The 72,089-nt window shown below is 35.8% G+C and overlaps 4 protein-coding genes and 1 long non-coding RNA gene across 5 annotated transcripts; 2 read left to right on the forward strand and 3 right to left on the reverse strand.

The window, feature by feature from the left end:
- The first annotated feature begins 7,131 nt into the window (after positions 1-7,131).
- On the forward strand, positions 7,132-12,483 carry LOC147522220 (uncharacterized). The gene is made up of 4 exons (XR_015195177.1): positions 7,132-7,223; positions 7,343-7,489; positions 8,922-9,064; positions 12,419-12,483. It is a non-coding gene; the product is annotated as an uncharacterized LOC147522220 (long non-coding RNA).
- An 8,990-nt stretch (positions 12,484-21,473) lies between these two features.
- On the forward strand, positions 21,474-25,639 carry LOC147522221 (uvrB/uvrC motif-containing protein). Its single transcript, XM_086591962.1, has 9 exons — positions 21,474-21,621; positions 21,816-22,145; positions 22,230-22,289; positions 22,996-23,090; positions 23,256-23,428; positions 24,213-24,325; positions 24,769-24,814; positions 25,026-25,066; positions 25,152-25,639. The coding sequence occupies exons 2-9, from the start codon at positions 21,819-21,821 to the stop codon at positions 25,305-25,307; spliced, it is 1,011 nt and encodes a 336-aa protein (XP_086448088.1). The 5' UTR covers positions 21,474-21,621; positions 21,816-21,818; the 3' UTR covers positions 25,308-25,639.
- A 9,227-nt stretch (positions 25,640-34,866) lies between these two features.
- Positions 34,867-37,535, reverse strand: LOC147522222 (pentatricopeptide repeat-containing protein At4g21300-like). The gene has a single exon (XM_086591991.1). It carries the CDS (start codon positions 37,442-37,444, stop codon positions 35,033-35,035), a length of 2,412 nt encoding a protein of 803 aa, XP_086448117.1. The 5' UTR covers positions 37,445-37,535; the 3' UTR covers positions 34,867-35,032.
- Positions 37,536-38,025: 490 nt separating this feature from the next.
- On the reverse strand, positions 38,026-40,296 carry LOC147522223 (pentatricopeptide repeat-containing protein At2g03380, mitochondrial-like). The gene has a single exon (XM_086592007.1). It carries the CDS (start codon positions 40,257-40,259, stop codon positions 38,130-38,132), a length of 2,130 nt encoding a protein of 709 aa, XP_086448133.1. The 5' UTR covers positions 40,260-40,296; the 3' UTR covers positions 38,026-38,129.
- Positions 40,297-42,004: 1,708 nt separating this feature from the next.
- Positions 42,005-47,979, reverse strand: LOC147522224 (T-box transcription factor, putative (DUF863)). Its single transcript, XM_086591975.1, has 4 exons — positions 47,560-47,979; positions 45,824-46,056; positions 44,810-45,557; positions 42,005-44,473 (listed from the first exon to the last, which is right to left on the reverse strand). Exons 2-4 carry the CDS (start codon positions 46,052-46,054, stop codon positions 42,276-42,278), a joined length of 3,177 nt encoding a protein of 1,058 aa, XP_086448101.1. The 5' UTR covers positions 46,055-46,056; positions 47,560-47,979; the 3' UTR covers positions 42,005-42,275.
- Positions 47,980-72,089: the final 24,110 nt, after the last annotated feature.

Raw genomic sequence — 72,089 nt, forward strand, 5'->3', positions numbered from 1 at the left:
AGAAATTTGAACACAAGGAACACTTGAGGATTGTCTTCCAAACATTAGTTGATCATCGCCTTTATGCCAAGTTCAACCAAGTGTGAGTTACGGTTGAATGAAATGAGGTTCTTAGGGCATGTTGTATCGGGAGAATGGAATCAAAGTTGATCGTTCAAAGATAGAGGCGTGAATAATAATTGGCGAGACCGGCGTCGGCGGCGGAATCGAGTTTCTTGGGATTGGCGGTGGTATTACCGTCGTTTTGTAGAAGGATTCTCTAGCATAGCGTCGTCCTTAACTAGATTGACACGAAGGATGTGAAGTTTGAATGGACGGAGGCATCGCGAAAAAGCTTTCAAGAGCTAAAGACGCGATTGGTAACAGTACCAGATTTTGACTATTCCGGATCCGGAGAAGAGCTATGTGATTTATCTTCGATGCCTCTAACACCGGGTTAGGATGTGTCTTAATGCAAGAAGGCCAAGTGATAGCGTATGCGTCTAGACAATTGAATGCCCATGAGAAGAATTATCCTACTCATGACTTGGAGTTAGCGGCGATCATTCATGCTCTAAAGATATGGAGGCATTATGTGTATGGTGAGAAGTTTGAGATATTCTCGGATCACAAGAGTCTCAAGTACTTGTTCTCGCAGAAAGATTTGAATATGAGGCAGAGGAGATGGGTTGAGTACATGGAGGACTATACCTTCACATTGCAATACCATCCGGGTAAAGCAAATGTAGTTGCCGATGCATTGAGTAGGAAGCGAGAACATGTCTGTGCTCAGATGATGATGAAGGAGTGGCAATTGCTGGAGTCTGCTGCTTCTTATGGTTTTGAAATCGCGGGAAATGGAAGTGGAGATCCTCAGAAATGCTGTTATTTAGCACAGATGACAGTGACGGCAGAAAACACCTTGGTTCAAGAGATTGTGAATGCTCAGAATACCTCGAGGGATGGACCTAGGTACCAAGGATATGTGAATTAGGGGTGGGAATTTGGCCCTAACGACCCTAACCCGGCCCTGACCGACCCGACCCTAAGCCCTATAAAGCCCTCACAACTAAAGCCCTCACAGAGTTTAGGGCCGGGCCGGGCCGGGCCTAATGCTTTCTAGGGCAGGGCTAGGGTTAAGATTCTAAAACATAGGCCCGACCCTAACCAAGCCCTAACCGGCCCTATTTCATACTTTCACTATAAATACACATACCATAATTGTCCAACTCTTTGTTAAATATTTTCAATTAAAATAACATTGTCCTTTGTAATTTATCACTTACACCCAAGGGTACTTCCAATAACTTGTTTTATATAACAAAAACTTGTCAACTTAGCGACCATGAAGAAACAATGAGCACTAGCCTAATAAAAATAAGACTTTATTCCTTTGATCATCAAGTCAAAGTCCATAACTTATTATTCTCAATTTCTTTTCTCACTTATTTCTTATAAATTATATTTTTATTCACATCCAAGCCAAGTCTAAAACTAAAGGTTTCCTTCCACACCATTAAAGCAAAATACGAGAGCGACATTTGTAACATAGAAACCAAAACACCCTTTTGTCGAAAAATGACATTTATAATCTCAAACCTTTCTCCATCACTTGTTCAAAAGCCAATATTTTCATTTCCATATACAAAGCTTGAATCACTTTTAAATTAGAAGAAAAGTAATATTATATTTGTTTGAATATATTATAGAAATAATTTATGATATTACAAATAGTTTAACAACTTCCATGACCCTTAACTAAAACTATTATGTTTCTTCTTTATATCTATTACTTCTTCCTTTAAAATGATAATATAATTATTTGTCTATGTATTTCAATGTTAAATGTAATTTTAGTGAGGTTTGAGTACAAGGAAGAACAAATTCCGAACTCTCGATGTACTTGATTCATTAGATTGTGGATGTGCATTTTAAATTTTTGGACTTATACATGATTATTACTAGATTGGTTGGACTTTGAGTTTGTAGATTATTGTACATTTTTGTAATATAAATGAGTTTTAAAACTGATGTAGTAAAAAAAAAGAAATATATAGGCCCGCCCTAAAGCCCGACCCTAAAGCCCTTAAAGAGGCTAGTATCGGGTCGTGGCTCGAGATTTAGACTTGTGACCCGGCCCTATACTGACTTTAGGGCCGGGCCGACCCGACCCTAATATCTGAAGGGCTTTAAATGTTTAGGGCCGGGCTAGCCCGACCCGGCCCATTGCCCACCCCTAATGTGAATAATGCTGAGGATGTTGATTGGGAAAAATCCGGAGACGGAAGCATCAGATTCAGAGGAAGAATTTGGGTACCTTTTGATCACTCTTTGCGGAATAGTATCTTGAAGGAGGCACATAGATCGAAGTATACCATTCATCCTGGTGGTACCAAAATGTACAGAGATCTACGTCGTCAGTTTTGGTGGCCGGGCATGAAGCGACACATTGCAGAATATGTTAAGAAGTGTGCCACATGCCAACAGGTGAAAGCTGAACACCATAGACCACCTGGTCTTCTTAAACCTCCGGAGATTCGAATGGAAGTGGGAGAATATAACCATGGATTTTGTATCCGGTTCTACCGAGGACCGATGAGGGAATGGATTCTATATGGGTCATTGTTGATAGACCCACCAAGTCGCCCATTTCATACCAAGTAAAGACTACTTACTCTGCTGAAAAGCTAAGTAGAATCTACATGTCAGATGTACTGAGGTTGCATGGGGCACCATTATCTATAATTTCAGATAGAGGTACTCAATTTACCGGTTCATTTTGGAGAAGTCTTCAAAGGGAATTGGGGACCAAACTGAAATTGATCTGACATTTCATCCATGAACCGATGGGCAATCGGAAGAGTCATCCAAATCATAGAGGATATGCTTCGGGCTTGCGTGCTTGATTTTGGGGGTAGTTGGAAGACTCATTTGGCATTGGCTGAGTTTGCCTACAATAACAGTTACCAATCTAGTATTGGTATGGCTCCGTTTGAAGCGTTGTATGGCAGACCTTGCAGAACACCTCTCTGTTGGACTGAAACCCGAGATAGTATTATGTTGGGGCGAGAGATGGTTAGTGACACCACCGGTGAAGATCGAGTGATACTGAATCGGTTGCTCACAGCCAGTCGTCGAAAAAAGCTATGCGGATAAAGCGTAGACGTCCCTTGGAATTTTATGAAGGTGACAGTATATTCTTGAAAGTATCTCCGAAGAAGGGCATTCAGAGGTTCGGGATGAAAGGGGAAACTTGCACCTAGATATGTGGGACCATTCCCCGATTATTCGAAGATCTCGAGAGCTAGCTTATAAGCTCTAGCTACCGAGAAAGGCTATCACGTGTCCATAACGTGTTCCATATCTCGATGCTACGCAAGTATGAGCGGATCCACTACATGTTGTCGATTTGGAATCGTTGGAGTTGGAAGAAGACATTACCTATCCGGAAAGGGCGGTTCAGATCCTAGATGCGAGAGAAGAGATTGAGGTCCAAGGTCATTCCATTGGTAAAGGTCTTATGGAGAAATAACAACGTGGAGGAAGCAACATGGGAGAAAGAAACCGAGATGAGGCAACAATATCCAGAATTGTTCGAGAACTAAGGTATGATTTAATTTCGATGTGAAATTTTCTTTTAAGGAGGGTAGGATGTAAAGTCCCCGAATTATTATTAAGGGTACTTGTGTAAATTTCATATCAAATCTAGGGTCATTTATGTAAATTGGTGGTCGGGGTTTATGTTTCAAACGTCGTATCGGATGAAACTTAACTCCGACTCATAAGTCACGTTAGGTAAGCGACCATAAAGAAAAATTTGACCAAAAGCGGTTAGCGGTTTTCTCGCGTCGTGAAAAGCGGCACGAAGTTAACAGCTTACACGCATGATTGGGTCATCATTATAGCATGCGGTGAGATAGAATATGGAAGATCAAATTTAGCGGGATGAGCCGGAAAAATAATTACGACGAGACGTCAAATTCGTTAGTGGTTAGGAGTCTAAGTAGGGCGTTAAGTCTAATTAGGATATATTGGGCTTGGGCCTAAATATATCGGCCCAAATAGAACCCACGAAATCGCAAAACTGAAAAATCAAAAAAATCGGCCAAACTGAAAATCGTGAAACCCACTTCTTCTTCCCCAATTCGCACCTCTCAAAACCTAAGAGAGAGAAACACGAATTCGCCTAAAATTCCATCGATTCAACCTAAATTCCTCACGCCCAAAACCTTAACAACACTCAACCAAGCGTGGGAATTCAAAAAAATTATTGGATTTCGTCGTCGTGCATACGCCACGCCCCCCGTGAGTTAATTTGCTTCAATCGATAGTTTAAACTCATTGCAATGGAATTGATGTGTTCTTGAAAATATTGAGCGGTGGTGTGGTGTTTGGCAAATGCTTGGTGGAGAAGCTAGTGAATTTTGAGCGTGCAATGAAAATCGAAGTGAAAGGTGAGTGATTTTTAAGCCTCCATCAAATAATTTAAACTCAATGACGATAACCTGTGATATATTGATGAAAACTAAGTGAATTGGGGGTGTATTGATGGTAACTGATTGTATTGGGGGTAGTGAAGGTCGGCAGTAGCAGTTTGGAGGAGCCAGAGTGGAGCGATTTTGGTGGAGCAACAAGCTAGGAGCGATTTTGTTTGCTGACTTGGTAAGAATTTGGTTATCCATTACAATTTCAAGAGATTTATGTCGATGTATAACTGTATGAGAGTTGATTGAGTAATGATCGAGGGATAAGGAACACCACCGATTTTATTAATAGAATTAAGGTTAATTGAGAGGTGTAGAATGGGTTGTAGTTAAAAATTTGGAATTTGAATTGAGACGTGATAGGATTGACGTTGATATGAGGGCCTGCCATGGCCGAAATAACCCGTAGAGACCGTCGAGAGTAACAAAGTGTCCGAAAGGGGCTGTAGAGCTCATGACGATAGTTATAGGAAAAAATACCCAACCCCAATTCTTAACGTTGAGATTTCTTCTCGGCTTATACTAAGTTAAGAATTCCTCGTTGTTCGATCAATTCTAACAACCGGCGATATATATCTTTGTATAGGATTGAATTCGAAGTTGATTCGGTTAAGCGAGCTTGATTAGGTTAAGTGGGATTGAGGAGAACGGAGCTTGCTAAGGTAGGAACCTACATCCCAATATATAGTCCGCTTATTTTCATGCATGATTTGAATTGCTTAAATTGGAAATAGATAGTTTGTGTATCAACCATGCATGTATATATGATATTCATGTTTTGCATTGTATTTCCTCGCTATAAACTATATATATAGATATCTTTAAATGTGAAATGGGTTTTCTGTAAAATCGGGTAGCGAGGGATTGTTTCTTTGTTAAAAGTGAAAAAACTGGTTTTGGGAAAGGTTCGTCTCTTGTCTCCGATAAGGAGACGAGAGATGGATTTTGAAATGCGGGTAAAATTACCCTATTGTCTCGTAATTAGGAGCCGCGAGGTTCGGATTTTTCCTAATGGGTGTTGTTATTTACGATGATTAGCCGTTTGGGAATCATCGGTTGTTATTTACTATGATTGGCCCGTTTGGGAGTCATAGGTTGTTCTACTCGAGGATGGGAAATCCAGGAACTCACACCTATATAATCAACAGTTTTAAAAGAAAAACTAGATATGTAACTAGAGGTATTGGAAAACAATCGGTAATACGAGTATATATATATATAGATATTACTATGTTTATCACGAGGGATTTAGAAAAGGAACCGTGAATTCCTATAAAGAAGGAACTGTTGTCGCATTTCCGAGAGATCGGCAGTTATTTCTCTGATTCCAACTGTGGTGTACACCTTTCGAGGTGGTGGGCCACCTTTAAAGGGATGCATCAATCGGATGTAGTCCGGGAATCCTTTTCTACTTTTCTAGATAACCATGCTTATGACGTGTCCGCTGTATGGTGATTAGCTTGTGTGGGGTTACATGCTACCTCGATGAGGTTTAGACGCCGGAGAGTTTAGTTTAGTCCACTCTGGATGTGTGTCGATCCCGGCGTCTCTGCGGTCGTCGAACGGTTGACCACCGTAAGTTAGGTGACAGCCGCATGGGGGTCGTGGTCACAGGCCCACCCGAGCCCTAAAAAGCTTTGGGGATTTTGTGTGTAATGAACACAACAACGGCATTTCAGCTCCCTGCCGGGTAAAATCGAAAAACAACGGTGCATGGTTCACACCGGGAAGCTTGAACCGAGATTGCCTCTGTGGATCGGGGCTGAAAATTACCGGTCGTACCCTCACCATTCTAATAGGATCAAATGCCACAATAGTTGTATGATGACCGTGAAAACTCTATTTTGAATATTAAAGAAGCATGTCGATATGATTTATGCTAGCTAGTGATTTATTGTATAGTCCGCGATATTTGAATACTATTATAGAAACCCTGCATGTTTTAAATGTTTTGTATAAGTAGTCTAGTATTGGTTATGTATGTTTCTACTGGGCATAGTTGTTTGCTCATCCTACTTAACATTTCCTCGAGCGAGCGGTTCTGAGGAGGAGGCTTTTCCTAACCCTAGCGATGAGGGTTATGGGGATTTGGGAGGATTCCCTTATGCTTGATGGGGACAGAGTCAAGTTCTTACTTTTGGGTTGTATATATATAGAGCTCCGCTCCTTTTGATGTATTTATTTGATGTATTGGAGTGTAGTTAATCTTAAACCTTTTGGATATGTATATGGGCATCACAGTGGTGTATAGAGTGGAGATTTTGTATATATATGGTTGTTGGAAGGGTATTATGAAGTGTCCAGGGTTATGACAGGTTTATGACAGGTTATGACAGGTTTTTTAGGGTTTACGAATGTCGATCAAACAAAGGAAACTCTGCCTAAATTTCGGTAGAATCGGGATAGATGTCTGCCTCGAGATTCATTCCACGTCCTCGGGATGTGTGTTGGGTCTCGGGGCGTGACACAATCCAACTTAATTGCTCCTATGTTTTTACCTTTGATTATTTATGCATGCCAATGATAAAGGATCAAACCAACTTCAGTCCCGTACAAAATCTGTGCCAATTAACACTCAAGGTTCACACCATTCAGGTAATTAATTAATTGGGTTATTCTATATTTGATTAATTAATATTACCATTATCATTCATGAAATTGTCTAATTAGCATTTACTATAGTTAATGCTGAAGAATCGAGCCAACTTCAGTCCCAAGAAGAATCTATCCAAGTTGACGCTCAAGGATCACAACATTCAGGTATTTATCACTTAGGTTCTGCTATATATATTTGATTGATTATTATTACTGTTATCATTCCTGTAAATGTCTAATTACACTTTAGTTTGTTTATATACGCATTAAAATTTTCGCTTCAGGGGTCACTGTTGTTGGGTATGACGTAGATGTAAAGCATTTACTCTCTCTACTGAAGCAACATATTGAATCAGAGTTTAGTAGATTCACTGGTAATCATTTGCCGATCACACTGGATGTCAATGGTCACACATTTCGAGTTAATATTGGTATGTATTATTTTACAATTATGATTCAATTTAATTAATTATTTAATTATTATTAGATTATTCTAATTCTTATTTTATCACTATTTATTCGTTTGTTTGTTATTGTTGTTATTATTATTTTTTATTTATTTATTTTATTTTTATTTTTAGTTGGCAGCAATGTGGGAAATCCAAACATTGACTTAGATGATATTTATGATGAGAGTGACCTATTCCATTCCGGGCATGCATTTAGGACTGAAATTCATGCTACAAGGATACCTACATCCACAGGTTCATTTCTATTGGAAATTTCTCTAATTAAGATACCAGCTTCTTACTTAAATTTATCTAATCTTTTGTAAAAATAACTAGTAGCTGTACAAGACAATATTAAATTTCCATCCGGTGGTACTAGACCAAGCAAAACATCGTTACGTTCATACCACAATTGTGCAAGAGGCTTTGAAGACACCCCTTATATTGAACCCTTTTGACTCAGGATTTTAAAAACATGTCATCACTGTGGAGCAAAATTATTTCCTTCTGAGACAAGTAGTCTCTGTTGTCTTAACGGGAATGTCAAACTCCCTTTGCTATCACCTCCACCCGAATTAGTATATCTATACACATCACAATCAGCTGAGGGTATTCATTTTAGAGAGAATATTCGTTCATATAACCATGTTTTCTCTTTTACTTCTATGGGAGTTCATATTGATGACAATTTGGCAAATGGTAGAGATGGTGTGTACACATATCATGCCCGAGGTGCCATATATCATCGGATTGGTGGTCTCCTACCACAACCTGGTAACCGGCCACGTTATTTGCAGATGTATATTTATGACACCGACCATGAATTGGAGTACCGTCTAGCTGAGAGGAACATTCTTGATAGGCAAGTTTTGGCTATCCTGAAAAGGGTGTTAGACTCCAACAACAGATTTGTACATATTTTTCGTGAGGTCTCTCATCATGACATTCTTAACAATATTCGTCTGCACATCAAAGAGCAACCGCCTAATCGGCATCAATATTCACTACCAGAATCCTCGGAGGTTGCAGCTATCTTAGTCGGAGGTGAAGAACCAAGTGACATGAGTTAAAGGGACATTATTGTTGAATCAAAATCTGGAGATATATTCAACATCCCAGACATTGCAGGTTATTATGACCCATTACAGTATCCGTTATTACATCCATATGGTAACTTTGGCTGGGATTTGCATATATTTTCTGATAATGCACGTAGAATCAGTTGTCGAGCTTTTTATTCTTACATGCTGCAGGTACATGTCGACTTTGGTGTTAAATTGATAATAAGTGTGCCTAATTATGATATATACTTATATTATATTCAAGATGCACACAATGCTTACATGTATTAAGTTCACATTTGATTTGTACAGATTCGAGATAACCATTTATCATTGTTACTTCGTGGTGGAAGACTTTTGCAGCAGTACGCAGTTGACAATTATGTTAAGATAGCCACTCAACAGCTCCGTTTCATACGCAACAACCAAGATAAGATTAGGGCTGAGCTATACCAAGGTTTACATGATTCTCTTGCTGCTGGGGTCACTAATACAGGTTTGCAACAAACCCGATCAGTATATAAATAAATATATTTATTATTATTATTATTATTATTATTATTATTATTATTATTATTATTATTATTTATTGTTTTATTACTAATATTTTTTTCTATAAAATCTATCTTTGCCAATTCCTTTAGGTAATGTCGGTCGTAAAATAGTATTACCATCAAGTTATATAGGAAGTCCTCGCGATATGCACCAGCGATACTATGATGCAATGGCGTTGGTTCAAAAATTTGGGAAGCCTGATCTCTTCATTACAATGACTTGCAACCCTAACTGGGACGAGATGAAAGAAAATTTATATGAAGTACGTGCGTTTCATTCAAGATTTGAAGAGCTCAAGAATGATCTCTTCACCAAAAACATCTTGGGTAAAGTAGTAGCACATGTTCACGTCATTGAGTTCCAAAAAAGAGGTCTCCCACATGCACATATACTCTTAATCCTTGACAATGATGATAAATTCAACACTCCTGATGACTACGACAATATCGTTCGAGCAAAAATTCCAGATCCATAATCAGAGCCTGTCTTATGCAATTTAGTCAAGCGACATATGATTCATGGGCCTTGTGGCTGCCTTAAGACAGATGCTGTTTGCATGAAAGACGGAATCTGTAAGAAAAAATATCCAAAGGATTTTGCTGAAGTCACAGTTCAAGGAAACGAATCTTACCCTACGTATAGAAGAAGACGTAATGGTCGAGTCCTGACTCTTTCCAAGGGATTGTCTATTGACAATCGTTGGGTTATACCCTATAATCCTTGGCTCCTAAGGAAATATGACTGTCACATCAATGTCGAAATATGCTTAACAATCAAGTGCGTGAAATATCTGTACAAGTATGTCTACAAAGGCTCCGACCGGGTATCTATGGAAGTGAATTCCACGTCACATGATGATCAAGATGAGATAAAGCAATTTGTAGATGCATGCTGGATAACACCTCATGAAGCCCTCTGGCGGATATTCAAGTTTCCACTCAATAAAATTTATCCATCAGTTTATGCCCTTCAAGTTCATCTTGAAAATATGCACCAAGTCCTTGACTCCGAGGGTCGAGATCTACGAGATCTGCTATCACATGAAAAGACCTCACGCACGATGTTAACTAAGTTTTTCAGGAAAAATGCAATGGACGTCGAAGCAAGACAGTATTTGTATCGTGAGTTTCCTGAGCATTATACATGGAATAATTCGCAAAGATGCTGGGAGAAACGACGAGGACTTAACAAGGTTATTGGCAGACTACACGCTGTATCACCTTCCGAAGGAGAAAGATTTTACTTAAAGTTGCTCCTTGACCATGTTAGAGGCCCAACCTCTTACAGTGACCTGAAAACCATCCACTCTTATGAGTGCTCAACATTTAAGGAAGCTGCGGAGAGATTAGGTCTACTTGAAAGTGATAATGCAATAAGGGAGTCGTTATTGGAAGCAGCTACGATTCATATGCCTTCAAAGATTGAGACGGTGCTTTGTTACTATTTTAGTACATTGCCAACCAGTTGGTGTCCGTGCTTTATGGAATGAGTTATCATGACTATATGACGATGATTTCTCTTCTACAACTTGCTCTACTCACAAGACAAATCGTTTGCTCACAGAATTGAATTCATTGTTATCCCAATATAATAAATCTATTTCCAATTTCGATTTACCGTGCATATCAGAAACATGCAGTCAATGCTCTTTAGACTTCAGCATAATTATGGAAGAACGATGAGTACCTATACCACCTGAAGACTTGGCATCCATTCATAATTTGAATGCTGATCAGCAGTTTGCTTTTAACACTATTATGCAATCAGTTGACCATAATGAAAGTTTTGTTTATTTTATTGATGGACCAGGAGGCACAAGAAAAACATTTCTATACCGCTCAATCTTAGCTTATTTGAGGAATAAAGGTCGCATAGCAATTGCTACATCCAGCTCTGGTGTTGCTGCCACAATGTTTCCTGGAGGTCGTACAGCACACTCGAGGTTTAAATACCTATAAATCTAGGATCAGCACCAACATGTAATATAGGTAAGCATTATCCTTTGGCTGAATTGTTGAAAAAGTCCTCTATTATCATCTGGGATGAAGCTACGATGATCCATCGTCACGCATTTGAGGCCTTGGAAAGAACCTTGCGAGATATTATGGATGTTGAGCTGCCTTTTGGTGGCAAAGTTTTGGTAATGGGTGGTGACTTTCGCCAGACGCTACCTATTGTAAATAAGGGTACAATAGCACACACTATAGATGCATGCATAACAAGATCAGTTTTATGGAACTGTGTAAAAGTCATCCGTCTTAGAGTGAATATGCGTGCATTGGAAGATGCTTCGTTTTTTGATTTTTTACTACGTATAGGAGACGGGACTGAGGCATGTGTCAATGGCGACATGGTAAAGATACCTGATGATATGATCATACCATGGGTGGACGATCACTCTTTGACTCAGCTAATAGACAGTGTGTTCCCAGCCTTACAAGAAAATGCAGAGAATATAGATTATGTGGTCCAAATGGGCTCTCCTTACTCCAACCAATGATGTTGCCGATCGAATAAACGAACATGTCATTCAAAATTTTCAAGGAGATGAAGTCACGCATACTACTCATTTGATCATGTTGAGAATGATGAACGCCATCCGTACCAACAGAGTACCTTAATTCTATTAATCCCAGTGGCCTGCCTCTTCACAAATTGACTTTGAAGATAGGATCACCAATAATGCTTCTCAGAAACATTGATCCAAAAAATGGACTATGCAATGGAACAAGGTTGATATGCCTGTCTTTTCTACCAAACTTAATTCATGCAGAGATTGCTACAGGTGGTTTTAAAGTGCACCTGCTTTCTTGCACCGTATACCCCTAAAGCCTAGCGAGGATCTGAAGCTTCCGTTCAATATGATAAGAAAGCAGTTTGCCATTAAGCTTGAGTTTAAACTTTGACCATACATAAAGCTCAAGGGCAAACATTGCCTCACGTTGGTGTTTACTTACCTGGTCATGTATTTAGTCATGGCCAACTCTATGTGGCACTCTCAAGAGGCGTATCAAGACACATGACCAAGGTATTAGTCAAAAAGGGGAATCAACCAGGTTACTTGGGAACTTTCACGAGAAACGTGGTCTATACTGACGTGTTATCCTCCTTTAACTCCAGACCACACTGATATCTCTCAGAGGTTACTATCTTCTTTCTGTTGTAAGTAGCTTCAAATCTTCTCTGTATTTATTAACGTCTACCTATAGGTTTTATATAATCATAACCTTTCATCTTCTTGCTCATACTTCTTTCGTGCTCATTTAACAGTTGGCCTCAATCTTTGCCTTTGCAGATTGCATTGAGCGAGATGGCTGAGTCTGGCTACAAATGTTTTTCCACATGGAGACTGTTAGAATGTAAATAGATTCTACAATTCTATTTTCGTCTAATGCTAAATATACGTGAAATTTGCTCTAGATAGTTTGGTATTAAGTCAAAATGAATCTAAGTCGGTTTCTCATTTGATATACACAGGCATACCTAGGTAGCATATTCGAGCATCCAAGAATAAAGAAGGCAAATCTAGAGCTGCACTTCTAGGTCTTCCAAATCCTCTGCCGCCTCCTCGGTACATACTAACACTCATACTATACCTTGATTGATCCACATCTTTCATGCCTAATGAACTCCACATCTTAGGCTTATATTATCTTGATTTTGGTAATAAGTCATGGTGATTTTTGAATTGCTCTGAAATGTTTACATATAAGTAGCAATTTAGCAAAGAAAAGGAATACCTCAATCACTTTTTCAGATTGTTGCCTAACGGGGCTATTCTCAGTCATGAGCATGTCCATTTGTGACGCAGAAAGTCCATATAGGTATTGGGGTGCATTTTTTTGTAGTTCTCCATCAGTACATGTGAGAAAATAAGACAAATATTCATAAGAGATAAGGCATTCTTACTTACAATATGGACTAAAAATTGGCAAAATATGATAGGAAAACACAGTAACACTGATTGCATGACAAATGGAACCAATGCACATATTCTGCTACCCATTAATGAACATTCCAGTGCAAGGAACTATACATAGAACCAATTCCTAAGTGATAATTCAACTCATATGCACATATAAACCAGTTCAACAATACACACATATTTATTACAAGAGTAGAAGATGGAACCTATGCCACCCAACCACTCCTTTCTATTATAATGTAAGACAGTTGCCATGTTATTGTACCAGGACTACATACTGAAGGATGGACGTAGTATCCTTTTAATTGTATATATCATGCCTTATCGTTATTCGTATAGCTTCTATAACTAATATCATGTACTAATATTGTGTTGTCAAAGAGTAATGACCTATAGATTTTTCAATATCTTACTAGGCTGGTTCCTTTCTTGCTATGTTACTATCAAACGGTAATGGCCTATATATCGTCTTTGATATCTTAATAGCATGCCCATGTATCATTGACCATTTCCTTTAGACCTTTCAGATCCAATTAGTGTGGGTGCGGAACTCACACGCAGAGAAGTAAGGTTACCTCTTGATTTTGGCCTGCTTTATACGGCAGTATCACTTCATGCTGCAGTATCACTGCTTAATACTCACATCTCCTTTTCTCTTTACGTTATTATTGTCTTTTTAAAATTTTCTTTTAAATTTAAAGCTTTCCTTTGATTTTGCTGACCTTTTGTCTTCTCTTTCTTCCATCGAACTTCATGTTGTTTAATTTCAATAGTCAAATTTTTTTCAATGCATATTGTTTTAGCTCACTTTTGTTTTACTCTTGACATAATTTCCATTTAGTGCTATAGGAGATATATAAGGTCATATCTTCAGCATGATTTGTATAAAAATTATTCTGAGAGTGTTTTTGACAGAAAAACATGCAACGGAACAGCTACAGCTATATTAAGGGTTGTGATCCTGCAGATAAATAGAGAGTGACATACTACTTTTATAGCTGATTGTGTAAGAAGCTATGAGTAGAGATTGCTGCAGTAAAGATGGTGATGGATCGAACAAGTGAAGTTGATGAAGAAGTCAAAGCCAACCACGACAATTGGAAAGATTTCCTGACAAGTGAAGGGTTTGAGTCGACGTATATCTTGACAATTTCTTTATCAAGTTGCAATAATGTATAGCCCAAAAAGAAGGTGTACATAACCTACCTTCTCCTGCTTTTGCCTATAATATTTTGCAACTTCTAATTATATAACAATTAGGAATTCTGTACACGATGTTTTAATTTGTAGTTCTCTTTTATTTCAATAAGAAACTTACTCAGTGAGCAATGATAATTTTGGTTTTCATACATCTTACTGACTATATATATGGATAATTATTTAGTCGTGTGATATGACTATATATGTTGGGGATTGTTCGGGGTAAAAGGACCCATGGAAGGTATCTCTTACTGAGGCAGAGGATTCAGTTTTGTAACTATACATCAGCTTAAGCATAAATATTCTTATATTCACTATGGAGAAGGCCTTTGAGGATCATATTTTCTAAAGTTTCCGGGGATAAAATTGGCTCTGTTGGGGACCTAGCCATGCATCCCATTATTCCAGTTGAGGTTAAAAAAGAGCAAAATCAACCACCAAAATCAACAATGAAAGAAAACCTGCAAAACACTAAGGCATCCCCTGTTCCAGTACTACATGGGAAAAATGAATCCATCAAATCTTATAATAGATATTATATAATTACAGCTAAATCAGTTTTCTTACAAATCAAAAAAACTAAACATCATTACAACTGGGTCCATCAAGTAACACATCTCTATGAAAAGCATACATGTTCGCAAGTTGCACAACTAAACGCCTCATGTTTCTTGATTTGGATGACCTGTCCTTTTTCCACCGACTACACATTTACAACCCAATCTAATCTTTCACTAGATAAAGACACAAAAAAAATTCCATTAACAAATCAACTACTTCTCAAGTGAAACTATATCACCGCCTACTTTTTTGGAAGATACCATACAAGTTATTACTGTGAACAAGCGTACACTTCTGTAAGTTCTTTTAGTTGCTTTCCACGTATATTCAAAGTTGGTTTTTTTCTTCATTAAACTATTGTCCTTTCTATGAATTCAATTTAACTACAACAAACATGTATCTTAATCTTAACAATAACTAAACTTTCGTTTACTTATATGCTCTCCATGTGGTAGAAGCCAATTTTTACTTGAGTTTCTTCAAAATTTAGCTTATTTCCATTGAACTGTTATATCATCCATCTTCTAGGCAATATTCCTACTTAAATTTTCCAGCAATATAAACTACAACATGGTAATACAACCACAATAATAAATCTCTCATTACGCGTAGGAGTTCCTACGAATGGCACATGTTCAACATCATTGCATTGCGGATATTGACTCAACTGACAGAGACTAGAAAATAATGGCTAGAGTGAGTAGAATTTGGGAAGCAATTGACTACACAACAGACGAAGTAAAAAGTTTAGACATGCTACTCATCGACAAGCACGTAAGTATAATTGTACAACTTTTCCATTTTTTTTCTTTAACTTTTCCATATATATAAACTTCATTTGGATTTTTTATCAGGGACATCAAATACATGCAAAAGTTGATAAATCATTGATGAACAAGTTCCAACACCAAATAGTTGAACAAGAGATTTACTCTCTAGATCGATTTTCTCTGTCAAAAAGCAAGAATAAATATAATGTCACACCTGGAGAATATCTCATTAGTTTCAATTGGCACACCAGCATAAAGCCACTCAAAATTAAAGATATAAACTTTCCAGAGCATGCATTTTCATTTGTCAACTTCGATCAAATACCATCGAAGACTGACAACAACCATCTTATAGGTAAGTACCTATAAAACTATTTTATTAACTATAACCAATGTCGTTCTAATCTTTTGTCCTATTGTCTTTCTTTACAGATGTAATTGGACGTGTACGCGAGTGGAACAAACTTAGGAGTGTAACAAAAAGGAATGGAAACAAGACTGTTATAAGGAATATCCAACTCCAAGATCAACAGTAATTTATATCATTCCAATCAAACAAACAACTTTCTATATATCCCTATTACCACACACGTACTATCTATTTCTTACTACATTATGTAGGGGATATGTGTTGAAGATCACACTGTGGAGCAACTCAACAATGCAACACAATGATGAAATTCTAATGCAGCAGTTTTGATTGTGACTTCTACAAGCATTAAATACGATGGTATGTTTGTTCACATCAAACTCAATATTGGTATTGATCAAATTGTATAATAATTTATTATCATTTAAATTATTTAAAACTTAACATGTTGCAGATGAACATGCTGAATATGTTCTGTCAACTACAGCTGCAACAAAATTATATATGAATTTGCAAATTCCAAAAGTTGTGGATATCATTAACAGGTACTCCTCTCTTTCAACTAGGATCACACCTCTTTCAAACCACATACACGTTTTAGAAATGCGGGCTTTTGCACTGGTAACTTAACATTCGTAATCTCTGAAATTGGCGCTCTTTAATTGTGTTCACTACACTCTTTGAACTATAATTGCGACTCTTTTTCTCTGTTTTGCTATGCTACCTATTATTCCTAAACTCTGCTCTCCATATGTGACATCATTTTCTACTCACTATAGCCCAAATTAACATAAAAATTATTTATTACTTTACTAATTAATGACCGACTAAGTGTATATACTGACTAAAAAAAACTTGAATGACTTCAGTTTACTTGTGTACTTTACTTTGTTCAGTAGAACTGAAAGTAACATTAAACAAGTTGGATTTACATAAATCATTTTCTACTTTAGATTGTTTGCTTCAGTGATAGCAACCTTTGTAAAAGAAATCAATTCCAGTATTTCACTGTTCATATTACTTGTGGAATTAGTTTTTGAGACAAACTCAATCATAATTCATAACATGTTTATCTATCTATGTAACATGAATCACTATCTATATATCTAAGTTTATTTCTTAGTTGATATTCATTGAGTGGACATTAAGTTTATTTCAACATTAGCATATCTGATAAACAATTTAGATTTCTCATTTAATTGACAGACTTTTTCTTTTTCTACAGTCCAATACCTCAACAAACTAAGCTTCTATTGCGGGAGCCACCTCAAACATTGCCATCACAGAACAAAAAAAATGTTGTTAGAAATAATTGTTGCAATTAATGATGATTCATCACAGGTATATCAATCATTGTACATTATTCTACAACTTTCATCTCCTAAAAATTCCATATCTCTTATAACGTACTACATCATTTATAGCAAATGCATTTTACCGTTGAGGCGACTATTTCAAAAGTACTTCTTGACAAAGGATAGTCTTACATTGCATGCCCACACTGCCGAAAGACGCTTGAAAAAACCAATAGTGGTTACAAATGTACAAAAGACGGCATCGTGTCTCCAAAACAAAAGTAAGATTTAACTTTTATAATTTCTATATTTATATGCTATAATCAATTCATCATATTGCACAGGTACCAATTACGAATGGAGATAAAAGATGAGACGTCTACAACAAAAGTTGTGGCATTTGATCCTGAAGCAACAACACTGCTACAAAGAACTGAAGAAGAACTTGCTCACATTAAACAGCAGGTTAAGAAAATAACTATAACTTCTCCTAGCTTGCATAGATATATTGAACTAGATTTTAAGTTGTGGCACGTTCAACATGTACAGGAAGATGGTACAGAAACTTTACTACAAATATTTCAGGATTTGGTTGGATATAAGGCTATATTCCAAATAAAAATAACCAAATTCAACAAACAACACAAAAACAATTCATTCACCATTTCAAGAATTTATCCGATCGTGAATGATTTAACAAATCATAATGCATCTAAGTCTGATTAAAAGAGTAAGTGCAATTTTCTTACAATTTAAATGACTTACATATTATTAAATTTTGTCATGTCTAATATATGCATTCATACAAATCTCTTCTTGCCTTGCTACATTTGTTGTAGCAACAATGAATTTTACAAATCGAGACGCCGTTACGATCCAATATTTTGTTCTTTTGCATTTGTGATGTGTCGTTCTTTTACAACTACTTGAATTATATGATATTATGCATCCCTAAATCAACAATGAATTTTGCTTTGCGAGATCGAGATGCGTTCTAATCATATATTTTGTTCTTTTGCATCCAGATAAGTACACCGCGATGTGTCGTTCTTTACTAACTACTCTATAACTGATATTCACAATTGTTAAAGTTGTATTGAAAATTGAGGATGACCCGTCACTGATACCTTATATTGGACTAATAACAAAAAATTCAAACACCGGTTTGCCTAGGGATGTCCAAATTGGTACCCGACCGCCCGAACCCGATTTTTTTTTGGTTTTGAACGGTATCGGGTTATCCGGCCCGCCCTATTCTTTTTGGGTCGGGTTCGGTTCGGTATTTGTTGGATACATGTGACCAAACCCTACCCTAACCCTATATTTCGTTTCGGGTTCTTTTGGTAAAACTTCGAAATATATGAAATAAAATAATATTAAATCTCTTCATCAACAATGAATTTTCGTTATTAGATCTCAAGAAAAACCTCTTTTTCATCTAATTAATCAAAAGCCATCTTCTTTTATTGGATTTGATCTGTTTAACTTTAACATCGAAAAATATTTCAAAACAATTGCATTTTTGAAAAGCAAAGTTGTATCAATAAGATTGATGATTTTTTTGGAGTTTCGACTTCTTGTGGTGGTGTGAATCGACTGTTGATTTGACAATAAGATTGATGGCTTTTGGGAGTTTCAGTTTCTTGTGGTGGTGTGAATCCGACTGTTGATTTGCTTTCTTTCGTGACCACATTTAGAAAGAGATATTTGAGGAGGTCTTTGCAAATTTTCCGAAAGTGAATGCAAACTTAGCGGACCATCAAACCCACCAATCTCTTCATCATGAACGTGTGATTGGGTTGTCTTGTTCTTGGAGAGTTGTTGGAGGGAAGAGAGAGAAGAATAGTAAGGGTATGGTCAAAGGTAATTTGTCTTGAAGACCAAAAGTAAATAGTAATGAAAGCAAAAGACTAAAAGTTTGTTGAAGATAAATAGATAATAAATGAAAATATAGTTGTTGGGAATTATGGTCCGTTCGGGTTTCGGTTTTGGTCGGCATTTTACCCTATATAACCGGGTTTTGGGTTGGGTTGGTCCGGATATGGTTTGGGCTTTTTAACCCTTTTAACGGGTTTAGGGCCAAATTATCGGGTTCGGGTAGATAGTATGAAAACCCGACCCTATGTATTTCGGTCCGGGTTCGGGTTCGGGTTTTGTCGGGCTCTGAGTTCGGGTGTTGGTCTTTTTTCATTTTTATATTTTGGGTTTAGGTGAGAATGGACATCCCTAAGTTTGCCAAATGACAAACCACAGTAATGATGTTAGGTAAGAACCGTCTACAACATAGGTGTTTCACTGTAACTATATCATCTTTATATAATAATTTAAGCCATCTTTTTCCAACAATACAATACGTAAGGGCTACTGAATTTATCACCAATGTGTAAGTCTATAATGTGAACACGTGCATCGCACGTGCATGCTGCTAGTATAGATAAGGAATCAACCTCATTCATCTTGGCATTGGAATTTAATGTTATACATGAAACTCAAAATGCTCATAATCATTTATCCGTAAATTCTCATAAAGTTTTATTTAGAATATCAAGTTTTTAATCACACCCAAAATCCTGAATCACACAAAGCTTAGGATTTCTCCATGATAGACAAGCTTGTCTCCAATTAACTCACTTGTGATACATGTAAAAAGTATGATTTATGTTTTGAAAAAGAACATCTCCATACATATTCAAACAAAAAGGAGTAGAAGAGAAGAACAAAATCATATTAAAAAGTTTTCTTTTGTTATATGCAAAATTAGGATTTCCCATAATTCTTGGTGACAAAATCTTAAAAAAAATAGTTTAGATTTTATTACAAATTTAAAGAAATTTACAATATAGAGATCTAAGGTCAGTAGTTTTGAGTTTTAAGTAAGAAATTTATAGGTAAACTTAGATTATGAAAGTGTTATTGTGAGGCCATGAAATATCAAGAATATCAAGAAATGGGCCGCAGCCCCCTATTATATGTTAAACCCCTCTCCCCCTCTCTTTGGCCCGTATCATAAAACCCCTCTCTTTTTTACTGGTTATAACCAATTTTTTTGTTTTCACCAAATAAACAAAATCACATTTTGTTTTTAATATTTTTTTTATTTTTGTTTCTAAAAATATCCTCTTGAGGAAACTAGATAGAATCTGTTTGATTTCACTCCCCAATCCTCTTTGATTACACTTGAAAATTAGTTTCGATAGCTTTGGTTAGGGATAAATTTTGATCTGCAAGCAAGAGAAGATCTTTGAGTTGTAGTTGATTGTGTGAACGCATATTCTTCAATTGGTTATCTTCTTTTATATTTCATTTCTTTGTTTCCCAATGTTTAGTGTTCTATTTTAAGTGTTAAATGGGAATTTTTGTGCGCAAATTTTCTTTTACATCAAAATTCTACCATGCAAATTTACTTTTGCATTTATTTTTGCATATGCAATTTTTTTTTTTTTTGTAAATATATTTTTCATACATATTCTACTATGAAAAATTATTTTTTCATAAAATGCAAGTCTTTTTTGTTTATTGGAAAAACAACTCTTAGATTTGTCTCTTAATTTACAAGATCATTATTATTATTTTTTAAAAGTCTGCAATAGTTTGATGAATTATAGTTTATTTGAATGGTTTTTTTTTTTAGAACCACTTTTTTCGTGGTGTTTTGGAAAATGAAATTGGTGTCTCGGATATGAAAAATGAGATGTTTCCAGCATATCTAAAAGACTAAAACTGCATATATATGTTTTAACGTGAGCCAGCGCAAGGCCCAAAATTTCGATATCGGTTAATATATCGGTGTACCCAAAAACCGAGATATATCGGATATATCGGATATATCGGATATCTCAACTTTTGGTGACCAAATCAAAGTTTCTAAAATATCGATATCTCACCGAATATCTCGGATATCTCAGATCTCATATATCTTATATATAGGATATTTCGGAAATTTCAATATTAAATTATTAACAATTGGTCAAAAAGTCAACACCTCGATTATCTCGAATATCGAAAATAAACTTTCATATCGGAAATTCAATATCTCAAAAAAAGGGGTTCAAACATATATCTCGGAAAAATCATTTGGTTTACTCAAATATCGGCGAGATATCGGATATCTTGGCGATATTTTGGGCCCTGAGCCAGCATGTACGGCCTGTATGCAACGGACTTATAGACTTGTGAAAGGCCCAGCCTCACTTATGACAAGTCCAATATATGTGCAAATTAACATCTATGAATATGAAAAGGCAGCAGCAAATCATTGGCGCAAACATATATCAGAAACATTTGGTACTCAATAAACCCAACTCTTGTTCTGCTTCAGCTCATAATAAAGGATTCAAGCAAAAAAAAAAATTATCAGCACAGTCTCCAAATCACTAGGTAATCCACACCCTCTTACTCCATTCCAATCTATATTTACTTCAAATACGCATTTATATATATATATATATATACACACACACACACATTATAGAATGCTATTAATTGGAGCCTATATAGTTCTGTAGCTTCTCGGGGGTTTTTGCCGATAATATTTGTAAGAAGTTTTTCACAAGCAGTGTAAAATATTGCAGAGTATGACAGTGAGCTCTTTGACAACTTCCACAAACTGTGGGGTTTATGGAACTGGCACTGGATATGGAAAGTACACTAAGATGATGAAAACGGCCCATATGGTAAGTTCTTGCTTAGAAGGACATTGCCTTTGGCATCAGAATGTGATGGGACTATATATGACAAGTCATGGTAATAGACTCAAGCAAAGGGATGTGAAGGTTCAAGCTGGTTGGTTATTCAACAAAGGGGGTGATCGGGGAATGGATGCAAGTGCAGAGAAGAGTGAAAGTGCAAACGAGGATATCGTGGTGTTCTTTTTTCAGCTAGATTTGGCAACTAGAGTGCAGGTATATGGTATTGGAAAATTTTGATTTCTGGCATACTTTTTTGTTCATGGAAGATTATTATCTGACGTATTTTTAAATTGGAAGTGTGCTTTGAATATGGAGGAGTATGATATTGCTCAACAACTGAGGAACAAGCTTGCTGAGGTACCTCTATCAAACTTAAATGGTTATCTGAGACAGAAAATTTGTATGTTACTGAAAACTGAAAGTAGATGTCACGTTGGGATGGAATCCATATTGTCAATTCATTGCTATGACTTGTGTTCCATTTTTTAATAGCTTTGGGCTTTTTGCCAAGACATATTGCTATCTGTAACTTCAATGATAAAGATAACTGAAATTCCAGAAGGCTTTGTGAGAAAAAGTGAATACCTGGGTGGGACAAAACTTGTGAAAATTTTATGTCTTTTATTGTACGGAATGCTTGTAGTAGTATCAGAGCTTTTAATCTTCTTACATGCGTGTTAAAGAGCAAGTTTTGACTCATTAATGGATGTAATGTGATGGAAATATGGAAAGTAATTTAGATAGGACAGAGACAACTGGGCACTATCATTATCACCACTCATAAACTAGAACATGTTTATGTATAAGCAAACTCTCTTGTAATCACAGACTCGCAGTATTAATTGAGCGAGTTATGGTGAAGGATAAGGTTTGACAACCTAGTTGTGATGTCTTAGTTTCCATGCACATGCTAAGGTACATCTTCAGTTTTAGTGTACATGTACTTCAAAGTTTGAAAGATGATAATTAGTTTTACTGTTAAAGAAAAACGAGCAGGATTTCTTTATTTTTTTACTTCTAATATTTGGTAAATTATAATTCCTTGTTTGTTCCCCATTGGAAGGTTGAAGCAGAAGTGATAAGACAACAGGATACTAAAAGGGGATCGACCGCTAAAAGTGAAGCACAAGACAAAGCCATAAGTATTCTACGTCTACGGTCAGTCAACCATCACTTCTATCTCTTTATTGTTTGCAAGATACATTTACTTGTCTTCCATTTATAGTCGGGTAAAAAAAATTTATTGTCAGAATAAAAATTTGTCAAAGTTGAAAGGTTTTATTAGGACTTGTATCAACTAGACTTTTGCTTCCTTTCTTTCAGCACGGACATGCAAAAAGCAATTGAGAATGAGAATTATGCTTTAGCAGCTGAATTGCGAGACAAAATAACCAGTTTGGAGGCAGATTCTTTGGCTGCATCAGCAAAAGCTCTTGCATATGAAAATGTGCAATATGCCTTTCGACTTGGCCAAAAAGTGAGGCATAAAGTGTTTGGTATGTGTTTCTTATTCCTTCCCTGTGTGACATCCTTTCTTATATATGGATGGGGTTGCATGCACATGTGGGCGTGAATAGACTAAAAATGTGTTCAGGTAGGCTGTATAACATTCTGACAAAGTGGAAGAAAATATAACTTCATCTAGGTTAATAACCTGTGTTCCTATTTGACCGCTTATGGTAATGGCAACTGTCTCCTCCAAATGACAATTAGTCAGATTCTAGTCATGTTAGAGTTGAAAATATCATGGTCGCCTCACATTCGTTAGGATGTCCATGTCTACTATATTTGAAGTTTTTGTGAGAACCAGTACTTTGAGTAACAGCTGGAGTTAATATGAGTTATAGAAGAATCCCTTTATAAAACCTTAATTAGTTCAACAAATTGTGCTTGAAGCACTTTGTAGGCAAAGAACAAGACAATTATGTCATGGATGAAGCTAGATAATAGAAATAATAGATAGTAATAGCATATTCAGTTAGAATTTCAGATATTAACTTTTGGAGTTTGACATTTTGATATATCTTGAAATTCATAATAGTTTCTCCATCTTTATTTCTTTATTATCCATTTAGTTTTTTTTTTTTTTTTTTTTTTTGCATGCTTAAACCCCTGAGTTTTATTACTAAGTTTTAATACCTATCACAAGGTCCTGCAGGAAAACATTTAATGATCATTATATAGAAAACACTCTACCCCCTGTTCTTCTTTTCGAAGTACAATTGATAGAATGTGTTTCATGCTTTTCGTACTTGTCGAGAGCTCACACCATTCTTTCAGGCTACCGAGCTGTGGTTTGTGGAATGGATCCTGTGTGCTGTGAATCAAGTTCGTGGATGGAAAGTGCTCAGGTAGACAAGTTGACCAGGGGGAGTAATCAACCTTTTTATCAGGTCTAGTCCTTAATCACGTATAAAGATATTTACAAGTTGTTGGTGCTCCAAATTTATGATGACATCGTAATTCATATGTTATGGTGAAGTTAAAGTTTTGACTGTTATTTTGCAAATTGTATTTTGTTATCATTGACTTGTGTAGCCCTGCCTAATGGCCGCCTAAGGTAACACCTGGTGGTTCCACTCTATCTTCTGGGTAGCTATCTAAGCCATTTTGAGTGAGAAATGAGAGAGACTATAAGTCTCTACAAATGGTTTTTCCATGTTCAGTCTGACTTCAGAGTTATGCGTTGCAATATCAACCTCTTTTTTTTTTTTTTTTTTTTGAAATTATTTTATTAGTTCATTTGTTTCTTTATTGGTTTCGTGATTTTGGAAATGAATTTAAGTTGAACGAGAATAAGCAACAGTGTATTCACACTTTAAGCGTTCTTTTACAGGCCTTGGTTGATGTGTATGCAGACTCCAACCTACTTGTGACTTATGGTAAAGTAACAGCTGCCAAACCTCATTGTCTGTCATTGTAACACATACCATTTTTTTCAGCAGATTCCTCTACATCTCTGAGATTAAATTAGTTTAGCTTGTTCTAAAATAATTTGGTCCATTACAGGATTTGCTCTTTTTTGTGAATATCGTTGTGTACTATATTGTCATCCAAACAAGTAATGTTTTTCTTGATTGTTTCATGCTACAGTGCCTGAGGAGAATTTGCTAACACCTGATCAACCAGACAAGGTGAGTAGAGAGTTCTCGGCTGACTACCTAACATACTCCCGAAATTTCCCTCCAAACATCATTTAACACTAATTGTCATATGCAGGAAAGATTTGATCATCCCTATACTTCCTTCTTATTTTATGGTATGGACACCGCGGGAGATTTTATCCCAATAAAGCAGCTGCGAGAGAAATACAGCAAGCCTCGTCATGAAGTGCCTGCAGATTCACAAGATGAGGACGGCAAAGAGGGTGCTTAAATTTGGGTAGCTGTAGCTTGGCGCCCGTGAACCACAAGGTTAGACTTACTCTCAAGGGTTTGGAAACCCAATTTGCAGTAGGGACTTAGTCTTGGGGTTCAGGTTTACCTTGATGGTGACCTAAAATACAACTGCGACAATGTCTCCATTTACAAGAGTCTTGTTCCATAAAGGAAACATGTATATATTTTACTCGAGAACTTTAGAAATATAGTTAAGTTCTGAATCAGTCTAGTGTCACAACCACGTAGTTCACCTGTACATGGTTACTGTATCTGTATTAAAATTATTGTTAATATAACCCATTGAGAAGAAAACTTATCTTTGTGTAATTGTGTTTACCTACTTGTCTTAAGGGTGTGTTTGTCAAATTCGACTCCCATCTGTGGCGTCTGTGCCAGTATGTTAAAGCTGCATAACTTATTCTATTCTTGACGTACATTCAATTAACAAATAGAAAGTTTAATAACTTACAAAAAAAATAAAATTTAATAAGGAAATTAAAATGGGGAGCGCAAAGTCTCATGCCATCTTAATATGCTACATGCTACGTGCCCGTCAGAATCTGAAAATTAATTCATATATATCCTACTAGCAAAAAGCATCAGGCCCACCATTTTTATTTTCAAGACTTTAACATTCAAATATTTACTGTTATGCCACCAGTTTTGTTTTTTTACTTTGGAAATCACATAATTACCTTTATGCCATCCACTTTTTCCAAACATGTAGGACCCATTTATTTAAAAAATAATTTAACCAAAAGTGAAAGTACAATTTTACCCCTAAAAAGTCAAAAAAATAATAAAAAAAAGTACAAAAGTGCAAAATGACAAAACTATCCCTGGAACATACACCAAAACACTGTTCCTCAACCCCTTTCTTATCTTATATACTAGCCACTATGCACGTGGTACCCACGTGGGTTCTATTGAGTTTTTTTAAAAAAATTATAAACATTAAATTACTATTTTACTCCTAAAAAAAAAAAAATAAAAAAAAAAAAATAAAAAAATAAAAAAATACCAAATTACCCCTGGAATATACAAGATATTTTACCCCTCAAACAGAAGGAAAAAAAAAGAAAAATTACCAAATTACTACGTACCAAAAACACTATTACTCAACCCCCACATTTTTCTATATATTAAAGATAGTAAAGATTTTAAGGCAAAATCTAGAATCTTGCAGATCACTGTATCTGGTACTCACTGAATTTGGGCCCTCCTATCGACAAAAAGGTGGGTGTGTCTTTACCCACAAAAGTTTGAATCCAACAAGACCTGCATCCAAATAGACTCTAGAATCGCTATTAAGACTTTGGAAATTACATAATTACTCTCAACCCCCTTCTTATATAGTAAAGACTAGATTTTGGACTTGGGCGTACATTAGGGGTGGGCAATGGGCCGGGTCGGGCTAGCCCGGCCCTAAACATTTAAAAGCCCTTTAGATATTAAGGTCGGTCCGCCCCTTAAAAGTCAAAGATAGGGTCGGGTCGGGCCGGATCACATGTCTAAATCTCAAGCCCTGACCCTACCCTAAGCCCTCTTTAAAGGCTTTAGGGCTGAGTTTTAGGGTCGGGTTTTAGGACCAAGCCTATATATTTTCTTAGTTTTACAAATGCCATTTTTCAGACAAAGATTGTTTTTTTGGTTTCTGTGTTACAAATTTCTGCTTTATATTTCGATTTAATGGTGTGGACGGAAACCTTTAGTTCTAGACTTGGCTTGGATGTGAATAAAAATATAATTTATAAGAAGTAAGTGGGAAAATAAATTGAGAATAATAAGTTCTAGACTTTGATTTGATGATCAAAGGAATAAAGTCTTATTTTTTTATTAGGCTAGTGCTCATTGTTCTCCATGGCTGCTAGATAGGTTGACAAGTTTTTGTTATATAAGACAAATTATTGAAAGTACCCTTGGGTTTAAGTGATAAATTACAAAGGACAATGTTATTTTAATTTAAAATATTTAACAAAGAGTTGGACAATTATGGTACGTGTATTTATAGTGAAAATGTGAAACTATAACTAGGGCTTGGTTAGGGCTGAATTAGGGTCGGGCCTATGTTTCATAACCTTAGCCCTATCCCTGCCCTAGAAGGCCTTAGGTTGGGTCGGCCCTGCCCTAAACTCTGTGAAGGCTTTAGTTGTGAGGGCTTTATAGGGCTTAGGGTCGAGTCGGTCAAGGCCGGGTTAGGGTCGTTAGGGCCAAATTCCCACCCCTAGCGTACATCTATTAAATATTTTGTGTGTTGAAAAGGCTTTATTTACAAAATGTCTCATACAAATTTTCAAATCAGAATATATTTTTATTGAAAATAAACCGAAATATGTTAATGAGCAGCGATTATGGTGCATAAGTACTTGGAAACTAAGGGATCAAATTGAGATAGCCTCTTCATTTTGTGGTTTAGGATATTAATCCGTTATTTTCAAATGGAAATATGGAATTATCTTAAACTCGATCTAGCTTGTATAATAGTTTTATTAGATTTATGGTGATTTAGCGGTAAATAATCACCGCTCTGCTTACGTACTAATGTGTACAAATCACTAAAACAGATTGATTGTTTCTATATCCTCAAAGAATACACTACTCCCACTTAAAAAGATTTATCACATTAACGGGTCCTACGAACGGGTGTTGTTATATTAAATTATTCTAAAAAATATTAGCAACTATGCATAGCTATGAGATATGAAAATTATATTAATTATTCATTTAAATTTCTTGCACCACTCTCTATAAAAAGGAAGCATCAAACCTTGATAAAACTCATCGACTTCTTTTTATTGTTAAGTTTAACAATATAAATTTGATGAAGTTTTGTGAGAATATCTAATGTAGCGAAGATATTATTGAAGCTATTTGAATAGCAAGGCATTCCCAATCACAATAAAAGAATTATGATAAACACTACTTAAAATGCAAAACTATATTTGTCGAGACATTTATCCCCCTATATATAATACAAATATGTTTTAGGGTTATTAGTTCAATGCATTTGCATCGAGTTTCTAATTTTCCATTAATTATTCTTTGAGGTTAGTTTAATATAGTACGTTACATCCAGTTTCTAATTTCTCATTAATTATTTTTTGAGGTTAGTTCAATGCAGTTGTATCAAGTTTCTGATTTTCCGTTAATTATTATTTGAAGTTAGTTCAGTGCAATTGCATCCACTTTATGATTTCTCGTTAATTATTCATTAAGGTTAATTCAGTACAGTTGTATCCAGTTTTCGATGTTTCGTTAATTAGTATTTGAGATTAGTTCATTGCATTTGCATCCAGGTTCCAATCTCCCATTAATTACTCTTTGAGGTTAGTTCAATACATCTGCATCCAGTTCCGTTAATTGTTTTTTTAGGTTAGTTCAATAGTTTACAATTTCTATACAGTTTGTATACATGTAAGAGTCTGTTTGTATAAACTCACTTTCGTTTTAGTTTCCTAATTACTCGTAATTACTCATGTGAGAAGGCTAAAAAAGAGGACATTTATGCTTTGAGGTCAGTGCGATGCATTTACATCCAACTTTCGATTTCCAGTTAACTATTTTTTGAGGTTATTTCAATGCATTTGCATCCAATTTATGATATTCTGTTATTTAATCTCTAATTTTAGTTTAATGCAGTTGTATCCAGTTTTTGGTTTTCCGTTAATTATTCTTTGAGGTTAGTTCAATGCAGTTGCATCCAATTTTCGATTTTATGTTAATTGTTCTTTGAGGTTAGTTCAATACATTTGTATCAAGTTTCCGATTTTCCGTTAATTATTTTTTGAGGTTAGTTCAATGCAGTTACATTAAATTTATAATTTTCCATTAATTATTCATTTAAGTTAGTTTAGTGCAGTTTCATCTATTTTTCAATGTTTCGTTAATTAGTCTTTGAGATTAGTTCATTGTATTTGAATCTAGTTTCTGATTTCCGTTAATAACTCTTTAAGGTTAGTTCAATACATCTGCATCTAGTTTCTGATTATTTATGATTTGAGGTTAGTTCTATGTAATTATATCCGGTTTCTGGTTTCCGTTAATTATTCTTTGAGATTATTTCAATGCATTTGCATTTAGTTTCCGATTTCCCACCAATTATTTTATGAGGTTAGTTCAATGCAGTTGCATCTAGTTTCCGATTTCTTGTTATATAATTTTCAAGGATTTGCATCCAATTTTTAATTTCCCGTTATCTGACGTTAGTTTAATGCAATTGCATCTAGTTTCCGATTTCTAGTTAATTACTTTTTTAGTTTAGTTTATTGCATTTGCATAAAATTTTCGATTTCTCGTTAATTACTCTTTGAGCTCAGTTATGTATTTGAATCCAGTTTCCGATTTTCTTTTAATTATCCAATGTGGTGTGTAATACCAACTTCTACTGATCTATCTATAGTGTCCTTGCAAACATTACATAAAAAATAAATTATACTTGATTTATTATGTGGGATCATCAAAGATTATCCAGTTCCCAATTTCCCATTAATTATTCTTTTAATTATGCATGACTCACTATGTGGAATCTTCAAAGATTATTTACGAACAGGTGTTGTTATATTAATTATTCTAAAAAATATTTGTAAATATGCATAACTATTATATATTAATATTATATTGATCACTCAACCAAATTTCTTATAACGTGAAAACTTCACTCTCCATTAAAAAAAAAAATCACATTTGATAAAATCCTTCAACTTCATTTTGTTGTTTAATAAAATAAGTTTGATTGAAGTTTTGTAAGATTGTCTAATAAGGTGATGTTCATATATATTGAAAGCTACTTGAATAGCAAGGAGTTCCCCCAATCATACGGAAAGAGATAAAATAAACACCATTTTAAATGCAAAACTATACTTATTGAGACATTCTCATAACATATAACCCAACTATGTTTTGAGGTTAGTTCAATGTATTTGCATCCATTTGCATCCATTTATATTTTGAGGTTAGTTTTTGCATCCATTTCCAATTTATATTTTTTTTGTTAGTTCAATGCATTTTCAAGTTTCGATTTCTAATTTTCCAATGCCCCAATTTCATGTTAATTGTTCTTTATTTTTTGAGATCAATTCAATGCCCGTTTTATTTTTCAGATCGTTTCGATTTCTCGTTAATTATTCTTTTCGGTTAGTTCAATACATTTGCATCCAATTTCCAATTTCCTGTTAATTGTTCTTTGAGGTAAGTTCAATGCATTTGCATCCAGTTTCTGATTTCCCGTTAATTATTCTATGAGATTAGTTTAATGTATTTGCATCCAGCTTCCGATTTCTCGTTTATTATTTGATAAAGTTGCATTTGCATCAAGTTTTCAATTTCCCATTAATTATTGTTTGAGGTTAGTTCAATAAATTTTCATCCAGTTTCCAATTTTTGTTAATTATTTCTTGAGGTTAGTTCAATGCATTTGCATCCAGTTTATTTTTTGAGATAAGTTCAGTGCAGTTGCATCCGGTTTCTGATTTCCGGTTAATTATTTTTTAAGATTAGTTCCACACATTTGCATCATGTTTCCAATTTATAATTAATTTTTCTTTGCGGTTAGTTCAATGCAGTTGCATCCAATTTCCGATTTCCCGTTAATTTAATCTTTGAGAGTTAGCTCAACGCATTTGCATCCAGTTTCCGATTTTCCAACAATTATTTTTTTATGTTAGTTTGATGTATTTGCATCCAAGTTTTGATTTTCCGTTAATTATTCTTTTATGTTAGTTTAATGCAGTTGTATCCATATTCCAATTTTCTATTAATTACTTTTTAAGATTAGTTTAATGCTTGCATTTGCATCTAGTTTTCGATTTCCCATTAAATATTATTTGAGGTTAGTTCGATGCATTTGCATCCAGTTTTCGATTCTCCATTAATTGTTTTTTTGACGTTAGTTTCATTCAGTATTATATATTTTTTTAAATATTTGTTATTATTGCTTTTCCGTTATTATTTTTTTTCATTTTCTATTATATATTTTGCGATGTTAAATAAAATGAGAGTTATTATGTTATTTAAGTGATATTAGGGAGGTTCTTTTAAATTATCAATAATAAAATAGGGATTGTTTTAATTTCAATGTTGTAAATAGGGGTAATTATTTAATTTAAGTGACATTAGAGAGATGTTTATAAATTATTAATAAAAAATGGACCTTGTTAATAAAAGTGGGGCTTATTCTAAATTTAGTGAGGGAGGTGTTTCTAAATTAAGTAAATAAGGAGATCATAGACACTAAAATTGTATGATTTGTAATAAGAAATTAGTTTATACAAATCACCTATTTTTTAGCAATTTATTTTTTATTTGATCAAATATATAAGAATTGGAACACTAAAAGTGTTTGATTTGTAATAGGAAATTACCTTTTATAAATCACCTATTTTTTAGCAATTTTTTTCATTTGATCAAATTTATAATAATTGGAAGTACACTCAAACTCTCCAAATATAAGAATTATAAATACACTCAAACTCTCCACAGAGATTCCATGTACGTGGGATTGTAAGCTATTAAAAAAGACTATCTTTCATATTAGAGTGTCACGTGTTTTCCCTTTTTTTTAAACCCCCCAAAAATAGGGATGAAGGTTTATCTCTTTACCTTTCCTATCTCCACTAATCTTTATCCTTTTTTATTTTATCAATTCTTATTATTCTTATTATTATCATTATTATTATTATATATTGTACTAGGGGAAAAAAATGGGGTGTTATAAAACCCATGCACAGTTAATCACATATGGACTTGGGACTGTAACTAGAATTCTTGCTTATTGTACAAACCCGATTCATGGAAAATTAAACCATACACATGTTTACTCTTTAAACATATATTGAACAGCCCATAAGTTGTATATATTATACAATGATTAAAACCTTTTTACAATAAAACCATAGAAATGTATAGTAAGTTGTTGGAATGTAGTTTGTTTCCTGATAATTATACTTTTCTTTATGTATTGAAGGCTTGTGGTTACCTTCAAAACTGTGTAGTAGGTGAATAGATTCATGGGGATGTTTTGAAACTGGGTTTTTTCTATGATATTTTTGTGGGCAATAGCTTGTTAGTATGTATAGCATGATAGAAGGGAAAAAAATGTTTGATGAAATGCGGTGTTGTGGGCTGTTATGATATCTGTGTATATATGCAATGAAAGGAGATGTTGAAACTGCGCATTTGTATTTTGATAATGCACCTGTGAAGGATAGAGGAATATGGGGTTCTATGATTTCTGGTTATTTCAAATAATGTTTAAAGAGGGGTTAGAAATGTTTCAAATAATGCGGCCTGGTTTTTGAGTCGGATGAAGCTGTTTTTTTTTGTTTTCCATTTCCATTAACCAACCAGCAAAAAGTTAATTATTTCGTTTGTGCTCATTTAGGTGCTATATGATGGATAGATAGATACTTTGACAGAATGCGGTCTTCGTTGAGTATTCAGTTAAATACGGCGCTTATTGATATGTATGCAAGGTGTGGGAATTTGGTTTTGGCTAAAAAGTTGTTTGATGACATGGGAGATAGAGATATCATTTGTTGGAATGTGATGATTTTTGTTTGGCAATGCTTGGGGATGGACAGAATGCGATTGAGCTATTCAAGGAAATGGATAAAGCTGGCTTTAAGCCTAATGATATTACTTTCATTGCAGTTAGTGTTCTAACATAAGCTAAATCATCCTCTGTAGTAATAAAACATTTATGGCATATATTGTGGTTGTTTGGAAATGGACCCTCGATATAGATACTAATCAAAGCTATGACTTAATTAAACATAAGAGCCAATAATTAAACATAATTTAGATTCCCAAAATATACTTCCACGAACCCAACCCAATTCCCCAGGATGGGCTCGGGTAAATTTTCAAAATTATTTCTTGTAATCATTTAAACCCGGGGAACAACCTTTCGTCACATGGGACTCCCCAACGATAAATCTGGGGCCTTAACAACCACTATTAAACATAATTTAGATTTCCAAAATATCCTTCCCAAAATGGCCAACCCAGCCCAACAAGACTAATAATGGACCCCACGAACCCAGCCCAATTCCCCAGGGTGGGCTTAGGGAAATTTCTAAAATTATCTCTTGTAATCAACTGCCCCTTCTTTAAAAGCGGGGAATAGCCTTTCGAGATCACATAGGCATCTTCAACGATAAATCTTCTTGGGGCCTTAACAACTACTATTTCTCCAGGAAGTCCGGGATGCATAGATGGATATAGGGGTGGCGTGTGGGGGTGGTCACACCGCCTGAGATTAGAAAAGCTCTACTACTACTACACAACTAATTGCCTAGAAAAATCTTCAAACTATAAGGACTCGCACCCCCCAATTATTTTAGCAAACTTCCACTACCACATTCTCAAAATTTTCACAACTATAGTGAAAATATAATCAACAAAAAAAAATAGTATGAAAAAAAAACTAATAAAAAACATTCCAATAAACCAACGTTTTTTTTTTACTTTCTCTTTTTGCCCTTACAAAATTATCATTTATCATTTATTTTGAGTCCAAAACGATTAAAGAATGACAAATATGTCTTTGAATGTTTGATGGGCCCAAAGCCCAACCGATCAGTTTATATAATTCTAATCACTTATATCAAACCCGTAAACTCTCTCTTTTTTATTTCACTCTCAATTCTTAAATAAGGCAGTCATACCTCAACCCAAAAAAAAAACAAAAACTCAAAACAAAAAAAAACAAAAAACAAATTCAGAAAGGACTTGCGGCGTAGTTTAATTGTTGTACGCGACAAAACGAGATAATTTTTTACTTTCAATGTTAATATTTAATAGTTTTCTCTACATGATAGTAGGGTTATATAAACTTATAACATTATATTTAACAATTTGTTGAATTGTTGTAGACTTGTGGACTAGATTATGTAGATATATATAGACATAGTATAGTAGTATCAATTAATGGCTTAATTAGTTAACTTCATCAGTCCATATTAAATTCATAGTAGTCAATGCACTCTAGTTTTGTGAATTAAAGTAAATTGAAAAAAAATGCATAATTTTGTTGAATTTTTATTGTTTAGACTTTCTGCAAAAAAAAAAAAAAAAAAAAAAAAAAAAATTGCCACTTTTTTTTTTTAGGTGGAGGGGGTTTGTACACATAATCTCGCACCCCTGGATTAGAATCCTGGCTTCATCCCTAACGGTACAGGTAGAGATTGTGTATACAGTAACTCAAGAAAAGCAATGAAGATTTGTAACTTCAAAGCTTTGTACCAAAAAGAAAAAGTTTGTTTTCTTCTGTCATACATAGAAGCGTTAACGAATATTACCCCCATTAGATGAGCCAATTAAGATCCCCACTAGATGGGAAATTAGAGTCTCCTTCCAAATACACACAAAAAAAACACACAGTCAACCCAATTTGATTTTTTTTTTTTTTTGTATTAAAGGGGGCGACCCTAATTTCCCCATAAGGGGAAATCCTAATTGGCTCATCTCTGGATGAGAATCAAACCCTGGTAAGAGGCTGAGCCAATTGTCTCATATTTTGCTCAACCTAATTACCAACAAATAGAACAACAAAGTGAATTCGGTATCATATCAATTGGATATTTTGTACATGTTTTTGATAAATGATTCTTTGCACAACTAACACCAACACCTTGACAGAAACATCTCTCTTATGTACAAAACCGAGCCAGTTTAGGCTACAGATAGATAGCAAAATTGGATTCAAAAAGGTGTACAGGAGATTCACCACTGAATTACCTGCTTATCTAAGTCTATCATACTATACCCAGGCTGCCTTCTCACACCTCTCGACGTTACGGTTTCCCTTAGTCTGGCCACTTCTTCCCATTTTTCAGCTTCAGCATATATGTTAGATAACAATGTGTAAGCACCTGAATTATCAGGCTCTAAGTCCAAGAGCTGCTTTGCGACAATCTCACCCATATCCATATTTTCATAAACTCTACAAGCAGCAAGCAAAGCAGCCAATGCGGAAGAACTTTGTTTGGGGGGCAAGCACTTGACAATATGGTAAGCTTCTTCAAACCTACCTGCCCGCGCTAGCAAATCAGCCATGCATCCATAATGTTCCTCTTGTGGAACTATAGAATGTTCAGCTGTCATAGATTGAAATACCTTTTGACCTTCTTCGACTAGACCTGCATGGCTGCAAGCAGAGATCAAGGATGTGAAGGTCAATTCATCTGGTTTGACCTTTTCATGTTGCATCCGCTTAAATAACTCGAGTGCCTCTATACAGTTTCCGTGCATCCCATATGCAGCAATCATCGTATTCCAAGACGTCAGGCCCCGTCTCCCCGTGTGCTCAAACAGAAGTTCAGCCATGTCCAACCGCCCACACTTTGCATAGGTGGTTGCCAAAGAATTTATGACAGGGATTTCTTTCTCAAAATGAACCCGATAAATGTAACCTTGGATTGCCTTGGCAGATTTTAGACAGCCAAGTTGAGAAAAGGCTTGGAGCAAACTTATTAGAGTGACTGAATCAGGATCCATTCTTGCTTCTAGCATCAGGCGGAACAATTCAACGGTTTCATCTCCTTGTCCATGATGTACATAGCCCATCATCATTGATGTCCAAGATACCAAGTCTCTACTCAATATCCTGTTAAAGACTAGCCTCGCAAGATCAAGACATCCACATTTTGTGTACATGTATAGAATCTGATTGGCTATATCAGTGTTCGACTCAAGGCCATTAGTCACCACGTAACCATGCATCCGCCTCCCTTCTCTTATATCTGTCAACTGCGCAGATGCAGTGAGAATACTCAGAATGGTAGCAATGTTTGGTCTGAAGCCAGCTTCAACCATCCCATAGAATGTCTCTAGGGCTTTTCCTGGTGACTTACAACCCAAATACCCTGCAATCATCACATTAAATAAGATGGTGTCCCTTGCCTCCATCCCATAAAAAAGCTCTTTGGCGTACTTTATGCAATAGCGGCACTTAGAATACATATCAATCAAAGCAGTTACTGCAACTAGATCAAGTTGAATCCCTGCTCGTAATATGTAAGCATGAATGCCTTTCCCTTGGAGCAAGAACTCCAACTCGGCACATGCCAAAAGCCCATTCGATAGAGTAATTACATCTGGCATGATGTTTTCTTGCATCATGCAACCAAAAAGCTCTAACCCTCTCAAGGGCTGTCCAACTTGAACATGGCCAGCAATCAATGCATTCCAACACACAACACTCTTTGTATTCATTCTACTAAAAATGCACTCCGCCGCATCAGGAACCCCACATTTCACATACATATCCACAAGACACGTATTGAAAACTTCATCCAAACAACCAATATCTCTTCTAATAGCATATCCATGAATCATCCTACCTTCCTCAACTGCTTCTAACCGCGCAGCAACCTGAAGCAAACTCACTAAAGTAACTCTATTAGGATCAAATCCATTTTCCCGCATACACCCAACAATCCTAAAAGCCTCGTAAGCCTGACTACTACCAAGTTGCGCATACCCAGTAACCATTGCAGTATAAGCAATAACATCCTTATCAGATATTTCATCAAACACTTTTCTCGCAACCTCGACACCTCCTCCATACTTTGAATAAAACCCAATAAGAGAAGAACCAACAAATCTATCTGCATTCAAACCAAACTTAAAACAATCTACATGAACCCCTCTTCCAAACTCAACAACCCCAAGCTCTACACAACTTTTTAAACAAAATGTAAGTGTACTACTATCAATACCAATATTCTCTTTCTTCAACTTTAAGTACAACCTTAAAACTTCATTAAAATAACCAGTTCTAAAATACCCAACAAGTGTAGAGTTCCATAAAGATAGATTTCTGTTTATAATTTTACTGAACACGTGTCTTGATTCAGTTAAGCTATTAAACTTAGCATAAGTGTTAAGAAGCTTTGAACCCAGAAAAATGTGGGTTTCTAGTCCTAATGTTATAATGCAAGCATGTAACTTTTTTAACGAAATGAGGCTTGAGCAAGTTTCTAAGTGAGAAACAAATGTTTCTGAGATGGGTATTTGTTGAGAGAGTGCGTTTTGTATGGTGGAAGTGCAGAGAAGGCGAGGGAATGTGGAGTTGGGTTTAAGGAAGAGAGATTTCTGGAAAACAATCATTTTTTGTTTGAGTTTAAAATTCATACACCCTCTCTTTTTTCACAAGTTATATATACTTCGGAAGTTCGTATGGGATCACAAAATGCCGAAATGGAGGAATTTGTCGGTATTTGATCTTTTGACAGGCATTAACTAGAAAACCCTTTTATTTAGTTAGTACAAAAAACGTATAAATATGTTGTTTGAATATACATTAAACCACTTCAGTCCAGAACTAATCACAAGCTTCTCGTGTCTGACTGTTGTACATGTTAATCTTGCAATTGTAAGAGTTGAGACCTCGTGTTCATGTACTCAATATCATCTTTGGGGTGAGAATCTCACCTGCAAATAAATATTCCTGGAGAAGCATATGTCTTTACTCATGGGCATAGATCTGAAAGACTGAAACCATTCTTCTTCTGGGAACACTGCCTTCAAAAACATGGACATGAAATATCTATTACGGATTCTAGATGCCTGTTCAGATATGCAATTCTACTGAACTCATTAATGATTATCTTCTCATGCATCTGTACAGCAAGCAGCTTTGTATTAGGTGTAGGTCAGAGCTCATTTTCATGACCGCTAAATACGTGTATAAAAAGATTCATTTTCTTCAGCATCTATCCATCTACCATCTTCGCATACTATTCTGTTAGGAACTTAGGGTACAATGATCCACTAGACGGCTTAGACTGACTCCAAAGCATGCCCCTTTGAAACAGGGTTAGCATGAAGATGCTATTCCTAAGGGAGTAATAACATCCTCCCTGTTCTCCATTTGAACAAGGCTACACCCAGGAGTTTTACTCAATCCTTGTTGTTTCATCAACTCCCTCATATGATTGACTTGTTCCCACCTTCCATCGGAAGCATACAAGTTTGACATAAGCACATAATATCCGGCATTATCAGGTTGCAACTCTATCATCTTCCTCACAGCTGTCTCTCCAAGGTCTGATCTTGAATGGAGTCTACATCCATGGAGTAAAGCTCCCCATACTCCAGCATTTGCTTGAACCAGCATTCCCTCTATAAACTCCAAGGCCTCTTCAAGCCTGCCAGCTCGAGCAAGAAGATCAACCATACAAACATAATGCTTAATGGAAGGCATTAAATTATGCTTCTTACACATGGAATCAAAATGCTTCCATCCTTCGCCAACCATCCCAGTATGGCTACAGGCAGATAAAATGCAAGTGAAGATAACTTCATTAGGCTCCAAATTTTCCTTCATCATTTGGCCAAGGAGTTCAAGAGACCCACTAGCATCACCGTGCATGCCATATCCAGCCATCATGGAACTCCATGTCACAGTGTTCTTTGCTCCCATCTCATCAAAGATTCTACGAGCTGACCATACATCTCCACATTTAGAATACAAGTTGAGAAGAGCAGTACCAACATGCACGTTTGATGACAAAAGACCTTCCTGCACAGTACAAGCGTGAAGTGCAGAACCAGTCTGAAGAGCACCTAACGTAGCACAGGCTGAGAGAACATTCACCACTGTGATTGCATCGATTTGGACAGAGTACCTCATCTGACAGAAGAGTACCAAAGCTTCATTAGCATAACCATTTTGGCAATAACCAGTCATAAGTGAATTCCAAGCATCCACGTCCTTGTCTGAGATCTTTTGAAATACATATCTAGCATCTCCAATCATACAACACTTTGCATACATATGAACAAGAGCATTCTTCACTGATGAATCTTCTAAACCTAGTTTCATCCCAAGGCTATGAACACTCCTCCCCAAATTTAAGTTACCCAACTCTGCACATGCAGAAAGAACACTTCCTATTGTAACCGAATTGGGCCAAACACGCGCCCATCTCTTGTCAGTAAATAGCGTCAAAGCTTCCTTGGGGAGCTTTCTCTGCGTATACCCAACAACCATTGTCGTCCATGGCACAACATCAATAGTATCCAACTCCTCAAATACCAAGCGAGCATCCGTAACACTCCCACACTTCACATACATATCTAGTAAAGAAGAAGCCACATGTGAATTTACATGAATCCCCATCCTGATCAAGTAACCGTGAACCCACTTGCCTTGATGTATAGCATCTAGCTTTGTACACGCCGACAATAAGCTCCCAAAAGTAACCTGATTAGGCTCAACGAAACAATGTCTCATTCGATTAAAAAGTACCAATCCTTCTTTAGCACAATCATTCTGTGCATACCCAACAATCATCGAAGTCCAACAAACCACATTTCTATCAGGAATTTCTTCAAACAAAATAAGCGAACTTTCGACCTCCCCACACTTTGCATACATATCGACTAACTTAGTAAGTAAAAAACTATCAGGATTCCCAACTTTAACAATCTCACAATGTATCTTCTTCCCCTCATTTACATCATTCAATTCAGTACACGCTTTCAAAACAATCGTAAAAACAATATTATCATACTCAGTCAGACATTTCTTCATACACTTATAAAACCGAATAATATCCTCATACAAATCATGCAAAAAATACCATCTAATCATTACTTTCCACGAATAAAAATCTGGGTTTTCAATCTGATCAAAAACTAAACGTGCCCATTCAATATTTCCGAACGAACCATATAAACTAACTAATTTAGTTTGACAACTTAAGTCATTTGTTAAACCATGAACAAGCAGTATAGAATGGGTTTTCTTTAACGAACCAATGTTATTGCAAAGAGCTAATAATGTAAACATTGGGTTTAATGAAAGAGACTGCATTGAAATTAAACTTTTATCGGTTTCAAGAGGTTGAATTGGTTGTTGTAATGTGAAAAATCGTCGAAAAACGAAGATGGGGTTGTTTACTTGTGAGACAAGTTTGGGAAACTTTGTGATTTTTTTCATCATATTGTTTTTTGGTTTTTTTTGGCGCCGTTAATATTTTATTTATGGTGGACACGTGGAGAGTAATGAGTGGGGCCAGAAGATATTGAAATAATATCTTTTAGTACAAGGAATTAATCTCACGTGTGTTTCTTCTGTCGTTGTTGAGTTCTGTTGGATTTTAGGGCTGTCGTCAGTGAATCTGATATGGATTGAATGACGTCTGGTGTCTGTGGGCTGGATCCTCATTCCCTGGATTCGGGCCGTATATGATGATTTGTCAGTTGTGTTCAAATTTAGGACTGATGCTAAAAATCAAAAGAAATGGAACACATTAATTCATGATGATGATATAATAAGTGATTGATAAATAAATATAAACAGATACGATCAACACTATTATAAATATTGAAATTCGGAATGTCAATATTTTTTATCTTGTTGTGTCGATGATATATCTGTATCTGCCGAAACATTGGGATTGGCATTTAACCCGACATTGATACTTAGAAATGAAGCCATGTTGTGCGTCGTTGTTGCATAGTACAATCGACTGCTTCGTTAAGAAATTTTCGGTATAACAGCAAAGGTCGATACATAATCGGCAATGTGCATTTGAATGTCTTCCTAGCAATTTTCTTGTATGACCGGTCACCAGTCTAGTCCCAAAACAAATGATTTAGCTCTAGCTAGATTTTTTTATTTTGTTCATGCATGTAAAAGATGTAAATCTACTACAACGACTTGAATTAAGATCCATCATTTTCTGTTTCGACTCTCAATGTCTTCTTGCCCGAGTCTCCCTTGGATGTATGAATCTCTAGTCTCTACACATCCACTGCTGGGGCCTGGGATCATTAACTTCCTTTAACTTTAACCACAACTTAATGGCCCATTAGAATCTTACCTAACGTGCAACGTTTCTCTAATTAGGGAGAGGCAAAAGCATGGAATGGTACTTTGGTCAAAAGATATTAGCCACATTGTCATGATAAAGACAAGAAGTACAGAAGAACAACATATCCATGATCAAAATTAACTTTCCAGATTTCCCATTTTAGTTTAACTAACGTGTGTTGTCCAGACACACACAAGCAGGTGGGGATAGACCGTACCTGAATTTCTGGTCTGATTCCGTTACTTTTTATAAAGACTTCTATGCATGGGTCCTATTTTTGGTTCGATCTATTTGTGTCTATATTTGGATATCTTTTCTTCTATATATATAAGTCAGTTTTGGATCTAAACTCTAGAATTAATAAAATCATTTGATCCTTCTCACACCCGTACTTGGGGGAACACTAGCTTAGCAGGAAGCACACCTTGTGAATTGCAGGGAGGCAACTTGCTAGAGGATGCAATTCTAATAATTGTTCTTAGAGTTTCAAGTGGCCCCTTCAGTGTTCACAGAAGCAAAAATCTTTATTATGATGCAAACTACTTATCAATTTCTCAACTCTTCTTCTTGGTCCCACCACACCTCTTGAGTGGTCTTAGACTCTTGGTTAAACTTTGATGCGTCCTCTAGCAGATTGTCAAAGTTGGGAGATACACGTATAGTATAAAGTCCCAGAGGTATTGTCAGTGCACGCACTGGGACCTTGCTGAGGAAGCTGAACTTTGCCAGTGAAATAGCGCGCCTAGATAGAGTTGGCAGACCCTATAGTAGTGTATCTTATCATAAAACAAGAATTTCCTTCTCCGAAATGACTGACAACCAGAATAAAGAAGTAAAAATGACGAATCTATCTACAGTTCTACACTAACAATTTTGTGTATGGTGAAAACTTTTAGCTTGAAACAAAAGTATAATTCACTGTTACACAGTCATACTTCTCAAGAAATAATGCGACATTATTTATGAATTGTACAAGCTGTTAAATCAAGACAACATAATCAAAGGGACCCAAATTTTGGGCTAGGAAGACATGTACATGGTGATCACCATGGCTCACAACTATATAATTCTAAAGCCATAGAAACAACTCTCCGCTACACATTTTCCTCTAGAACTCTAAAATCACAACTGCCTGCCTGCCTCTATACTTGAGCTATAGGGATAGGAACATTACCAGCTGCCAACCTTTGACGCCGAGGCCGTCTAGTTGTCTTACCCCACCCTGTCAAACTTCTTTCCTCGATTCCCAGTTCACTGTTATTATTTTGCTGCCTGGGAGGTGAGCACACTATGGGTGCTACCACAGCAGGAGCCACATTTCTTGATCGCCTTCTCCCCCTTGCCCATCCATTTTTACCAGCATTCCTCCTCGACACACCTGTCTGCCATGAGTGACCTGTAGCTCTCATTAGCCCTCCTATAACCTGGAGATCTTCGGACACCTCATGCCTTGACAAAGAAGCAAGACCAGGAAGGATATCCCTCTGAAAGTCCCTTCGTTGCCTCCCTCTCCTTGCTTGTCCCCTTCGGCGTCTAGTTGGAACTATTGAAGATACACAAGCTTCTTCCTCGTTTTGAGGCTCCGGTAACCAAGGCTTACAAAAGTATTCATCCACCTTGGCCTCAGCCAATTTCAATGTCATTGTCTCAAAATAATCACTACCATTTGAAGATGAATCACCACCATGACCGGCATCCTCTTCCCTCAATATAATTTCTTTGAAAGCATCAGGATCTGTATGGGAAGAAACTATATCTGCGAACCAATGGAGAGAGTCGCCATGTGATGTTTCTGATGGATAACCAGTAAGTTGGCCCGCATGATAACGAAAGCCGGATGACGAAATGGTAATAATAGCCTCTGCCACGACTCTGGCAAGTTCCTCGGACGAGTCCTGCAATTCAACTTTTGATGATTGTGTGGATATATCAAGTTGATCGACCTGATATTCTTCCTCTTGAGAATTAACCTCTGAAGTTTCAGGAACAGCAGGGGCCTCCAAATCTATGTCAATCCTTACAGTCACTCTTTGGAGAGAGTACGTGGATGGCTCTTCCTCATCAGCACATGAGTTTAAATTAAAGTGATTTTTAACTCCAGAGAGGCCCTTAAACAGCTCCTTTGCTACAAGCACATTCTCTGACGATAGTGGCTGACGTGATGCAAGTAATGCTGGATCACAAGTCCAGTCAGTGCCAAGTGCTCTGACCTGTCCACCATTTGAAATAGCCTCAACCTCAGATGGGTCCCGGGGTTGCGGAGAGGAATAGCTAAGGCATGAAAAGTCCTTGGAAATGTGAGTTCTATCAAAAATAGGAACACCAAGAATCTTTTTAACATTTGGACAGTCACTCCTCTGACTTCTTTGGTCTTCTGCATTGCAGGCAATTGAAGTTGACGAAGAATCGTGAAGAGAACTTGTAGTGAGAACCTCTTCAATTCTAATTTTTGGGGTGGATAGCTGAGAATAAGTCTGGGACAGGCAGTGTCCCTTTTCGTTTGACCCTCCCCTTCCTTTAGCAGATACATCACTACAAGCTGGCTTCACCCTGAGCCAAGGCAACCCTCCCACTGGGTCCCTGTTCTTCCTATCTCCATCTATGTTCAAGGTTTCTGGTTTAGAAACCATCCCGTCCATCAAACCATTCTGCATGGACATATTCAAGTTAAAATCCTTAGCAGACTTCACATCCATGCAGCCTGAACCCTTGAGGTACTTCATAGTATTGGGATTTTCAAAGTGCCCAGAAGCTGATGCATTCTCCCTTTTGCAGTTAAAGTAATCAAAGCCAACTGGAGGTAACCGATCCTGCATTGCGTTAGATTCTAACCGTGATCCATGTAAAAAACCATTTCGGTAGGATATTTCACTTCCGAAACTTGAGTTTAATCTTGGATGACTACTGAGATACTGCTGGGCCTCAATAAACCCATTTTTCTGGATTGAAGTTTCAGTACTCCTACTCAATTGGGAAGAGGTGCTAGAGCAGGGTTGTGCTTGAACTGCTATTGCAGTCTCGTTTAAGCTACTTGCTGGCTTTCTCCATGAAGAAAATGATGACCCAATTTCAATAACATCAGGAACAGCAGGATACGAACTGGGCATATCGGGAACAAAAACTGGTCTTGTAAAACTCTCGTCGTAGAGTCTTTGACTTCTAGATATTCCTGTGCCACACATATCAGTCTGTTGCCATGGTTCTGTTTTATTCTGATCAGCCATAAGAAATTGGGGACGCTGGGTGTTCCTAAACTCAACTTGTACTGGTTTGGATGTAGTACGAAACTCCTCAGTCGCAAGACCTTGAGATATAGAATCCAACTTGCTCCTATTTTGTCCTGTAAAACAAAAGAAGGCAATATGGGAAATTACTAGTGACAGATAGTATCAGCCAAAAACAAAAATGCAAAGGATACAAGGGAACATAGACTAACAAGCAGGAACAACACTTATGAAAGAAAACCTAGACTAGACAAGTGTGGACACAACTCTATGGTTTCCCCTCCAATGTAAAAAGATTTGCAAACAAAGAAAATTAAATTGGCCTCAATTTCCTCTGCAACAACAGTTGTCCCAATTGTTCTCATCAAATAACGTTGTCAGGGGATCTTGTAATAATAGAACAATATATATAATAGCAACAGCTCTATCACATGTATTTCAAATTTTCTTACCTGTTTCAAGATTATAGGATGACCATCGGACTGCCTTATTTTCCATGTGTGTGACAGTATTGGCAGTCCCATTATTCATTCCTCTCGGAGCATTGTGTAAAAATTCCTTAGGGACTAATGAACCTGAATTTTGTTGAACTGAATCCTGCATTCGAGTTCCACTCTGGCAGGCAACAGGGCCTAAGAAATAACTATATGCAGCGGAAGAACGAGCCTCCTCACCCTGAATAGGATGGTTCAAGTCAGTCAAACGTTGTTTATTGCGGAAACACAAATCAGAATTTGAAGATTCTCCTTGGCGTTTAAGGTTCCGACCACAGCCAAGAGACATATTAACATTATTATCAAGTGTAGACACTTTTTCTTCTTCACCGTGTTCCCCTTCTTCATCGTCGATATACTGATCAGCTGGAAGTTGGAGATCAAACCTTCTTCTCTGTTTCGGGGAACTGGAGTCCACCAATCTGCAGTCCTTCAAACTGCCATTTGAAATGATATGGCCTTGTGAACTGCTGCTATTTAACTTTGAAGGAGATTGTGCAAGGTCAATGCCTGAAAAAGATGGTCTGGTACAAGGTGATTTCCCTGAGATGTCCCACATCTTGCCCGCATCATCAGATGGCGTTTGAGATGAATGATACATTGATTGTGATGTCTCCCCTCGTAGTGGATAGTTGTGCACTTCTTTCCTTTTCAATTCTTCCATCATATTTCTTTGTATTTTATAAAGACGATGGAGTTCTGAGACCTGAACAACAAAAACATAATAAGAAGTAACCTAATGAACTAAGAAACCGCTAGTGACAAGAAATGAAGAACGTAAAACAATGAACTTCTATTTGAGTTTAAAAAATGTATTCCGAAAATATGAAAAAATGGAGTCAAATTATTAAATTCTTTTGTTAAAAGAAAACACATCAAGATTAAGATATCCTAGCAAAATAAATGAGGCATCAAAGTTATATTCTCTTGGGCAAAAATACAAAATATTGAGGGAATTGAAACTAATGTTACCTGATTCCTGAAGGTGGCTTCATGCATAAGCATGGTCCGCTTCAGTGATTCCATATCATACTCTGAACGTCCATCGGTAGCAGGCCTTAGCAAGAAATTGTTGTAGTATTGCCCCATCAGAAGTTTATCATCATGAAAGACAGGCCAGCTACCACTGTCAGCATCTTTATTGAGATCCCTCATGAGGCAATGACCTGGAAAGTAGGTTTTATGCTGTACTTTTGTTCCCATTCCTGCCAATAACACATAAGAAAGTACAGGTTAGGAAACATCTATATACGCGAGGGAAGAGCAAAATATTATTAGCTATTGCTGAAAGAAAAGATCACTCGTAGAAGTTCACACGAACTTCTCAAAGAAAAAAATCAACAAACTTTCACATCAGGTTGCGTAGGCAAGTTTCTTTAGCAAGCTCCCTTGCTTTAGTGTATAAAAGCCAAGAACATACTAGACGACTACAAGCATAACCCCAAGCTAACTTATCAAATTTCATGTGCCTTAAAAGACTTGAAAATATCATTTAGGACTGAAAATAAAACCACATGAATGATTGGCGCAAATCTACAGGTCTATGTAAAGTTATTAACCATGAGTCTGACTTCATAATATTTTAAACCTATCATCCGAAAGGAATTACTTGTTATGCAATAACTGCCTCTCCACATCTTATTCAGTTAGCAGGTGAGAACGTTTTCAGTAATTCATGGGGATGTTCAAACCTGCATAGAGCTCAAAGACAATGCGAAATACCTCATCAAACAGACCTCAAATGCAAACCCTAAAACTGAACATGTATATCCAAGGAGGGTATACAATGCATCCCATATCTTAAATATAGTGCATACTTCCTGTAGACTAATCGAGTATAATGTGTGTATATGGCAGAATTAGTTCATTTATTCACATTTTTAAGTAGCACACACGCATTATCAATAAGAGACTAGAAGATTTCTGCAAATGCACTACTATGACTACAAAACAACTTTCAACCCCATAGCAGGAGAACCATATTGAAGCAGTTCACCCGCTTGCTCAAGATAAAACTGCATTCGCTCAAGAGACGAGCATTTCTACTCAAAGTGAGTTTAAGCTTGGGGCAACACCATCCAAAACTAGTCACCCACCACTAACTAAAACAAAGCCTACAAAACTAAATTTAGGGAAATCACCATAGAAGAAGTTATAACACTATCGATTTTGAACACCAATTATAAACCTTCCTAGAATGCTCTGAGACTTAAATTTGAGAGAACTGGCCCGAGACTAATAGAGCAACTAAAATCTATACAAATAATCCTAACAAGAATACGGCAAAAAAAGGTTTCCTCTTTTTGCTAGCAATCAAAAGGGAGATCCCAATTGAAAGTTGGAATTTTTCCTAAACAATACTCAAACACAAATCTACCAAATAGAATAACACAAATGCAAACACAAACAAAAGAATCTACAGAAGCCCAGTCATCTCAATTAACTATCTCATCAATAAAACCAAACAAGTAAACAAAAACAAAAAAACATGGTCTAGTAACCAAATCATCAAACAGACTGAAGTTCATCACAAAAAATCCCAAAGAGTAAAGAGGGGAACAAAATCTAACCCAATTAACTAAAATACACATAACAAAAAAAAAACCCAACAAGCCCCACAATCCAAAACAGAAGAATCTATCTATATATCTAAACAATGAAGTAATAATAATAATTATTAATAAAGCTGGTAAAAAAACAAAATTTACCTCACACCCACATCTTCTCTATACCCTTTGAATAAAAAACCACCATTTATTCAACAAAACAGCAAACAAAACACACCCAACACTTCCAAAACTCAACTCCTTCCATAATTGAAGAGTTAAGGTTGTTATAAAACATTAGTAATATATAACCATAAAAATGAGCGAAGAAAACAAAGTTGGCACTTCTCAAATGCCATTTCTAGATCGTCATGTTCAGGTTATAGAAGAAAATGATGGGAAAGGGAGGAAGAGAGATTTCGATCTGCTGGGGCCAGTGTTAATGTTCTCTTTGTGTGTGTGTGTGTGTGTGTTTCTGTGTTTGTGTGTTAAAGAGAGGAAAATAGATATTGAGAGAGAGAAAAAAGAGATCCCAGATAAGAAAATCTCCACACAAACAAACGACCTTCCAAGAACAGTGACATGAAATTTGTCAACATCCGGTCTCTTTTTATTCTCTGCTTTTTCTTCACTCTTTTTTTTTTTTTTTTTTTTCCATTTTCTCTTATTTATCTTTATTAGAATAAATTAATATTTATATCTAGATTCTCTCCACTTACTTTGCTGAAATGAAAAATAATAATAATTAAAAAGACATACTTACTTTTAGTACTTTATTTTTGTAGCAACAACAAACTCAATATTTAATTAGTTTCCAATTTTATCAACAGTTTTGTAATTATTTTAGTTTTTATTATTACAACATTAATGTGGGGTCCCAAACTTTACTATGAGAAAGATAAGGTTTACTTAAGGGTCTTAGGGCTAATTATAAATTACCCTTTGTTATAGAGATAATTGCAAGTGAGTGTGGGTAGTTTTCTTGTTTTCTATTGGTAGATATGCATCTTTCCTTTGTGCCCTTCCAAACACCTCTCAAGACAAAGATTATTCTAACTCTTATATTATATATATTCTTTGATTAGCTCATAACACCACTAAACTAATTAAGGTAAGACTTTTTTCTTCTTTTATTAATCGTCTTCTATGTCTTATCTTTCAATTTGTGGTGTTTCCTTCTAAAGAAACATTATCGTTAGGCTAATCTTGTAGTAAAGTTTATGAGTCTTGCGCCAGTGTGTTCCCTGATAGCATTTCTTGCGCAGCTCAATGCCTCAATGTGTGCAGTATTGCAGTCTAGATACCTTAGTAAAACTCCATTCAAAGGACTTGTAACTCTATTCATGAAAATATTTGGTAGTTCTATCTTATAATTTAACTCCATTATTGTAATTCGATCACTAGCGCTATGCACAATCTAATATCAATATAAGTGACATACAAACAACCAAACTAACTAACTAATTAACAAATCATACAACTTCAAATGAAGAAATAAAGTCACATAATCTGTATAATTTAACATCGCAGTTAGTCTGGTGTAATCCACCGAAGAGATTAGAAATGTTTTCTTTTCTTCATTGATACGCGAAATTAAGGAGTAACAAAGTAGAGAACCTATCAACATCATTTTATCAATGAAATGTAGAAGAATAACAAATCGGTTAGTTCAATAAACCATCAAGAATCATTGAGTTCTATATTTCATGATATTTGTCTTAAATAGTATAGTCTTTAGTGGTCCATGACCCACTCCTTCTTTCTGGTCACCATCATGAAAAATGTGTGAACTGTGATGCCCTTCTATGCAGTGAAAGATTTCAAGAACCAGATCTAATTGGCCCATGGTTTCGTACGATTTAGTGAATAAAGAAGAATTAAGATCTGAAGGCAATTTCGATTAAATAGGTATGAAAATATTGTCATTTAATAATAGTTCTACACCATTAGATCGATAATAATGTCTGATCAAAATTTGGTAGTAATAAATATGAGGATTCAGATCCAAACTAATAGAGCAAGATTTTGTGGTATGCATAGACCCAAGAGAATTTACCAAATTAAACACTTTCGCTTATATGACAAGCATTAATACCTAGGACCACAACAATGAATATGATTCACTGTTGTGTGTTATGTTAGTACTTTATAAAGACTTGCTATCCCAAAAGTTTTATATGCACACCAGATAAAGCATAGGTTGGATTGTGGTGTAATCTAACTTTAGACCATCTCATAGAGAAACAATTCTATTATCCAGCAAAAGTTATCCTTGATTCATATATGATTCTCTGATGAAGGTTCTTTTCTTCTTCAATTCATTTTATCCAAGTAGTTAGAATAAGTAATCTTTAAGGTGGACCACATGTTAACAGACCTCATAATTCATATGATTTATCATATATATGTATATGGGGTAGAGATGTGGAACTTCCTTTTCTTTGTTTTTGGGAAAATAGTAAGTTCAATTCATTTGCTGTTGCTGAGGGCCAGTAATTCCCCAGAGTAGGCCTTAGTAAATAGTAATAACATGACAACTGTCATCTGCTTTTCATGTGCTTAAGCTTTCTTACAAAATGCTACCTGATATTTCATATTTGGATGGTTCACTAATAAAGACTAGTAAAGTGTCACATTATCTTATATTATTTTTACAGTAGAACAAATTTCCAACAAAAATTCCAACAAAAATTCTTTACAAGAGTTTGAGACTAGACTACAATTTGAAATGGAGGGCATATTTTATCTTTGACACGTAAACAAATTCAAAATTGTTAGGCCATTTATAAGTTTTTGATTAGGCTAATATTTTGTAGATATAATCTCCTAACTATTCTAAACATTGTCACAAATAATGAAAAAAATAAAAAAATTCTAAACTTGCCAAATATAGTATAAAAAATGGTGAAAATGAACGGTCTACAATTAGTCAAATTTTGTAAATTGTTAACTATATTTGACAAATTTTGATTTTTTTTTTTTTTTTTTGATTATTTGTGACAATATTTAGAATAGTTATGAGATAATATCTACAAAATATTAGCCTTATCCGAAACTTATAAACACCCTACCGATTTTGAGTTTGTTTACGTGTCAAGATAAAATATGTCCCTAGAACCCCTCCCATTTCAAATTGCAATTTATATGCAAATTTCAAAATATACAAAAATATGACCCCTAGGTTAAAAATGAATTATCAAACTGACTAAATGAATTGAATTGGCTGATACGTAATTACGTTACAACAATTCCAAATTCCAAATTCCAAATTGGATATATAATTTATTTGGCAAAACTAGAGGCAGTTATAGTTGAATCACCAATTTGACATACTCTGCAATTATAAAATTTGCTATACATTATTAACAAAAGAATTCGATAATTAATGAACCAAGAAAATCAATTTTTGGTGAATCAAAAGAAATGTAATATCAAGAATCGGACACGGTATAGATATATCCAATGTAGTCAAAACATTAAGGCGCACCTAAGGCATCACTCTTTTTGTGCCTTAGGCACAAGGCGCAGGGCGCGCCTTATTGAAGTGAGGCATGCAGTAATTAAAAAAAAATGAAAAAAGTAAATAAATAAAATAAAATATGACATGAATTATCATTGATTTGCACAGCTAAACAATAAAATCAATTGTATAGGATTGTAAATTTGTCAATTATTAAGTAACACCCGTAAAAATCACGAATAATTTAAGTAGTAATCGATCACTTAAAAAAAACGTAAGCAACAATTAAATAGCAAAATGAAAATTGTATCTCTAAAATATAATCTAGTTCAACTTCAATAAACTAAATGAGCAAACAAATTGAACTGAGCCAAATGGACTTCACAAAATAAAACACATTATTCAAATTTTGGAAACCCATAAAACTTCATTCAATTCATCTTTGTGTCTTTCTCTTAATCCACCATCTTAGCAAAAACTTGTAAATATACAAATTTAAAGTGTACTCTAATATAAAACTTATAAAACTTGTATGATTTCTTGTACCATACAACTATTGGATCGAGTGTAGATGTGTCACATATAACCAAAAGTGTACAAAAAACAATAAAAACTGCAAATGATGATAAGACGTGCGTCTTATAAGTCTCGCGCCTCAACAAAATACACAAAAAGACACGCAAGACACGCGTTTTATGTGTACACCAGCGCTTTGGTTGAGGCGAGGCACTAAAGTGCGCCTCTTCACGCCTAGTGCCTTAGTCGCGCCTCTTTGCGATTGATTACACTCGATATACCTAATTATTACTTCATAGTTCTTACACTTTGATAACATAAACAAGTTTTATCCTGACCACTAACTTCTGATTTTGGCAATTAGCAACACCAATGATTTGGATTATTGGATGGTCGTAGTTTTAGTTCACTAGATGTTGCATTTACACTAGTCAGAATGTTTAATTTACACGATCATACTTGCCAAGGCTACTTGATATCAATGAGGACAGTTTTCACTTCAATTGTGTTCGAGTAAAATTTTTAGGATAAAGTACCCCACAGGCTCAATCATCTAAGGGAAAGTGGATATCTTTCATTTAGATTGGTCGCTGGTTTCTTTGAATTTCAAACCCTTCAGAGAAAAATGTGAAATTCAAGGGTATTCTGTTGAGCGGTCACCCGTGAAGTTGCATTATATTGCACTAATGAATTTCAACTTTGCGTCTATGAGTATATCTTTTAGCATAGGGGTGTTGCAAAGTTGCAATTCTTATTCATAGACATAAGCATTCAACTGGTTCTGGTTCAACATCTCAACAAGGCAGGTTGCATAGGCGCAGCTTTTGAATGAGAGAAAATTTTCACGAAGACGAAAAAGATAAATTCTCGTGTCCAACACTTCGGTAGCTGGGTTTTGACTTTCTAAAAGATACAAATCATTTTCCTTACTGCAATTGTAAAAGGAGTTCGCGTCCATTAATTAATCCATGCAAGCCTCTATAGCTAAAATGCCAAATAGAGGAAACAAAACCCAAATCTCCCAATCCACTATCAATATGAATGTTGATTTATGAGTAGTAGTTAGTGACATGCATCTCTTTTATATAGGAGTTCTGGACTGAGAAAAAATTAGAGTCTAGTTCCTCTATAACTGGGTATAAAGATTAATCTCTATAACTGTATTATTTAACTGTTGGATCGTCTCGGAATACACACATTTGCCTTGAAATATAGACATCGACTTTGAAATTCATGTATTGTGTATCTCGGCACAATTTTAACGGTGAAATAACACAGTTACAGAGATTAATATCTGTACCCGATTATAAAGGAACCAGACTCAAAAAAATTATGTTTTCAAAGACATGTTGTTGGACGGGTCTGAAGTTCTACCGGGGAGTTAATTTGTTTTGAGGTTCTAATAGGGCACAAATGTTTAGTTCTCTTTCTATAGTTTGAGGAACTCACTCCCCTTTTGTGAATTTTGCACTTGACCCCATTAATAAAATTAAATTTATCAAAAAAAAAAAAAAAAAAATCTTTCGTATAGGAATTTTATTCAATTTTCAACAAATAAGTACAAACAAAACTACTTTTTTTACAACAAGGCACCGAGCTACACAAAAGTCACTCTTATTTTTTCTTTTTTTTTTTTTTTTTGGATTTCAATGGATACAATATTGTAAATGTTAACAATTGTTTTTTCTTTCCATTAGGAAACATTTATTTTTACAAAGAAGCATAGTTCGGGATTTCGAATTCTGATAAATTTAAAAATTGAAATTTATTAAATTTCAACCCTATTATATTCGGAATTTCAGATAATTTTAGAATTTTAAATATTTCAACTTTATATTCGGAATTTTGATTTTTTTAAAAACTGAAATATTAAATAGAATTCCAAAATTTCGTTCAGAATCACAAACACTGGAAAGAAGTAGCTCAAATGCTGAATGCTCTTTTGAATGGAGAAGGGCACGTGTAGCACCATATATCGTCTAACAGAGCCACATAGGCATTCACTTGCAACTCCACTAGAGTGACAGGCCAAGTCTAGGGCAAGAGGACTAAGACTTAAATGCCCATTCAATTCAGATTGAAAAACAAGGACAACTGAGTAAACCTTCATATAATAATAGTACAAAGACAAAGATATCTGCTGCATAGGGATGTTTCAGTAAATTCATATAGTAGAAGTAGGTTACTGAGATCTGTCCGTACCATTCTCCACACGTTTCAGCCTTGCGGCGGAAATTCCTCCTGCATACTCCTCTCTTTCTCTCTCCTCAATCCCCATGTCGATTTTTGTCCATAAATCTCGGGCTTCTCAAACATTTTTCTCCCACCACAAATACCCCAAATCTATTCCATTATTACTAGAACACCACTTTAATTGCATGTCGAAAATACCCCGAAACAGCTTCCAAGATTCTCTGACCCACACTTTTCGAGCAAATCACATGAACTCAGAAAACCTATTTTATTACAAAGTTGCCTTTCTAAAGAGAATGATCTAGTGGAACTCACTTACCTCATCTTGTTAGTAGGCCCACTTGCTAACACTACTTCTGGGGCCAATGATGGGACATCCTAACTTGGCATCAAAGATAGAATGGTGGGGTCTTTATAGCTTTATCTACAATTGGTATAAGAGATTTTGGTGAACTTGAAAGTTCAAACCAGTGTCGTCCCTATTTTTGGTTAAGCTGCACAAGCAAACAAGGGTGCATACTAAAATGCGCAGATGGGTTATGTGTTGCCCATCAGTCAGACATGTACATGTGCTCTGCTTTTATGTGAAGGCTAATATTGAAAATTTGGACGCGAAAGTTGATAGAGATTGGGGATTGGTTGTTCAAGATATATGATGTGATGGCTGAATTTGGTGCACTATTTGCCATCCAAGCTTTTGTAAACTGGTTCAGTGGTTCATGCTCTATAGAAGTATAACTTAATCAAAATGAGTATATGGATTGGATTGGATTGGATTAAATATAATCCAATATGGCTTGATCCAATTTTCAATTCCATGACAATTCCTAGCTTCAATTACTCAAATTAGGGACTGCAGTGTACAGGATTTTAACAGTAACCATCCATTGACAATCCTATCCAATTAGCTTAATGAAAGAGTCAAGAGTGTTGGGATTTTGAGATTATAAGTAATTTCATACAACTTAAGTCATGAGCCCGGGCAGTAGTTATTAGTTTAGTAGCTGCAAACATTATTGCTGACATTATTTATTTCAGGCTGATTCCTTTGCCAGGACATACTGTTCTCCCTTGTTTAGCTGTCGTCCAACTACTTGGACACAAAAACGGCCAATGATCTCTTGTTTCGTACATACAATATGGAATATATGGAATTCAGTTGTGTTTTTAAGACCTTTTTTTTTTAAAGTAAAATCTCTTCTAAAAACTTCACCTCGCGTGCCAAATCTACATCACAGTCACAGTTGTCAATGACTTATGAACCTCTTCGAACAAACAAAACAAATAAAGCACGAAATTTAACCCCGTAGATTGGTCTTTGCAATGGGTTTCATGGAATTTTTTTTGAGTGTGCCCATGTAAGAATAATGAATCCTTGTTGATAAGCTTAGCAAATTTACAAAAAATTAGTATGTGGATCATTTTCGATCTCCACCAGTTTGGCACATGCTCCATGAGTATCGGGATAGTACAATTCTCAAAGCCTTTTTTTTTTTATAGATTCATCTCTAAATTTAAGGAACATGTGATGACAGTATGACACAAAGTGCAGAGAAGATCACTCACATTAAAATGTTAACAATATCTATCTATTGTTAGGTGGTGGTACCACTACTTTGGAACCCACGTCCTAAAATTATTTATAGAGATAACTGAAGTTGATTCTATGACTCTATGTACATTGACACGAGGGCCTTGTATGTTGTATCCACTTTTAGTTAATTGGTTACATTGTGTGATTTTTTTTGGTGAAGGTTACGTTGTGTAATTAATTCCAGCAAAAAAAAAACAGTGTGTAATTAATTACGAAGAACTTGTGAACTCCAACTTATAGCGATTCTAATGTTATTCTATTCCTAAAAATATATTTAGGAGCTAAGATGAATATAGGGCGAATTTTTTGTAGAGATATACATCACATGATGGAACAACTCCCCCACAAAAAAATCATTGAATATATTTAACCTTATCAAAATTTCTTATAAAATTTAAAAAAATATGGGCCATTGGATAATTTCATAACATTTTAAACGATTTTTGATGATGTTATACATCTTTAATTAAATGAATTGATTTTTTGTAAGGATGATTTTTATTGTGTGGAGAACATCTCTACCAAAAATCAGTTTCTAATTCATTAATTTAATGATGGAGTAACTTTGAAGTCAATTTAAGTGAAGTTCGTATAATCATCCTCTACTATATATGTAGTACTATAGGATGAATACTCATGATACAATTACTTTGTTCCATCTAAAGTTGGCTTAGTAGTTTCAGAGTGAAGGTGCAGTTCAACTTCTCACCTGTAACGACTTGCCCCATTATAGCACGTTGATGTTGTCTCCACTTAGCCACTGCATATATCCAATAGTGTGGGGTTTTCAGACACCAGACTTCAGCTTCCTAGGAGGGTGGTCACCCATCCTTGGACTACTCCCACCCGAGTAGGCTTAACTGCGAAGTTCGTATGGAATCCACATCCAAATGATCTGGGGGCCTCGATGTTAGAATTTTGAGGATCAATTACTCACACACATGATCTTTAGGCAACAATCAAAGCGAAGTGGGATCACACTATGGCTCAACCGTCACCCATACTTGGGATTGGAGCCTTTCCATCATACCCATCCCGGGCCACACCCAGGGTATCACATCACCTTTTAAATAGTCGATGAGAAAGATGTTCAAAATTAATGTAACATTCTAAGTGTATGAATATTGTAAATACCAAAGTGATTTTGTTTGACTCACTTTAATACTACACCAAATGAGATTAGGACTAGGCTAATCTACGATGGACAGGAAATGTTTTAGATGTTTGGTAATGGTTGCTCTTTTTAGTGGAAGATGTCTACGTATGTATTTAGTTAGAGCGAATGATTCGGAATCAAGCCATTCTAGTTCTAGAGTTGATTTTTATAGACATTGTCACACCCCTAAATTTGGACGCGAAAAACATTATTTGTTCCCCGACCCTTCGATTTTGAGGTGTGTTCAAGATAAAGTCCATAAACAGGTTTAAAATATGGATAATTAAAACCAATAAAAATTTTAACTTAAACAAAGTCCTCTTCATTATAAAACAATTTACAAAATGAAAATGCAAATGATATTATCTCAACTGAAAATCTATATCACCTCAAGGGAAAACAAAACACAACAAGATGAATAGAAACCATTGGGAACCAATCTTCTTCATCACTAAACCTCATCAAAACTTATCAACTATGTTCATTGAATGAACACACCCGATAAACAAACATGCAAATCCAAAGATTATAAACAATCTTTGGTGTGAGTAGCCAAAACAACATATACTTATACAACTATAAACATCCATAAGGCGATTGTTCCTATCCAACTTTCAACGACTAATACAACATCCTTAAGAATAATAATTAAGGCAAGTTCCTCCACCGATTATAACTTCCCATAACCACACAACAAACTATACAGCCCGGCATAAGGTATGTAGTTCCTCCATAGTGTACAAAGATTCTAACTAAACAAATAACCAAACAAACGTATTATATCCTATCTCATTTCATGCTCAATCACGAGTGGGTCGCCTGCCCAAGTAATTAGTTTTGACCCACCCTTCGCAAAAAACTATATATAATCATCTATCTACATATACATCATTAACAAACATATTACCATAATTATATTAATTCATGCTTTCTTTATGGTCCCTAAAAGCACGCAGTATCTATGTCTTACCTAGTTTTTTTGGCTACCACAATCGCTTCCCAACGCCGAACATGTACATCCACATGCCTCCCCTTACATAATGAACCATCACGTAACCACCTTTGTTTGCCGCGACACTTATGAAAATCCTCACACGGAAGCAATTATGTAAAATGCCACTATTCGGCATAAAATATTAAATCATCGTTCTATTTTAACGGAATAATCAAGTTGGGTTTCGCCAGAGGGCCATTCAAATTTTTAAAAACGCCCGGAAAAGCCCATTCAGAATAATGAAAACGCCGGGCCCAATCACATGAGTTGTGGTAAATCAGGATTTTCGTTATGTAATTTATTCAGTGTCATACATTAATGACTCATAAACATTCCACTATATCACGCATCAATTACCTTATTGCACTAAGCCATAATATCTAAAACATCTAAATTATATCTCATAGTCAATTTCATTTTTCATGTACAATATATTATTGACTACACCACACTCCCAATAAAATATTCACCAATACTATATTAAGCATCTCACATATAAAATAATGGAGTGTATATACATTTCTCAAGATATTGCAGTTAATATAAATATCCCAACATATTATCTCATGTCCCAATTGGCAACGTATCACCTACATTTTATTATAACGATTAGGAATATAATATCTCCTAATATCTCAATATCGTCAGATTCAAAATACACAACATCAAGGTCAAATCTTTGATGAGATAATGACCACCAAATTATACCAAAGATTTCCACAAAGATTTTATTACTATATGTGTCCATATAATATACACATAAAAGCGTGACAAATAAACAGTTAACAATCCACAATCAAAGCCCAATATATATATGATTTACACAAAAACTCACGAAATCTAAATTAGATAATGACCAAAATCCAAGTTATACTATATCGATAATATTTTATTAATATATATATCCATATAAACAAACATTTTTGGAAAAGTCCACATTCACATTAACGGTCAAAGTCAACGAAAAAAGTCAACGGGCAAACGGTCAAAGTCAACGTGTCATGGTCAAAGGTCAAAGTCAAACTATCATGGTCAAAGTCAAACTGTTTAACAAATTCAAACTATCATGGTCAAATTTAATTCATCATTGTCAAAGTCAAATATTGTTTCGATTGAATTTTTATATACCATGGTTCATTTTACATCACAAAGATGGAATTAATGGTTCGGACCAACCGCCAAGCCCACACCTTTAAACCCGAAAGTCTAAACATTGGAAAACCCATAGATCTATTTTAAGTCCAATGGATGGCAATATTAGATCTTAAAAAAACTTAACTTAAATCGGGCCCAAACTAAACTTAATTAAATGATGGAGTTACAAAACAAATAGAAAAGGGCCCAATCACTTTAAATGGAAGTTGTTTTGACCCACCATCGAAATTTCTTTAAACCACCATCGAAATTTGTAAGGACTAATAGAATTTGGGCCCCAAACCAAACACTTAAACATTTCTACCAACAATCTAAACCGCCCAAACAAAACCAACAAGCAAAGCCCGATGAGAAACCGACCAGGGCCCAAGCCCGGTAGGTCATCTCCTTCCTCCAAAGAACCACCAACCACCCAAAAATCCGCCACCACAATTCTACTCGACCACCTAATTAAACTAATCGGTTTAATCCTTGCAAAAACCCTACAACTTTGTCAAACACAAAATCCCAATCATTCAATCCCAATTCTTCCAAACTAGATCTAGAAATTCGCGAACCGCCATTAATGGCTTCCTGGAGCTCTCCACCACTCTCAAACTCCCCTTACCACCATTCATCAAACCCCAAACAACACTAACCAAAACAGTTTCAAAACATTGAAAATAAAGACAAAAATCGCATCTTCCAAGAACCACAATGCGCGATGACGGGTTTTCATTAAAGCTTCCCTCAAAGCTTTGGCAGGTCCATTCACCAACAACCAACCTCCAAAGACTACTCAAACCCCCCACTCATCCATTCTCACCCAACCAAGACAACCCCCAATCCAAAAATCCAAATGATGCGGGGCCCCCGGATCCGACCGCCATTCGAGGATCCCTTGAAGTTCCAAACCAAACAACACAACAATAACCCATTCAAGCAAATTTAAATTTAAAACACACAAAATGGCGGTCGGCGCCATTAGCGTTTCAATCTTCCCAAGCTTTAAATTGGTTCAAAAACCCATTTTACCAAAGTTTCGATCACCTCTTAATACAAATAAATTAAACAAAATTTAATAAAACCAATGGCACGAAATCCAATACAACGGATAACGAACAATATCAATACACGTGAAACCATAAGTTCAAAAATAGCAAAATAGCTACTCACTTTTGTATGATGAATATTGTACTAATTTCTCCGAAGTCCGAAAGTTTATGACTCCCACCCTCCGTAAATCCTTTTCATCTCTCCCATTTTAATATTTTATTATTCTCTTAACCCTATTTTCTAGAAAAAGTGTTTATATGTTTGGTCCGGTTGCCCAACACGCATGGAAAATGTATCCCGATGTCAAAATAGTTTTGAAAATAAATAATTTAATTAATTAATAATTATAAAAATACGTATTAAAAAATACGGGTTTTATAGACATGGTGGTAGGGTGTGAGTCACGATGACAAATGATAGGTCATGGTCGAGAGTGTGGTTGAACAATGTAGTTGGTGGAGAGGCATGGTTGTTATAGTTGGTAGAAGAGATGATGATTATAGGTGGTGAGGCAATAGTGTTGCGATGTAGGAATGGTGGATGATGATCCGTACTTAATATGTGTCGAGGGAAGGAACGCTCTGGACTTGGTTCAGAACGTTCTATTCATGTGTTGAGGTCTATAAATTGGTTGGATGGATGTAGTGATGATGGATGAGATGGTTCATTCGGGTATAGAGTGTTCAGTGTTGTAGTATGTGAGTTGTAGGCCGAATGACTTTGAGTGAGATATCTTCCGTAAGTAGAGTGTGCAACATTAAGTATAGGGTGTCGTGCCTTATACTTGTGTTGGCTTGACCTAATGTGCTAATGACTTATTTTCCACATGTCATTATGTGATTGGTTGCTGAATATTGGATGAATATATGTACTTACAAATAGAGTTTGTCTACCCCGAGGATATCTTTATAGGGATGAGATCCGAGACCGTTGGATGTGTAGGAACCGTTATTTCAGAATGACTATTTCTATAAACCGCGAACACCATGCGCATCGGAATTAATGAGTGTCCACGATTTGTGATTGGAAAAATACTTTTGAGAATCGGTTTAGATAACTCTGAGAATCCAAACTTTATGAAATCCGAAATCAACCTCTTGATCTTCTGTTGTATTCATTTAGAATAGATTGGACGTTGTGTGGACAACGATCTACCAACCCCCTTTTTTCTCTCAAGATCATAAACGAATTCAGATCCACTTTTTTTGCCTCTTTTTTAGAACCAGTGAATAATAAATTTCGGCCAGAGAGAAAGTATTCTATTTATAGGCTACCATAGGGACCATGAGGAGAAATTAGGGTTGGGCCTCCTGACAGGCTTGGGCTTCCCATGTTCGCCCAGAACACACGGCCCAAGTCCGTCAACAAATGGCTTATTCCACTAAAGGTCATTGTTGTACTACCGCCCTAATCCCAAATTACATGTCAGCGTTTATGGGCTCCATATTATATGCTTGTGGATCTCCCCGTGTTTAAGATATCGAATGTCCGTTGATTAAGTCAAGTTACTAACAACTACATTAATCAACTTCTTATGTCCTTGAGTAGTACCACTCAACCTCATTGTCATGTCGGAATAAATCCACCTGCAGGGTTTACATGACAATATTTTTGAGCTCCTCAAGGGGACATCATCAACCCGACTTCTTGCGTAGACCGGATTCCTTCTATAATCAATAAAGACACCTTACATACAATGTCATTACCCAATCCATCGAGTTTGTTGATTCACAAATGAATCTCACTCATTGATGATTTAAAACAATGTACAATGCATGTAAGTGTCCGTTATTATATCCGGATTAGGAGGACAATCATCCATAATAACAGAGGCGTTTGTTCTCTTATATAGTCAGTATAAGGAGAAACAACCTTAGTTGGTCCTGTTCAATACACACAAAGTGTACTACTGTAATCCTATAGTCAAGATAGACTAATACCAGATTATACTACAACCGTACTAATGGTTTGTCCAAATTCATCTAGGTTGTGAACGATTACTTATACTTTATAAGGTACTGATGATATGATCTTCTGTGTGTTCACATCATATCATCTACAACATAAAATATTAGACACATGCATATAACTAATAATATATATAATATGCATAACATTTGCCCATATGATTCTCATTCAAAATATAAAGAATTATAGTTAATACAAAAGTAATGCTTTTAGTATATAACCCTATCAATCTCCCACTTATACTCAAATCATTGCTTTTTAGTATACTACTAACAAATCTCCCACTTATACTTAAAGTTATGCTGCCAAACATCTGATTCCCATCCCCTTAACATGCCTATCAAGGGGTCAGCTAGGTTATCTTCTGATGCTATCTTGGTAACATAAACACCTCCTCTTTTCTAGGTGGTACTTGTGCTCAATGTGTTTACTTGCTTATAAGAAATTTCGGACCCAAAATTGATTCTTTGGCTGCCTCAGTGGCTGCCACATATTCAGCTTCTATGGTGGAGTTAGACAAGCATTTTTGCTTGACACTCCTCCATACTATGGCTCCACCTCACAAGGTAAACACACAACCTGAGGTAGACTTACTCTTGTCCCTATCTGACCCTTCAGCACCCTCCACACCGAGAAGTAGTAAGCCACGATAGTGTAAACGTTTTCCATTCTTCATTCGTGGAAATACTTTTAGGAGTTCACGATAGTGTAGACTGTATACCCTAAGGGAACCAAACTATCTGCATGGTATACTAACATATAATCCTTAGTCCTTTTTAGGTACTTCAGTATATGTTTTACCGCAGTCAAGTGCCCTTGTCTTGGGTTCTTCTGATATCTGCTAACCATGCCAACGGTAAAGCAAATGTCTAGCCTCGTGCATGGCATGGTGTACATTAAGCTTCCTACAGCCGAAGCATAAGGAACCACTTTCATGTCCTCTATCTCTTTTGGTGTCTTGGGACACATATCCTTTGATAGAGGAACTCCATGCCTGAAAGGCAAAAACCTTTCTCGGAGTTTTGCATGTTAGAACGAGTCAACACAGTATCAATATAGATAGCCTGAGATAAGCACAACATCTTTTTCTTGCGATCTCTTATAATTTTGATCCCAATGACGTGATCCGCTTCTCCCAAGTCCTTCATATCAAATAGTTTGGATAACCATACCCTTATGTCTGTCAACACTTTCACATTGTTTCCAATGAGTAAGATGTCATCTACATAAAGCACAAGAATTACCACTATGTTTCCATCAAATTTTTTGTACAAAACAAGATGCTCTTGACCTTTTTCAATGAATCCTTCTGGTTGCTCCATATAGATGGTTTCCTCAAGACTTCCATTAAGGAAAGCTATGTTGACATCCATTTTATAGACCCACTTGCATCCAATGGGTTTTATACCATTGGGTGGCTCGACAAGCTCCCAGATCTGATTGGAATCCATAGATTCCATTTCAGACTTCATTGCCTTTTGCCAAGATATTACATCTCTATCTTGGAGTGTTTCATTGTAGGTCCAGGGATCAGGATCTTGGTTATCAGTGGTTATGTCTAAAGATATTCCCAAACCAATCACCTATCTGGTTGTCTAACAACCCTCCCACTACGACGAAGCACCTCTTGTTCTTGTACGTCATTTGTGACATATTATGGTTTCTATTCTTGTACAATTGGTACTGAAGTAGTTTAATGTCTCTCCTCTCAATACTTCTAGAATAATACTACTCTGGGTAAAATTTAATGCACTGTGGGTGGAATAAGATTAATGATGTATAAATTGCTTTCTAATGTACCAGAACAGATAAAAAGTTTATTTTTCTTAATGACAATCTTGTCATTTAAAAGAAATAGAATATCCATCCTTAATTAACATAGAAACTGAAATCAAGTTATTTCTAAAATTAGGCACATAAAGACAATTTTTTAACACCTTAGTCTTATTTCTACCAAAAGATAAACAAACATCTCCCACTGTAACAACTACTACTCTGGTAGCATCCCCAAAGATAAGGCAATCTCTCCAGCACTAAGTTTTCTAGTTTCCTGGAACCTCTGCAATGAAATGCATACATGGTTAGTGGTTTCCGTATCTACACACCAGGTTCTGGTAGATAACACCGCTAAACATGTTTAAACTACTAGTGCATGAGACATACCTCCATTATTCTCTTTGTTGAGAAGAGGACAATCTGGCTTCCAGTGTCCTGACTGCTTGCACTTGTAACATTTGCCCTTAGGCTTTTTCACAGCTCCTTGAGGTCTCATGCCCTTCTTTGCCATATTCTTATGCTTCTGAACATTATTCTTCTTCTTTCCGCTATTAGGCGTAGAAGTAGAAACCTTCTCAGTAGCATAAACCTGAACATAACTCTGCTTAAAGAGACTCTCAGCTGACTGAAGTGCTGTCATCAATTCCGCCAAAGAATACAACCTTTTGTTCATGTTGTAGTTAAGGTGGAACGTTTCAAACCTCTCAGGCAGCGTCATGAGAATGATATCGACCTGCGTTTCCGCATCGATATCAGCTCCAAGGATCTCCAACTCATTCAGATAAGCCATCATCCTGAGTATATGATCCCTTACGTGAGTCCCTTCACCATAGTTGTGGTCATCAAGTTTTTCATGGCAGTTTGCCTAGCAACCCTATTCTAGTGTCCGAAGAGTTCCTTGAGATTGAGCATCATATCATAAGCCGTGGTCATGGCCTGATGCTGATGTTGCAGCACACCTGACATAGATGCCAGAATGTAACACCGCGACATCTCATCTGCTTTGTTCCACTTCTTAAATGTTTCTTTCTCCTTTTCTCCAGCAATATTTTTAGGCTTAGGTGGGCATTTCTCATTGAGTACATATTTGTACTCTTCAGCAGTCAACACAATATCCAAGTTGCGTTTCCAGTCTATGTAATTAGGGCCAAGAAGTTTGTTTTCCTTAAGATTAATTGCTAGTGGGTTGAAAGTAACCATTTTGAAAACCTGGTAATCACATAAAATAACTATTATGTAGGGCAAAAACTTCTTGAGTTAATAACAAAAATTAATTAATTAATCAACCCATCACTTGTACCCTCCACACCGAGAAGTAGTAAGCCACGATAGTGTGGACGTTTACCATTCTACATTCGTGGAAATACTTATGGAGTTAACTCAAAAATCAATTAATTAACCCGTCATTACTCTACACACCGAGATGTAGTAAGCCACGATAGTGTGGACGTTTACCCTATCTACATTCGTGTAGAGAGGTTTTTCCTATTAGTTCTACTTCTCGTCAACTTAACATCACACCACTCGTTAAAGTGGACACATGCCATCTAGACAAGAAAAACTAAATTGCTGACCTACTTTGGTCCTACAAATAATAGCTAGCAGTGACTCCGATGGGGAGGATACCATTACTTGCATCTAAGTGTGTACCATTACTCAACTTCTTAGTCTATTATTTGTAATGAATCCCTTCAGATGGAGAAGTGAATCCATACATTAATAAGTTCATAGAGTTGTCCTTTAGAAGTTTGTTATGATAATCCGTAATTAGACTCATCCGATATGGAGGAAGGCACTAAAATCGATGCGCAAGTATAATTACATTACCAACAAACCAGTAATGGAGACCATGAGATTTATACGAAACAAATTCCTGCTCCCACTTAGTTATTTAGAACTGAGGATCCTTCTGTTTACTAGTCAGGCCTATGTCCATGTTATCTATTATTCATGTGGGCTTAGTTTTTAACAAACATCCACAAATAAAAACATGCATATAGAGTGTCCATGTTATCTATTATTCATGTGGGCTTAGTTTTTAACAAAACATCCACAAATAAAAACATGCATATAGAATAAGCAAATATGAACAATAAAATAGAAAATAATTTCCCAAATGTTATGGTCCATATTCATTGCTACATCCTGTTCGCTGAACTCTTTTAGTTGCCTTCGGAAAGCCCGACAGGTCGCGGGGTTCAGGGCAGCGCCCCAATTTTTTTTTTTTTTTTTTAAAAATCGTGACCTGTTTCCTTCACTGGAAATCTCACGAAATCACTTCATAGACCCCTGAACAGCAAACAAATATCATCTCATCTTAGAGAAAAAAATTTCTCTCACTGCCAGGTATAAAAGTAAGCGCCATGTTCCTTGCAGCGCCCATGTTCCCAGCGCTTTAAATGACCCGCTCCACTTTTGCCTCTCCAAGGTGCGTGGCGCGCTCAAGCTCAATTTTTTTTTTTCTCGTTAAAGGAGCGACCAGCCCCAGTTTGTTACTGCATAGGGCACGCGACGACCAGCACCACTTCCGTAGCGCTTTGGTGCGACCAGCTCCACCTGCCTTCCTCAGAAAAATCCAGATCTTGATTTCGATCAATCCAAATCTTGATCTTTTTGATCTTTTTATCTTTACAATAGATTACATCAATGATAAAAACAATAACACGATACATACCGTGATTTAAATTACATCAATTGATAATCAAAACTTGTAAAAACGATCAATTTATCATAAAATAAAAAATGATCCATTTCTTTCCAGAAATCATTTTGACCATAACAGTTGGTCTAGATGCTTGCAAAACCATGTTAGAATAGTTCTACATCTAACAACATCTACATGCTCTGATGCCAATTGTAGGAACCATTATTTCAGAATGACTATTTCTACAAACCGCGAACACCACGCGCAACGGAATTAATGGGTGTCCACGATTTGTGATTGAAAAACATACCTTTGAGAATCGGTTTAGATAACTCTGAGAATTCAAGCTTTATGAAATCCAAAATCAACCTCTTGATCTTCTGTTGTATTCCTTTATAATAGATTGGACGTTGTGTGGACAATGATCTACCAACCCCCTTCTTTCTCTCAAGATCATAAACAAATTCAGATCTACTTTTCTTGCCTCTTTTTCAGAACCAGTGAATAATGAATTTCGGCCAGAAAGAAAGTATTCTATTTATAGGCTACAACAGGGACCATGAGGAGAAATTAGGGTTGGGCCTCCTGACGGGCTTGGCTTCCCACGTTCTCCCGCAACACACCCCAGTCCGTCAACAAATGGCTTATTCCACTAAAGGCCATTGTTATACTACCGCCTCTAATCCCAAATTACATGTCGGCGTTTATGGGCTCCATATTATATGCTTGTGGATCTCCCCGTTTTAAGATATCGAATGTCCGTTGATTAAGTCAAGTTCTCGACAACTATATTAATCAATTTCTTATGTCCTCGAGTAGTACCACTCAACCTCATTGTCATGTCGGAATAAATCCACCGCGGGGTTTGCATGACAATCTTTTGAGCTCCTCGCGGGGACATCATCAACCCGACTTCTTATGGGGACCTGATTCCTTCTATAATCAACAACACACCTTACATACAATGTCATTACCCAATCCATCGAGTTTGTTGATTCACAAATGAATCTCACTCATTGATGATTTAAAGCAATGTACAATGCATGTAAGTGTCCGTTATTATATCCGGATTAGGAGGACAAACATCCATAATAACAGAGGCGTTTGTTATCTTATATAGTCAATATAAGGAGAAACAACCTCACTTGGTCCTGTTCAATACACACAAAATGTACTAGTGTAATCCTATAGTCAAGATAGACTAATACCAGATTATACTACAACCGTACTAATGGTTTGTCCAAATTCATCTAGGTTGTGAACGATTACTTATACTTTATAATGTACTGATGATATAATCTTTTGTGTGTTCACATTATATCATCTACAACATAAAGTATTAGACACATGCATATAACTAATAGCATATGTAATATGCATAACATTTGCCCATATGATTCTCATTCAAAATATAAAGAATTAGAGTTAATACAAAAGTAATGCTTTTAGTATATAACCCTATCAGGATGTGTGATCCAATAGTCCGAAAATCAAAAACAAACTCACATTTCCTCTCTATTTTTTTGGTTTTGATTTTTGGACTTTTGGATTATATCCAACGGTCTCAGAACCCTCATCCCTATGTAGATATTCTCGTGGTAGCCCAGGCCTTACAAATATATAACTAATCGGTAACTCACGCACACTATGTTGTAAGCTGTAACCTTGAGAACAATATTAATATTTCAAAACATTTATCTGTAAACATATTTTTGAAGTGCTTAAAGTATCAAAAGTTCAAAATGGTGAAGAAGTAGCGATAATAGAATAATTGCAAGAAGGGGGAAAGAGGATTGATATAATAGCGCCCTGCTTTAGGTCTCGTTAGTTTTAAAATCGAATTGGTGAAGGAAAAAATTGTAGCCACTGGTTTGTCATATTCCTTTCAAACAATAACTATTACGACTAAACAATCAAATTTCTCACAAGTGAACTTGTGAAAGTAGCTATTAGTCTATATATGCTGAAGAACAGAGTTCTTGACTTACCCCTCCTTTACAAATTACAAATCAGAACAATTAAACTTGTCGCATACTCATGCCTTCCATATTTTGTCCTCACGCCTTTCATATTTTGGCATAGGCGATATTGTACACTATAATACAAAACAGTTTAGTTTTTAAGCAAAGTTATAAAGGCTTAAGTGGTGTTCCTGATTTTCTCGGAATCTGTGCTAATACTTGAAGAGTCCTATTTACCTAATACTAAAGAGTGTTTAAAGAGTCTTATTTACCTAATATTCTAAAATAGACAAAAACCTCAAAAACCTATTTACCTAATACTCTAAAATAGGTAAAAACATCCAAATTATATTAAACCTCCAAAACCCTTTTTTTTCATGCAAACTCCTATTTTCTTCAGGCAAACAGGTGTAGTTATTTCACATATTAAATTAAATAATTTTTTCATTGTTTAAATACCTCTATAGCTTCTCCTACCGTTTGAGAAACGTGTATAAATTGAATATGGATTACACAAGGAATTAACAGTTAAAGTTGTCTACGTACACTCCGCTTTTGTTTACTAAAGAGTGCTTAAAGAGTCCTATTTACCTAATATTCTAAAATAGACAAAAAGCTTTCAAAACCTATTTACCTAATATTAAAGTGTCTGCTTGAAGAGTCCTATTTACCTAATACTCTAAAATAGGTAAAAACATTCAAATTATATTAAACCTCCAAAACCCGACTAAAAACCTCCAAAACCCCTATTTTTCATGCAATCTCCTATTTTTTTCAGGCAAACAGATGTAGTTATTTCACATATTAAATTATATACTTGTTTCATTGTTTAAATACCTCTATAGCTTCTCCTACCGTTTGAGAAATGTGTATAAATTAAATATGGATTACACAAAGAATTAACAGTTAAAGTTGTCTACGTACACTCCGTTTCTGGATAAACAAATTGTTCTCAATACAAATACTTACCTAATACTCTCAAATAGACAAAAACATCTAAAACCCCTTTTCTTCATGCAAACTCCTCTTTTCTTCACACAAACAGGTGTAGTTATTTCACATATTAAATTATATAATTGTTTCATTGTTTAAATACCCCTATAGCTTTTCCTACCGTTTGAAAAACATGTATAAATTGAATATGGATTACACAAGAAATGAACAGTTAAAGTTGTCTACGTACACTCCGCTTCTGGATGAACAAATTGTTCTCAATATATATACTCGGCTAAGATGATTTTATAAGGCATATTCAGTTAAGGGTATCACAATGACACTACCAAGTTCAATTTAAATGTCAAAGAAAAAAAAATGATAATTCTACTGTAAAAGTTAAATTTACGTATATTCATTTAATTATGACTCAAGTGGCGTAGCCACGGGTTAAATTCTAGTCAAGATATATGATATGACATTTCTTGTCACATAAAAGAGAATTTTCTTCTACGAACTTAATTCTTTCTTTATTACATTATTAATTCTCAGATAGATAACAAGATTTGAGTATGACATATTTCTTGTCAATGGAGAATTTCCTTTTCGTTTTTTTTTTCAAAGGTGGAGGAGAATTTTCCTATAATACTAACTATATTATATACACATCCATCTTCTCTGTATAATTCACTTTTTCCAAAATGAAAAGACAAGAAACTTTTGAGCTAGTCCAATGGGGGCTATATGGGCTGCTAAAGGCAAATATAGCACCACAACCACAAAAATGTCATTCCAATGGGACTACTAAAAGGGTCTTAAATTTGGAAGGAGTAAAAAATCCAGCCAAAATTAAAACCTTCGCTAGCAGCTGCTATAATAAGTTCGGGAGACGGACGATATAGTTTCTGCCGTCTGTGTGTTAAATTTCGATGGACAGCAGAAACTATGACGTCCATCCAAAAAAAATTCAACTTAAGTTACAAAATAATGAACGGACGGCAGAAATTATGCCGTCCGTATCATTTAGCACTTCAAAACAGAAAACGCGATTGGATTGATTTTTTAATTTTGGAGTGCCAAATTTGATTGAACAAGCTAAAATGCCTGTGGCACCTTTTAGCAGCTCTCCATTGAACTTGCTATTAGGAGGAACCGTTTAAATGCATGCATCATTTTTTTTCGATAAAAAAATTAAGCATGTACAACGTTCTTCAAACGTAGATAGCAGGGTTCGAACCTGCGCGGGTAAAGCCCATCATTAAAGATTTTATCCAAAGAACTAATATGGCTAGCTGATTATCGAAAAAAAAAATATGGCTAGCTAGTTCACCTGAAGTTTAGATTGTGATAATGTGATGCAAACACGTATTTCTAGTGTATCGAATTATGTATTATAAATTCTATGAATAACGAAATTGTACACTAAATATTGAGAGCATTGCTTATTTGCTTCCATGGAATTGATCTTGTGAGACTGGGATTCAACTCACCCTCCATTCTAATCTTTAATATGACTTATATGTACACACAAGTTTAAAAGTGCTCATCAAAATAATTAAGAAAAAAAAAAAAAATTACAATTGTAAACTCGTCCTCTAGTTTGATCTGCAATTATTGGACTCGAAATGTGAATAAAGTTAAAAACTGCATTTATGTCTTCAAAATCCTTCTGGCAAAAGCAATATCATTTGGGCCCCAAAGTTATGGCCCATGTCATTTTTAGATGTAATCCTTCTAAAGGACTTACTGGAAGTGGAAGCTCAAGTAAAGCGATCATGTAAAGAAAAGTAGTCTGCTTTAGGTGTTATTCCAAGAATCATTCAGAAGAAAACGGTTTCTTGGAAAGGGACTTTTTAATGGTATCACTATCAAATTACAGCCAAGCTGCTCATCCATGAATTGCATTTTTCTTAGAAGACTTGAACCATTAATAAGGAAAAGAATTGCTATATTTATCAAGGATTTGATCAGTCCTGATTCTTGATCTATATCTATATCTATATATATATATATATATATATATATATATATATATTACTATATATTACTATGTTTGTTAGCAGTTAACCTGATTCAAGGGGATCTTGACAAAGGGGTGCAAACTCAAGTTTCTCATCAGGAATTTTTCGTGCCGCACTGAGCACGCTATGAGCAATGTTACAGTAAGCGCGTGGAATATGTGGAAAATGCATTGCAACACAAAAGGCTGTAACAACAAGAGATCAATTGCTTGGTATATGCTAAGAATGAATCTGGGGATTGAAATTCTCTTTTTGAAGAAGTTGATATAGGTGAAATCTCACCCCCTTGATCCTCAGAGCCCATGGGCTTAACCAGACTGATCGTTAGACGTTAGTGGACACTATATGGGCTGCGTTGTTTCATGGAATACATTGACCAACCTATTTCTTCCATGCAATGCCCCCTGTTATATCTTTATCAAAAAAAATATGCCTCTTTTATGCAATCAAACATCAATTTGCACACTGTGAAAACAAATCTGGTGCTTTGTGGATAAATAAGTAGAATATTTATCAAACTCCTTTTACTATTTCAAAGTTCAAAACGAAGTCAAACTTTCAGAGCTTCCATGAAGCAATTTACAAGGTAAAGCAAGGCAGTACTATGGTGAAAAACATGTGGAGTGCAGCTGTTTTGAGTGGTATGGAAACACTATGGCAACATAGAAACAAAATTTTTTTTGAGGATAGAGTTACTTCCATGAATAGTTGCCAAAGATATATTCAGAAGCAAGTGATGGATGCAGCGAAAACCAAAGCTCATATGCGGGACTGTACACTGGATAAATTTGTTTATGTTTTTTGGTTTTCAATTGGGTTTCTATTTGCAACACCACCAGAATATGTGGGGGGTGACTATGCACTTTGGTCGAGCACCTTGTGTCAAAGAATGTGAATGGTTTCCTCCACAGGGTAATATCATAAAGGTGAATACTGATGGTGCATCGGTTGGAAACCCCGGAAGAGCTGGCTTAGGAGTAGTCTTCAGAGACAAAAATTGTGCTATTAAGTTGGTTATGAGTAAAGGCTTAGGGGTGACAACCAATTACATTGCTGAGTGTGAAGCTATTGTTTGTGCGTTAGAGTTAGCAATCAGTAAAGGGTGGTTGGAAGTATGGGTGGAATCAGATGCTGCAGTTATGGCTTTTGTAAAGGATCAAGTCCCGTGGAAGGTTAGTGCAAGGTGGACCAGCTGTAAGAGGAAGTTTACATATCTCCTAGTTTCACATACTTGGAGAGAATCGAACTTTGCTGCAGATACAACAGCAAAAAGAGGGACATTAATG

Source organism: Coptis chinensis, chromosome 1 (genome assembly GCF_015680905.1).
Source record: "Coptis chinensis isolate HL-2020 chromosome 1, ASM1568090v1, whole genome shotgun sequence".
NCBI classification, from domain to species: domain Eukaryota; kingdom Viridiplantae; phylum Streptophyta; class Magnoliopsida; order Ranunculales; family Ranunculaceae; genus Coptis; species Coptis chinensis.

Bases quoted from the DNA above. Each gene is read 5' to 3' on its own strand.
- LOC147522222 (XM_086591991.1), bottom strand. From the start codon at position 37,444: ATGAATTTTAAACTCAAACAAAAAATGATTGTTTTCCAGAAATCTCTC.
- LOC147522224 (XM_086591975.1), bottom strand. From the start codon at position 46,054: ATGGGAACAAAAGTACAGCATAAAACCTACTTTCCAGGTCATTGCCTC. The intron at 45,558-45,823 runs GTAACATTAGTT...TTTGTTGTTCAG, and splicing joins AAGCCACCTTCAGGAATCAG to GTCTCAGAACTCCATCGTCT. The intron at 44,474-44,809 runs GTAAGAAAATTT...TTTGTTTTACAG, and splicing joins ATCCTATAATCTTGAAACAG to GACAAAATAGGAGCAAGTTG.
- LOC147522223 (XM_086592007.1), bottom strand. From the start codon at position 40,259: ATGATGAAAAAAATCACAAAGTTTCCCAAACTTGTCTCACAAGTAAAC.
- LOC147522221 (XM_086591962.1), top strand. From the start codon at position 21,819: ATGACAGTGAGCTCTTTGACAACTTCCACAAACTGTGGGGTTTATGGA. The intron at 22,290-22,995 runs GTACCTCTATCA...CCCCATTGGAAG, and splicing joins TGAGGAACAAGCTTGCTGAG to GTTGAAGCAGAAGTGATAAG. The intron at 24,326-24,768 runs GTCTAGTCCTTA...GTTCTTTTACAG, and splicing joins GTAATCAACCTTTTTATCAG to GCCTTGGTTGATGTGTATGC.